Here is a 71,124-nt window from a genome sequence, read left to right as displayed (position 1 = left end):
AAAAAAAAAGAAACTTGTTAAAGAATTTTAAATCATGGCTCTGAACAAACTCAAATACTTTATTGGTATAGAAATTGGTCAATAAGAAGAATAATGAATACTTATCTCTGAACAAAATATAATATAAACATATAACAAAGATGATTGATTGTTAAGTAATATGAAACAACGACGGAATCAGGTCAAAAATTGAACATGGATGAAGAAGGAATAGAAGTGAAAATTTAACAATATCAAAGATTAGTTAGGAAAAATAATATATTTATAGCACGCACGCTCAGATAATGCCTTTGCAGTAAATCTTATAAGTCAATTTGCGCACAAACCCAAAGAACCTCACATTCAACAGCTTACAGAGTCCTCAGTTACCCTAAATCAAGTTCTGGAAAACGAGTTCTCTACAAAAAATATGATACTCTATAAAGTGAAGTTTATACGGATAGTGACTATGTGAGATCACTAGTAGATAGGAGATCTACTTCAAGATGTTGCATACTTTTGGGACAAAATCTTATAAATGGGAGAAACAAGAAGTAATTTGTTGATTCAAGATCCAACACTAAATTTGAATTCAAAGCAATTCCTCAAAGTATTTGGAAATCTCTGTAGATTAAAATTATTCTAGGAGATTTAGAAATAAAATGAGCTCACAATCCTGCACAGCATAATTGTACCAAGCCTGTGTAAGTGGATAGACATTTCATAAGAAAATTAAAAGTTGATTGTTCTACACTTCATATGTCCATACCAAAAAATAACTTCTCGATATATTAAACAAAATTGTGTGTAAGCGTGACAAACTCTATATAGCATATAAATTGTCCTGTGTTGATTTTCTATGGTACTTATCTATCATCTTTTCTCAAAACTATTTCTCCCAAAAGAAAACATTAAAATGATCCATGGACTATTTATAGGAGACTATTTTAGTCCCAGACCATCTAATGTGTCCAATTTAGTCTCTTTGACTAATCAAATTTGATCATTTTGAATCATATTTGATGAGTCAATGTGATGCGGTGCATTTTAAGCTAGGATAGTTCTTAGGAGTTCTTTATCCATTTTGTTCTAGAATACTCTTTTGCTCTCATAAGTAGGAGGTCTTGTAGAAGAAGAAAAGCATTGAATGATATTATCTCTTTAGAAAGCTTTGATAGCTTATTGTTCTTCTTCCCTGGATTGGGAAAACTTCAAATCCTTCTTGCAGGTATCATCTTCCGACGATCCACTACATCACAATGGACTAAACAAAAAAATTAAATAGCTAGAACTAAAATGGTCCCATATAAATAGTTCAAAGATTATTTTGATCTTTCAAGAATACTCACAAGATGCCAAAAAAAAAAACCAACGGTCTACAGAAGAATGCTAGACCTACCATATACCATTGCACATTGATGCTAATATTAACCCTCGCAAATAAATTAAATACAATAAAATTGTTCATCACTCTTCGTAAAAAGTTATTGAGAGAATGAAGTACCTGGAAAACTCAAAGCAAGGCCAGTGCAACAGCCTGCCACACCAGCATTAATGACTGACATAATAAGGATACACAGATTAGGGAGAAGAACTATATTCCTTTTAAGCTAAGATATAAATGGCAATGTTACATACCATCATCTTTTCCTCGCATTCTCTTGAGGAAGCAAATAACAAGACTATGAACTCCAGATAAAACTGCAAATGTCTGAACTTCAAAAAATTAGCATACATGATGAAAAAAGCAGGAAATTTAGAACAATGCATAAAGCATGTTAGTGGAAAGGCATAGCTAACAACCTTAGCAGAAGCTCCTGCTTCAGCAAAAGATCCCTTAAAACCTTTCTTCTTAACCAGGCCTGTACCTGAGATCAAGGTGTAACATTCCAAAAATAAGTTCTAACATCAAATGACAAATCAATGGAAATTTCAATCTAAGTTGAGAGTACTATAAATTTGGTCCCCATTGCAATCAAATATTTTCACCAATCAAAAAACATATCTCCGCCTTTAGACAAATGAATCTCCTACATTCATCATTAAATAAATAAATAAACAATCCCTTCAGCTCGATCTTCTTCTTTTTCACTTTACTTCTTCCCTTCAAATTTTGACATTCATTATTATGGTGAAATTGTTTAATAAGCATCCATTCTCTTATTAAACAGACTCTATTTGCCAGCAAATCCTGTTTTTTATAGGAAAACAAATGAAATTAAATCCTAACAATTTGTAGGTTCTTTGGTAATCAGCATCAATTAGTCTGAAATTTTCACATCTTTTTCTCATTCCCATTCACTCTAATGCGTACCATCCAAACACAACTTAAGTTATTTGATAAAAAAGAAAAATAAAGAATAACCAAATAAGACTAAAATAAAGTTCGCAACTTTAGGTCTGTTTGGTTTGAAGGAATTTAGGGGAATGCGTGTTCATTTTGCTACGCAATTTCATAGCAGGTTTCTTGTTTCAATGCAGGACGAATTTGAATTTACCTATGAAACGTGACCCAGCACATGTTTCCATTGACAATCCCCCGCCCAACTCCAAGTGAAAGATGGGAAGAAAATTTTATAGGTTTATCGCTATGACTCTCACGCCCCATACTTACAATAACCAAAAACACAATTTTTTAATCTCCGCAACAAGAAAAAAAAAATTTCTCCCTCTCAATGGGTCCTTAACCAAACATACAGATGAAAACTATTTTCCATTCACTCCATGCATCGCCTCCATTTTCATTTGCCTTTCATTTTCGCTCTTTCAATTCCCCCTAACTAAACAAAGCCTTAGCATTTCCCCGTTTATTTCCTTTTCATCTTCTCTCTACCGATTTCTTCAAACCAAACAGAACCTAAGCTTCAAGAGGCAGGAAAAAATCAAAGCGAGGAGTGCAAGCGTACCGTAGCCAAAGATAGAACCCATCAAAGCCCCGGCAGCGGAGTCACCCGCAAACCTCAGGAGGCAAACGAGAGGGGCAGCCGGAGCAACGTTAGGGTTAGGCTTTCCATTTCCCTCTTCGATGTCAGACTCCAATTCAGGGTTTGGGTTCGCCGCCATCGCCATCTCCGCCTTCTCGCTCCTTCGCTTTCTCTATCCCCAATTGCTTCGAAGCCCACCTTCTACTGCTGATCGGTAAGTTATCCTCTTATATGAGGGTGGGCGAATTGCTGTCAAATTTTTTGGAATTATTTTACCTAAATAAAACTTACACTCCATCACTCAAAAAAAAAAAAATCCCCCAAAAAAAATCTACAATAATATATTCTAGCTAAATATAATATTATTTAAGAGGTGAAATGTGTTTTATTAATTTTTAAATCTAATTTTCATTTACATTAAATTATTTAATGTTTTAATTATAAAAATTGCATATAATTTTAAGAGTTATAATTTAATGCATAAAGTTATTTTTATTAAAGTATTATAAATATATCATAAGGTGAAGAGTCTTGAGAATATTAATAGTTCATTCAAATTTAAATAATAATTATTTGTTAATTTTGTCATAAATTATCATTTAGCGATGTCTATACATCTCATAGAATCTATATGTAAGTATAATATTATTTTCTCTTAATTTATAATGATTTTATTTTTGGGCCCGTTAAATATAACTTTTTCATAATTTTGTTTTGAAAGAGATGTCATAAGTGATAAATTCGAACATCCATCTTATTCAAACATTCACATTATCACTAAGTAATATGTTTTATAATTTTATGGCAATAGTGATTTTATTCAAATTTAAATTTATGTCATATTTCTCCAAAATAAAGAAATAAGTAATAACAGACATATTTATCCAATCACCAATATTATATGACATATAAATTCAAACTTTGTAAATAATCTAAGCCAATTCTCTTGTGTTTTCTTCACATATGAGGATGTCTCAGCACTTATTTTTTTCATTGATCATTGTCTTGTATAGGGGTGTTAATATTTGTTATGATCAAAAAATTCAACCCAAATTCGTCAAAAATATTTCGGATTATGGTCAACTCGTTATGCAAACGTGTCAAGTTCGGGTTCCAAATTCGACCAGTTTGAAAAAGGGGCCGGTTTAAGGTTAACCCGCTAACCCATAGTTGACCCGGATCAACCCGCTAACCCGGATCCACAATTCCGCCATCAAGTAGGGGTGTCAATTTTTGACACGGCCCAAAAACATGACTCGAACCCGACCCAAAAAAATTTTGGGTTATGATTGACTCGAACCAGACCAGGGTGGGTTCGGGTTAACCCGAAATCAACAGGATTTGACCCAGATCATTCGTTTCCTGCTCAGTTGTGTCGTTTGTCGCTTCATCTGTCGTGTCGTTCTACTCAGTAGCGTCCGTTGTCGGGCATTGCCTCCATCGGGTTGCCTTCGAGTCAAGCAGCTCAAGCCTCTGATATGTTTATCATTGCTAACTGATGCTCCTGACGTCGAGTCAAGTGAATCAAGCCTTCACCGTCGAGTCAAGCGGCTCACGCCCTCGCATGCCTACTTCCCTCGCACAATCATTGCCCTCACACGCCTCCTGCACTCACATGACTGATGCCCTCACGTCGTGAGGTGGGTGGTGTCAGGTTGACATAGACCATATGTTGGTCGGGTTAGGGTTTGAGAATATGACCCATTTACAAAATGGATCGGGTTTCACCGTTGGGTTTGACTCGAACCCGACCCACAACTCATTTTTGACACCCCGACTCGCAAGGCCACAAGCTTAGGGTTTGCTTTTCCTCTTCTCAAGCAATCCTCGCTCAGCGACCCACAATGGAGCGAGTTGAGCAAGTAAGTGACCTTCCTGTGATGATATTCCTTCTTGTCGATACGAAAGTCGTGAACACCTCGCATCCTTCAACGACGTTCCTTCCTGTCGGCTCTGCAGTCACGAGAGCTCGCCTCTTTTGATGATGTTCCTAATTATCAGCTTGAAAATCACGTTAACTAGCTTCCTTCAAGTTTTGATGAAGTTCCTTCATGTCGGCTTCGACGTTTCGTGTTGTGTTTGACCGGGTCATGTCTGTCACACTCCAGTTTGGCTCAATCTCTAACATGCAAACTGGAGTATAACAGAGAAGGATTTTAATATATCAAACTCCACACTTAATAATATGAAGCATGTAATATTCCTTATTGAACATCAACATAATTAAAATAAATACATAGCTCTACTAAAACTTTTAAAATTCATTCACATACCCAAAAGTCTGTACATCTAGCATTCAGATCTCGTTTTAGTTCTCTTTGCACACCCAAAACGTATTTACATCAAAAGAACGGTCACCTTTTTTATTGTCCCAAGGGCTTCTTCTCCTTTCCTGCAGTACAACAGTGCTAATGAGCTTGGCTCAATGAAATATACAAGCAATTTATAAGAAATAATAATGAACCATTAAAAAATACCATAACAATGCTAACATAATTAAAACACATATTGAAATGTCATATTGAACCTGAAAGTGCCTAGCAATATTATTTATCTTGCCAAAATTATGCAACATCTTTAAATAAGTTATATAATGGCTTTAAGCTTTTGTACCATTTAAACTTTTCAATTCAAGATTAGGTCTAATTTCTCAACTTTTTTGAATGGAAGTTGTTCTCTCATTCAGGGTTGAGTCAAATTTCTCAACTTCTAGAATTAAGAGTGTAGGCTTACCTCATCAGGTCTTTCGTCTTTACTTGTGCTGGCATATCCCTCATATATAACTTATTTCACTTTTCATATAGTCATACTTTTTAGCCCTAATGACATATGCTTTTGATGACATAGTTGCGCTTTGGCTGCTCTTCAGTTATCATTTAGCTGCCCTTTAGGTGCCCTTTAACTGCCCTTTAGTTGCCCTTTAGGTGCACTTTAGGTGTTCTTTGGGTGCACTTTAGGTGCGCTTTAGGTGTCTTTTTTGCTCATTCACTAGTTTATGAATATTTACTTTTTTATGCTTACAAAATCATTCACATTGCTAAAGATTATTCTTTACATAAATAATTTCATACATAAACAATCATATTCATACAAAATAATCAAAATAAACTAGAAATACATGTGATCATAAACATAATCAAGATGAAGTGTAATAATAAAATATTTATTAATTCTTATAACCTTATTTGGGTATCTCACCTCGAGAGGAATTGGTTCTCCTAGACTCTACCTTCTTTTCCTTTTGTAAACAACCTTCATAAAACTTCCTCATTCAACACAACACATTTTTTTTTTCAATTTTGGTCACAACTATACCACTTCATTCCTCCATATTCTTGAATTAAGCAACCACCACCTTCAGCTATATTTTAGAAATTTGAAAATTGTAATTCAACACAAAGATTACATAGATTGCTATCTCAGATTTCTGAAAGCTTAAAACTCCTACCTCAAAGCTACCAAACTTAAAATTCTCACACATAACCCGCCTCTTTCAGCTCCAGTTCTCCCACGGCTTGCAGAGTTTCGTCTCTTGAATGGGAAGGAAAAAATAAAATGAAAAAATTGCTATAGGTGTTGCTAATATAATAATATAATCATTCCACTAAGAATACATTCTTTATTATAATACTATATAATTAATTCCACTAAGCCACTATACATTAATGTTATCCGTTGGATGAAGTATGAGAGGGACCAGCCATTGCATGCCATGCTAAGTGAATATGCTACAGTAACCATAAATAGGAAAATGGATTATTTGCTTTAGGAATTAAATCATTCATTTAATTTAATGCTAAGTATTATTACATATAATACTTTTAATTAAGTGCTTAGAACAAACTCATTTAAATGATAACATGTCTTTTACATGAATACAGATAATTATACTATAAGAATCAAAATTAAAATTAAAAGCTAATAAAATAATTTGATATTTTTTATATATGAAAAAAAATAATTAATAATTTTATTGAGAAATAGTCCTACTTACTTTTAACAAACTTTGGGTATTATAATGTCAACCCGAAAACTCAACGGGTCAAGTTCAGGTTAACATTTTTGACCCGTTTGCAAAAACAGGTCAAGTTTGGGTCGTGTCAACCAGCGGCACGTCATCGAACCCAACTCGAAACCCGATTTTGGCACCCCTAGTATTGTAGCTATATAATAAGTTATTTTATTTTACATACAATTCATTAAAGCATAATGAGAAAAATTATCTCCAAAATTGCATATAACACTAAGGGTGCGTTTGGGACAGTTTTTTTATTTATTCTTAAAATAGCTTTCTATTATAAAATTTAAAAAAATTTAACTAAAATTTTACTTTAAAAAACAGTAAAAAAGACGTCTCAAACGAAGCCTAAAATGCTATTTTGAAAGGGCCTTCATCTTCCAAATAAAAAAAAAATGTTATCATTTTCAAATGATGCATAATGTTATTTTTAAGATTTAAATATTTATAAGTAAGAAAGTATTCTGGCATGTTTTTTATTTCTCTTGTTTGTACGGCCATGTACGTGTAGGCGAGTAGGCGTCAACACACTTACACACGTGCGCGAGTATGTCCTCTTCCTTGGGGTTTACAAGGAGCATGCATTGCACGTGTTCCGGAATCCTATTAGAAATGTTTATTGGGCCTAATCCTGCTAATAATTATTGAAGCTAATTTGATATTTAATTATAATTTTCTTGCCATATTTTTATTAATTATAATAAATGACTTAATGTCATTAATTAAATAATTAAATGATCATTAATGAACTATTTGATTAGACTAAGTAGGAATAAAATTGATCTTCATCCAGATCTAATCCTAAGGGCCTAAGGCAACTACTTAATAGATTATTTGATAAAAATAATTGATAATTAACTCATTAATTAGTTTAATTATGAAATTAATTAAATAATTTTATTTATTGGCATGTAGTTATGATTATTAATATTTTACTAAATAATTATAAAAAATCAGTTTTTTTCAAGGCTAATTAAATATTAATTTAAAGAATGATAAAAAAATTATATGAAAAATTTGATGGCATGATGGTTATATTAAGGGTGATTAGCATTATTTAAATTTATGAAAATTCATGAATTCAAAGTTTAAAGGATTTATTCCGTGAAATTAGATTTTTTTTTTCAAAATTGAGAGATAAATAATTCTTTAAGTTTCCACTTTCCAATATCAAATTTATAATTCAAATTTTATTGTAATATTAAATATTAAATATGTGATAGTTATATTATTTTGTTATTTTATGTAATATATTATTTAAATTTTATAAAACATGAAGCTTGGATTAATATTACTAAGTTGTTGATGAAGAAACAATGAACTGATTGTATAATTATTTAATATAAGAGCTAATATACTTTATTTCCCATGTTAACTTTGATACGTCATCATGAAATCATCTTGTTCGGGCATGAATCTCAAGGCAAAAACCAACCAGAAAACTTCAAAGATTAAATTCGGGAGCACCTGAACACTGATTTCAGCGAGCTTACAGTCAAACTAAGCGTCTCGGAAATACGAACCCAACGACACCAAATTTAACTCAATCCGATTCCAAATGAGTCTGAATCGAAGACTCAAAGTGTTGTTCGAAGGTTCGAATCACAATTTGAGTTACCAAACGGTCTCCGATTTTAACGAGCTTATACTCGAATCGAACGGCTCGACGAGACGAATCCAACGAACCCAAGATCGCCAAATTCCGACATCACTAAGGCCTAAAAATGTCCAACGAACTATGCATGATCGAAGGATTCAACATCAACCGTCCATTCGACCACTCCCTATTTGCCCCTGATCTCACACCTATTTACAAGCAATGCCACTACAGAAAAACTATAAATAGAGCCCTCATTCTTCACAAGGGGACTAAAGTGGGAAGATAAAGAAGGAGAGAAGAGAAGGAGGAGAATCAGCTCCTCCTCGACCACCGTCAGAGTTCTTTCCGCCATCGGAATTCTGCCGGATGTTCGGGAGACATCGGAATTCTGCAAAACTTTGTAACTTTGTTTCAATTTAGAAGAAAATGATTGTAATTTGATCGTCCTGACTTGTGAGACGAATCAACCTCTGTACTTCAAACGAACACTAGTGGAATTACTTCAACTGAGCGTGGCCCCGTGGGTTTTTCCCTCTTTCGGGTTTTCCACGTCAAAATCATGATGTTCATTTTTTCCTTTACTGTTTGTGTGTGCTGAATATTCGTACAACGCTTGGACGTAAAATTACAAATTCTACCGCCGCGTATATTCTAGCCCGTAACAAACTTAATTTCCCTTAAGCTATTCTTATCAACTCCACCACCCCACCTCTATGCCTTCTCCTCTTAGAGATGAATAAGTAAGGATTGAAATATGATATAAGTTCATGATTTAAATATGATAGAAGTTCATGACTAAGGATCTGTTTGAGACAATTTTCTCATCATTTTATTTTTTAGAAAGCAATCATAATTTTAGTTTGACTACTGATTTGTTGTTACTTTTTTATTGTTTTTCAAAATTTTCAGTAATGAAAAATTGATTTTTATAATAAGAATAGCTAAACAGTCTCTAAAAGAATTACTATATTAGAAATAAAAGGACATATAATACAATAATACCCTATTTATTTCAAAAAATTTAGTAGGGATTTTTTTTAGGAGAATTTATATACATCCTTAATTATCGATGACCAATTTTATTGGCATCTACAAGTGATGGAGTTGGTGGCGACTGCATGTGCCTTAGCAATAGATGGTGCCTGTATTTGTGGAGACACATAACATTAGATTGTTAGCAAAGATGTGCATTGGCCTTAATGACAATGGCATGTATTGACATTGATGGTGATAATGTGCATCGGCTTTTATGACGATGGCTTGTATCAGATGCTGATAACATAGACTTAAGATTTCAAGATAGTTTTCTCTTTGTATTTGTTCCATCATTCCCTAACAAGAACACCTCTACACAATGTGTTTAATTATACTAGAGGCAATTGCTTAAAGATCATAGTATTTTAAAACTTTTAGGGAGATAATTTCCTAAAATCTCTTGTAATAACACCTCTACATAATGTGCATAACTCTTCTAAGGGGCAATCGTCTAAAGATCATAGTATTTTAATTTTTTTAGGGGGGGCAATTGCCTAAAGAATCTTATAATAAAAAGTAAAAAAATTATGAAAAAGGACAAATTACCTAAAAATCTATTGAATAAACAAGTTTTTAATTTTTTTTAGGGGGGGCAATTGTCCCCCCTAGAGGCTTAATGGTTCCGCCTCTGCTTTTTTAGCCAACATTTTAAAGGTTGCATAATATATAATGTATGTATTAAGAAAACTTTTTTATTTGAGGGAGTTTTTTTTTTTAAATCAATTTATTTTCTTCATTAAAAAATCGATCATAATTAATTCTTTTGCTTTTTTCACAGTAAAATATTTATACAGGAATACGTATATTTATAAATAAATATAAGGACTAAATTTTATCACCACAGTCAAGATGGCCGAGTTGGTCTAAGGCGCCAGTTTCAGGTACTGGTCCGAAAGGGCATGGGTTCGAATCCCATTCTTGACAAAAAAATATTTTGAGAATCTACAAACTTTTTGTTTCTCCCCCACATCTCACAGGTGCCCAATTGAAGCATGCATAATAATTTATTAATGGTAAAATTAAATTTATAATATATATAACTATTTATTTATAATAATTTTATTAGTATTCTCTATGTAATACAAATTTTTTTAGTTCAAAAAATATTTATACAATAAATTAAATTAAAAAGTAATAAAAAGTTATCCAAATAGCTCAGATGAAGCTTTAGTTACAATGATATGGATCAAAAGAGTTCAAAATTATTTTATTTTGAATTCAACTCATTAAATATTCAGAAAATTATGCTTTGAACCGTGCATTTGGAAATCAAATAATCTTTTCTTTTTGATGAGTTGTAGAGAAATTTAGCTGCTTATGCTATTTAAAAAACAAATGCCCATCAAATGAATCTAAGAAGTCAAAATTTATTTAAATCTGAGTTTAGAAATGCACTTAGAAGTTGGAGGATAAATCTAATGAGTCAAAATTCATTTGATTGAGTTCGTAATGTACTTAAAAGGTGGAGGATTGTAGTCAAATAGTGGTGATTAGAGCTGACAGGTATGAGTAGCTTAACAAAAAAAAAAAGGTTTGAGTAGAATATTAACGGTGGACGGCGATAGTTTGATTGCGATTGGATGGTGGTTTGTGCCTGTTGGCTCAATAACGGCATTTGGGTGAGGTTTGAAAGTGGAGTTTCAATATTATTTAAATCTTAGAGTTCCCTTTGAATCTCAAGCTAAGATTCAAGTCTCATATCCTCCTATCCTCTCTTATATGAAGAGTCTGGTCTATTTATAAGTTTTGTACAATGTCGTGTCTTTTAAATATAATAAAATTCGAAATCATCTTTGGGACACTCAATTTTATTATAAGCATATGAGATTTTGATATTATTTATTTATCCCATTAGTGTCCTAAAATTTTAATTGCACTTTGAGTGCTTGAATTAGGCTCATTGAAATCCAGATTTGATCACTTTTATTATACATTGATTTATCTCATTGAGACATTGAGTTTGACTATAAATATGCAAAAATCAAAGTTAAGATAGCCCTGAAATTGGACTTGAAAATTTACAATTCAGCCATGCATCTAGATTCATACTCGATCAAGCCAATTTTACACATCAATACTGCAATCAAAACATAAATTAATTAAATATTTATTATAAAAACTTATTTTTTCACTATAAAAAAATATATATCAATATTAGTCATATATGACTTGCAACCATAGAGCTCATCTAACTTGATATTTGAGACAATTGGCTAGGTTTGGATAGTGGCAAATAAGAAAACAAGATATATGTATTCACTCCCTTCATTTGCATTTCCCTTGCTACCCTCTCTCTTTTTAACACCCCCTTTTATTTCCTCACATTTGATTCTTTATTGCCTTACATATGCTTAGGGGTGTCAATTTCAGGTCACGGGTCGGTTCGGGTCGAACCCGAAAATGACTCGGCACTATTTGGGTTAACCCGAACCCGACCCGTTTTTTACAAACGAGTCGATTTACCGGACTCGAAGCCGGCCCGACCCACGGACACAACAAGCCCGGGAGCAGCTTCGCGGCATTAGCGAGCCTTCAGCGCGGCAGCAGCGTCCAGCGGCAGCGACGTTCGACGTCCGGCGGCATCGGGACGTGGGATGCGACGTGACCATGATTCACACGGCGGTATGTGACGCGGGGCCAGCAGAAATGACGCGAAGCGACGCGGGCAGTGGTCACGCAGGGGGGCAGGTGAGTCAGTGGGGCAGCGCATCGGGGCAGCTTGGTCACGCGGGGGCGGGCATGGGCTAGGCAGTCAGCGCAGCAGGGCAGCTCGGTCAGCGGGTCGAACCGGATCATTTTCGGATTTCCGAGTCAACCCGACCCGATTTTTAAAACGGGTCGAAAACTCTAACCCAAACCCGAACCCGAAATTTCCGTGTTAGGTTCAAGTCGAGTTTTCGGGTTGTGTCAAATATTGACACCCCTGCATATGCTCTAGGCTTAAGGCATTAGTAGTGGTAATATTTTGTATCATAATTTTCAATTTCACTTATAACAAGAGGACGAACGATATTTATTGATGCAAGAGGGTATGATATGGTGGTAGTAAGGCAATCAGGATTGTTTCTTCTATTAAATCTGAGTTTTTTTTCTATCATTTAAAATTTCTATTTAAACAATCAACATGCAAATGTACCAAATAGCTTAGTGATTTAGAAATAGTTATATCATACTTCCTTCAAAGATTTACAATTCAAATTTTAATACAGTAATAAAGATTGTAAATAGATTGAACATTTTTTCAACAAAAAAAATCATTTTGCATGTTCTTTAAATATTTTCACCAACAACTACAAGTCTTGTCCTATTTCCGACGTCAGGCAAACTCTCTTTTGAGAGATTATTCTGTGCAGAGACCGGACGTAGCTCTACGTTCAAATGTGAATCAGGTGCAGCCACATCAATGGTATCGAGCAACGATACCGAGCGAGGTGTCGTGGCTCATTCTGCATGATTTCCAGACGGTGTTCAGCGTCTGCCCAGAATAATTTTTCCCCTTTTGAGAGTAAATAGCCTTAAATTTTTACAGTTTTGGCATATATCCTCTTAAATGTGAGCAAATACACAAAAGTTGTTCGAAGGATTCTCCACAATAACTTCTATCTTGTTATTTCTTTAATAAAGGTTTTCTATGTTTGTTTAGTCATCATCCACAGCATGCAGGCTCATTACTAAAAGTTTGAGCACTCAAATTAACCAAACACAAAAGAACAAAACCCTAAACAGCAATGTTACTGTTAAAGAACAAAAATTAAAAAAAAAAAAAATCTTTCTATGATGCTCTCTTCATTAAAAAAAAAAAGAACTAAAATTAAAGAAAAATAAAATAAAATAAAAGAATAATGCTTACATATATATTCTATGCATGAAAGTTATTTCCATGATTTGAAAGACTGATCATAGGTCTAAAGCATATTTGAACATCTAAAAGTAAAGGTGGAAATCAAATTCTCTGCACCCACATGAAACAATTTAAGAATCAAATAATAGCTTCTTCAGCAAAGCAAAGGCATCATACAAACATCTTAAAAGTGAATTGTTTTATTCTTACAAGAAATTATTACGTGATGTAGAGTTGCGTCCGGACTCCAATGAAACATTCATACGTGATCAAAATATAATTTTTTATATTACTACGATACTGAGTATTTACTACGTATTAACTATGTATTTAAAAACACAGTAAATACTCAATAAATACGCAGAGTCCGTACGCAGCTCTATGTCCGGACTCCACACGTAATAATTTCTCAAGTGGATCCCCGATAAGTTGCGATGTATGTTAGATCGATATCAAAGTTCACAACTTTTTTTTTTGGAAAAAATGAAGAACAAAGGTAAAATGAAAATTACCTGACAAAATCAGATAACCAAAGAAGTTTTCTATTATTTAAAGGGAAAGTGTCTATCACGCTTATCACTGACATAAATCAAGCACTCATCTGATAGTATCATCGGCCAATCTGGTTTTACATCTCTGCACAATCTCAAGAAAGGAAAGCCTAAGCTCAATTGTAGAAAGTAACTCAAATCTCAAACCTTACACAAAAACCTATATACTTGGGAACCTAGAATTCAAATTTTAAGAGATAAACTCTCTGGTTAGCCCTAAATAATTAACCAACCATTTATAAATTTTAACGGGAAATCTGAAATTCACAACAATGACCTTTTTTTTTCTTTTTTCTTTTTTTTTTTCAACTGAATTCTTAACATGCTATAAGACCTGACACCAAAAGAATGGAAACCCCCTAGGCAGCAACTCCTGCGAAAGCAAGTAAAAGAAAATATAAGTAAAATTTGTATGAAAACTAAAGAAAGATTAGTTTATTGATTCAAAGGAGGAGGAAAGTTTGATACATTTTCACACTAACTCTGCTGGATCACGAAAAGGAAATGTCTAATAATGAAACATGCACGCAAGAATGTTATCCATCTGTCAATAAAAAGTTCCATATGTTAGAAACCATTCAGAAAGTACTGTTACTATCTGCAAGCAAATATTTCATGGAAATCTATCAAAAGAACATTCTCTTGTAGGCTTCGTTTGGAACAACTTTCTAGTATAAAAGTTTTAATTTTTGTACTAAAAAGCTGATTTAAGAAGCAGCAAAAAAGCCGTCCCAAATGAAGCTGTCATATGTTCTGCACGATTTGTACTTTTAAATAAAATTCAACGTATCATGCAATGAAAGTACATTGAACTTAGAGAAATGAAAGAATACACAATTGATAACTAAAATTAAATTTGTTCTTGAATCATGCATTCAAATCAAATAGTACTCCTATTGACTGGAAAATGACTTGAATCTCTCCTCAAAATATGTCTCAGCATTAAGGAACAAGATATAGGTTATAATCATACTCGATAAATTATTGATTTTTTGCAAATCTGAGGATAATGAACCCTTGCTTTCTTTTTACCTCCTTCCCACAAGAGACATGGAAGGTGCAAAAAAGAAAGAACACATCAAATATTTGAGATATACAAGAACCTTTGCTGAGAAATTCGTCAAATATGATTCAAATGAGAGATTAATTACTATTAATTTTGTGAGGTGTTGTCTAGTTTTAGGATATGTTGATCATGCAAGTTACCACAATAATGTAAATGTTTAAATATAGGTATTGTATGCTGATGTATAATTTGGAAAAAATTGGAATAAAACTTTAGGTAAGTTTTCTCTCCAAATTCTGCTCTCTTCCCTCTTCTCCCTCTCTCTCATGCAAGAAGCTCTCAAGAACTCCTAATTTGTAGTTGTGCCTCCCTTTGTTTGCTCAAAACACACCTTTTTGTCTTTACTCCTTCCATTTCATACTAGTTCCCTTCAGTTTCCTTTTCCATTTTTTAAATGTAAAGGGATGAAGGCTTGATGTTGTTGTTCTTGGTCATTTAACACTGACAATGCCCTTGTTGGTAATCTAAATTTGATTTATGAATTTCCATTATTCAAAAAAAAGGATTATAGACCATTAACTCTTACTACATTTCCTTATTAGAAGTATTTACGAAGGCGCATACCAAATGCTTGAAGTTACCAATAACCTTACCCTTGTGCAAAGAGTCTATTTATGGAGAGATTATGACGTGCCGAGATCGGGCACAGAGAACCGTTCGGTTTTGTCTCTATAAACAACAAAAGTATAGTGATGAACAGTAAAAGATGCACAAAGACAAACTGGACGGCTCTCTGTGTCCGATCTCCGAGCCTAATAGTTTCTCCTATTTCTATGATTCGAACAGGTGAACTCTAAATCTATCTTGGCAATATATTTTAAAAAAATATATCCTGAGACATTCTTTCTATCTATGATGCAAATAAACTGCTAGAGGGCTAACCTGTCTTGTCGAAAACCACATCACATTTAGAAATCAAATCATTTCAAGACACAAACACAATTTCGCTTCAGGACGGTACATCCCTTCATACCATGTCACTTCAGTAATCATGTCGTTTCAGGAGGACAAGTCAGGCACTCCATTAGGTTGTCCTCTTCTTTTCTATTTAAATATTACTGGCAATTGTTAAAATCGTTCGAACACAGAACAAGAAGTTAGACACAAGTTGAACAAAACCTTGCTATTGTAACTTGGTTAACACCCAAACCAAACTTATTTTAGCGTCTCTAGCTCTCATTATCCCTTTTTTATGATCTATCATTTCTTGTGATATTTTCCTGTATAACCAATGGTTTACAAACATCAGCATATGTTCTTCATGCATCATCCACAAATTTAAGTCTTGTCCGTTGGAGGAAAAAAAATAATCAGACAACCCCAGTGGTGAGTTCTTAAAGAATATGGAGGAGATTAAGGCTTTTGGTGAAGGCACGCAATAAGGATAATAAGGGCAATTGTTACAAAGAGGAGAAAGGAAGATTGGAGATGCAACAAAAGGTTAGCTTGCAATTAATGTTTTTACATCATTATTTTTACCATGTAGGTCCCTCATGCCGCACTTCAGAAAGGTTCATATTTTTAGAGCCCTCTGCCTTGATCCCAATGTTTAAAGTATGAAAACAAATTTTTACATATTAAGTAAGTAGGCGTAGTCTAATATCATTTATAATGTTTGGTGATAGAAAAGATGGTATAACAAAGAAGAAGGCATGGATAAAAAACGAAAACAAATTTTCAAATATTTAAGTCAGCATACTCTACCATCATTTATGATGTTTGGTAGTCACAAAGCTATTAGAAGAAATTACCTCAACTAACTTTTGAGTTTTGTTCTAATTCCAATAAGAACAATTAGTGCTACACAATATCTGAATTGAAACTACAATGGTGAGAGGATTTTGCTTACCTCTATTCATTTGTCTAGTTGCAATATTATAACCACCCATATAACTTGACGAACTCTTGGCTATTACGTCTGAAGGTGTGGCGCCAAATCCATAAGCCAACGTACCGGATCCATCAAGCTCAGATGAAGCTGCTTGCCAAGTAGGATCTCCATAGATTGAATTACCTCCATATGAATCTGTATAATTTCCATCGTATACATTGGTTGGTGTTGCAAATGAAGTATTGACGGAGCTAACGCCACTGCTCCTTCCATAACTACCTGGAACTAAACCGAAACTATTCTCGCCAATTCCATAGCTCAAATTTCCAGTAGTAAAGCCTGAATTATTGCCCACACCATGCACTGCAAGTGGAGAGGAGGAACCCACCCAATTAAGGCTATTGTTGCCAAAACCGCCAACATTGCCGCTAGTAGAGGTCATGTAGGAATTAGAATTTGCAGGAGTGGTGTTATAGTTATGATCACCATTAGTCCATATATTACGAGCTGTTGAACTAAATGATAAATCAGGATTACCACTACCCACACCATACGTAATAGGACTGCCAAACCTGCTTGAGTTTGCATTATAATATGGGCTTATGGCTCGACCATAATTAAAGCTACTATTGAAATTAGAGTTTCCACCATAACCTAAATTAGTCCCAGACTCAAAATTCATTCCAATTCCATAACCAGGATTGAAAGGAGGGATTCCTTTCCGACCACCAGTCGATTGTCCCAACCGGACATCCATTCTCATTCCATAGCTGCCTGTAGAGCTTGGGTTGAAACCAGGACTATATCCATTAAGAAGGTTGTTGACCCTATTCAAACCATAGTTATAGCCCCCCATTGGTAGCCGCACATTAGGTCCTGGAGAGAGCTCCTTCGGAACGGCTCTCTTGACCTCCACCATCTTTCCATTAAGTTCATGAAAGGTTTTGAGCAAAACTTTATCTATGGCATCTTCTGAGTCAAATGTTATGAAACCAAACCCTCTTGGTCTCTGAGTGTTGTGATCATACATTACAACAACATCTGTAATGGCCCCAAACTGCTCAAAATATTTCTTGAAGTCTGCATCTGTTACAGTGGAGGCAAGGCCTCCCACAAATATTTTTTTGGTGCGTCCAGGACCAGGAGATCCTGGGAGGCTGCCAATGTTTCTATTAAGTATGAGTTGATCATCCCTCGGTACAGCCTTCTTCGCTTCCACCTGTTATTCATCATTAAAAACTAGAATTACACGGAATGTGCATAAGAAAACAGATGAAATTCAATCTCAAAAGAAAATAGAATAAAACACACTTAAAAAGTAACAGTTATATTGCAATGTATGTAAGATTGATATCGACTTAAGATTGATCAAGTGTTTTCTTTTTCTGTCCACCAATACGTCAAGCATGCCCATTTAAAATATAGATGTACGTTTCAAGTTTTCAACGTCCAATTAAAACAAAACGATCAGGAAATGCTACTTACCATCCGGCCATCGATCAGGTGCTTCTCCAAGACGACCCTCTCCGCAACAGCGGGGTCGGCGAAGACGACAAACCCGAAACCGCGCGCACGACCAGTGGTCCGGTCCTTCATGATCACGGCCTCAACAACTTCCCCGAAGCCCTTGAAATACTCCCGGAGGCGATCCTCATTGGTGTCCCAGGAAATCCCCCCAATGAAAAGTTTTCCGAGATCCGACTCCATTCTCCCTCCTGCAATTTACAACGCAATATTCTCAATCAAACAATCACAAACACACAATTAGAGGAGCAATCTACCATCCAACAACCTATTCATCGCGAATAAAATCACGACCAACTAGATCCAATCCGATACAAAAATCCACTAACCAGACAACGAAATTCGATCTATTCAACAACCGATTCAATTTTCACCAAACCAGAATAACTACCACAGCGGAATAACCGATGCATACTACATGCCCAACATATGACAGATTAAACGAATAAACCCAACGCAAACCGCATCCAAGTTCAAAACCCAAGCCCAAGACCAAAAAAGCATTGCAGTATAACTGCTGAACAAAAAGCACCCCGTAAATCAACAGTGGATGCTCAGATCCTTGTCCGATCGAACAGAAACGAAGTAAAATTCGGAAAAAGCAAGAAAACGGATGAAAACAAATGGAAAGCAGAAGGAATCGAATTGAACGTGAAATATTCACCGCTCGATCTGCGCTCCACCTTCGGATGAGAACACGAGAGAATCCCCTCTCTTTTCTCAGACTAAGATCTGGTTGTCTGCATCCGCAGATCAGAGGAGCTCCTCATCGCCTTCTCCACCTCTCTGTTTCTCTCTCCGTTTATATAGCTCTCTTCGTTTCTCTTCGATTTTTTTTTTCTCAATTTTTAATATATTTCTTTATTTCCTCCGCTCGATTCGATTAACGAAGAAAAAAATTGAAGGGGAAGCCGAAACGATATATAAGAGAACGGAGGGCATCAGATGTAAATAAGATAATAAGAAGATGGCCTGGTGGCGTAAAAACAGCTGTCAATAATAAAACACGAAACAGCTCTTATTCGCATACGTGGCATCATTGCAATAACTAACGTGATCTGTGCCCCACAGCAGTAACGAGTCGCAATTTGCCAGCTAAATTTGGACAAATATTCCTCTTAAAAATGCGACAAATTTATCGGAGAATAAAATTCCTATTTTTGAAAACTACTAACTTTTCAGTTTTCATTCAAAAACAACTATTTAATAAATATATATATATATATGACATCTTTCAAGAAAACTGCTCCTCGAATTGGCTTCACGCCTTGCCAATTGTGCCTCCTATTGGCTCCGTGCCTTAGCCCTGGGATTGAACTGTCTCTGATACTACTTGTCACGAGAAAAACTTTGCTTTAGTCACCCGTGCGGCCTTACCACTCATCACTAGTGCTAAGGAGCCTTAAACTCATACAATGCTTGGTTAGAAAGAGAAAAGTTGAATGAGAAAGCTAACTATAACAAGGAAAGTTATAAAAAGAAAGGAATTTGAGGGGTGTGAGGAGATAATTACAAATGAAAAGGGAGGGTCCTATTTATGACCGCCCTCCCATGCCTAAGAACAATATGTAACTCCCTCCTTGATACATGAGTATGGAGTTATCTAGAATACTCCACACCATTTCTTACAATATACCTACATTATAATATTCTGGAGAGTTCTATAGTATCTTATAATACAGTCCAAGTATCCACACCATTTTAAAACATTCTAGAGTATTATAGAATCTTCTAGAAAACTCTAGGCCTATCTAGTACCTTCCAAATTTTTCTAGAATCTTCTGGAACCTTCTAAAGTCTTATAGAATCTTATAGAACCTTCTAGAATGCTCTATAATCTTCCCGAACCATCCAATGTCATGCAACCCCATTTAGGAATTATTCTGAAGAACTTCTTTTCCTTCACTCGACATGTCACACTTAAGGGGTTTAGCCAAACCTCATTGGGCATGACATTCTGCCACATATTCTCACGATGTCCTCATCGAGAACATTCTTGAAGTTATGTTGAAGGTCCTTGGACTGCCACATGGTCATCCTTCATATATGGCTCCCTTGGTCCTTCACCTTTTCTCCTAGGTTGGATTCATTGTCGCCTGCTAGAGCATCAAGTACTTGCGACCTCGGGTTGGCTTCCTCATTCTCTATTGGTGCATCAAGGACTTGGGATCTCCCCTCTTGTCTTGTTGCCTCCTCAGGTAGCTCACATGGAAAGGCATTTGAAGGTACTTTGAAGACTTTCGTCATCCCAATTTGCAAGCCTTCAATGTGTGCCTCCAACTCATCCCCATGAGTTGGATGGCCCTCCCAGTCCCTTGGGATGTCTTCCAAGACTGAAAACTCCTCACCCTTGGAGTTGTCTCCTTCTGGTCCTTACTATTGTAGCACCTGCATAGCATCCACCTCATCACCGCTCTTCCCATTCTCCACCCCGGCCCTTAACGCTTGGCTAGGAGCATTGAAGCTATCTTAGGACAATTCCTTTCCCAATGAGGTCATACACAAATAAAGCAGACATTTTGAATCATTCTTCGTTCCTTACCAACCGTTTTCTTGCTCCTTTTATTTTCCATGGCTCCTGCGATGTCATAGCAAGCCTTCTCTTGACCTGGCTCATTTGCCTCTCTCGCTGCTCTCGCTCCAACACATTGAGTTCTGATGCAATCAAAAATTTGGGAGAGGGACCCAAATTTTTGATCACAAAAAGAAATACTTCATATATAAAAGAAACTTACTAAAATACCCAAAAGAATACAAAATACGACAATTGAACCAAAACAACTTTACTTTAATAAAATAAAATGACTTACAAACTTTTAAAATTAAAACGACTTACAAACTTGACTCAATCACTTGACGACACCCTAAAGTTGCTTCACTTTGAGAAGAAGGATACATATGGAATGGCACTTGCGGAGAGACGAAAGAGATTAGAAGCCCGAGAAGAAAGAGGAAAAGCTCGCAAGCTTTCCTAGAAGAGGAGAGGAAGAAGTGGCATAGCTCGCAAGCTATCCAAGAAAACCCTCAGGTTTCTTTCCAAAAATCATTCACATAACTCTTTATAACTCTCCTCAAAATATCTCATATATATAGGCCATAGAGGGGAAACATAACAGCCAAAAGCTCCCAAATTCCCATATAGAAATGAAAGGCCAAGAGCCATTCCCGCTGAAGTCCCAAGAGCCACCTCAAATTCCAATGAATAAAGCCACGGAACCAGCCAGGAACAAGCACAAGCCACGGTTTCAGCACAGGAAACCAGAAGGCAATCAATTCACGGTCAAAAAGAGGAGCCAGAGCAGTAAAGTAGGCAGCCACCCGAAGAGGCAGCGACAAACCCGAAGAGAGCAGCAGCCCGTGTGAGAAAAATCCAGAGAAGAAAAGCTGCAGCAACTCCCATTCAAGAAGAATGTGAAAGATCAAATTCCACCCACCAAATCTTGCTCCCAACATTAATTTTTTATAACTAAACATCAGCTCATAATGAGCTATTCCTCCACTAGATATTAATGAGCTGGCATTACTAATGTTTCAACAACTAAGCTCAAAACCGAAATCAGCCAAGGCTCCATAGAATTGTGTTGACCCCCCCTTTGCCTACATCAAATTCTCCCCTAGAGAAAAAATGGTTGCTGGTGGATGTATATGTCAAGGTATGCCTATAAACCTTATGTAGGCTCCCAACTCGAGCTAACATCCCATTGAGCTTCCTCTTGGGCTCTCCATGCACCTCTATCTTGTCCATTAAGGATTTCTCCAGTCGAGACACCATGCCTCTTCTCAAAGCATGGATGGTGGAACCTTATTCCACGAGGCTACTCTCATCTTCACCTTTGTCATCCATTTGAGCCCCGCAGCTCTTATCCATCGAGTTAAATGCAAACCTAAACTAGAGATCCTCTCTTTGGATTTCTCCCATGGCTTGAATGCTGGATCACACTGCTCATCCATTCCTTGGCTTCCCCCATGATGACTCCACACTTGCTATACCAATCATGCCTCCTATTTTTCCATCTAATGGGGGTTAACCAAATAATGCCCAAGGTCTTGAATACTCCAAAATCATCTTCAAGGTTCTAGGTCATGCTAAAGTGCATAAGCTTCAAGAAGACTCCAAGATTCTCTAAAATATTCTAGGCAACCTTATATAAACTATTGTGATATACTAGAATAATATGCAATATTTTAGAAGAAATATTTTCTCATGTATTCTAGAATATTCTCTACGCTATCGGGACTATAAATAATGGCCCCAATCCCTGATTTGGATCCATCCAAAAGTTTCCCAAGTTCTTAAGCTTTGTGTCAATAAAACATTACTTTACTTTCCACCTCTTTTCTCAAGTGTCCAAGTGTTCTTATCCTTGTGTTGTGAAAGTTAGGCTGCTTAGCATAGGTTTTGAGCGCTATAGTCGCACGAATGACTAAGGAAAGGTCATTGTGTGATTGTCTTCGACTACCAACTAAGAGATCTTATGTTCGAAACTTGAGTATTTGATATGTGTGTGAATTTATGTTAATTGACCTAAGTATCCCCTAAAAAATTATATGTACTTTAATACACACATTTATATAATAATTAGTTGTCGAGATGTTTGGCGGCGGCGGCGGCGGCAACCTCCCTTGATTTCCAGCTCGTTAGTCCCCTTACTCAACTTCGGCCGGGCCATTTCGCTGCCTTTGCTCGACCAGGCCCCAATTCTCTCTTATGGTTTTACCACCTACTTCGATTTCTCTTGTCATCACGGAGGAAAGCTTTCACGGAATTTTCTTCGTCATCAAATTATTTAAGGACAGTCATTGATGTATGATTTTTGTCTTCCCGACAATCTCAATCGGCTAAAGCGTATGATTGTGAACATTTTCACAGTAGTATCATCGATTTCTTGTTATCATGATGAATAGAATGTCGGCATTTTGCCATGGATTTTGTTTCTCGAAGTCTGAGAGCCTCCGGAGCTCATGATCGGATGCAGTTGGGATGTTCTTCTGTCGTTCCCATTGCTACGTTAGGCACGATAGAAGATTTGGTTGCAGAACTTCCACAAGGGGGAATCTAGTACTTTTTCATATACAGCCATTTGCCCTATTTTGCTCTACCACTGACGTCGGATCAGGGGATCCGAGGTCGGATTCTGAGAATGAGTGGGAAAAACTCCTCAAACCCTTTGATCTGGAAGAACTTAAAAAGTCTTTTAACTGGGTCACTCCCCGAAGGCTGTGCAAACTGCTTGAGCTTCCCCTTGACATTTCCACATCATTGCAAGTTTTTGATTGGGCTGGCTTGCAGAAGGGCTACTCCCATACATTTGACGTTTACTATATTCTGGTAAGAAAATTAGCTGAAGCTGGTGAATTCAAGATGGTGGAGAAGCTGTTACAGAGGTCAAAAGAGGAAGGAGTTGTTTTAAGAGAGCATTTATTTATTGTGATCATCAATTGGTATGGGAAAGCCGGTCTTCCCGGAGCGGCTGTCCAAGTGCTCGATGAAATGCGTGAGAAGTATGAATGCCAACCGACTTTCAGATCTTATAATGTGGCTCTGGACATTTTGGTTGGGGCTAATTGCCATAGGATAGCTGTCAACTTGTTCCATAGGATGCTTCATAGAGGTGTGTTTCCCACCACTTTCACGTTTTCAATAGTGATGAAAGCTCTTTGTTTGGTGAATGAGGTGAACTCGGCACGCTCGCTTCTTGATAAAATGGGAAGGCATGGATGTGTTCCTGACTCAATAATTTATCAGACTTTAATACATGCTTGTTACAAGGAGAATAAGGTTCAGGATGCTTTACAGCTTTTGGAGGATATGCTGTTGATGGGTTGTTCCCCTGATGTTAATACATTTAACGATGTTATTCATGGGCTTTGCAAAATTGGCTATGTAGATGATGCAACCATATTGGTCGAAAGGATGGTTCTTCGAGGATGCTCACCAAATTCCCTGACATATGGTGTTTTGTTACAAGGGTTGTGCAAGAAAGGTGAAATTGATGAAGCAAGAGCAGTATTAGCCAAAGTGCCCAATCCAAATGTGGTTTTGTTTAATACTGTCATCAATGGATTTTTCACTGCAGGTAGGTTGTTAGAAGCAAAAGCTCTTTATGATAATATGACACAAAATGGTTGTAATCCAGATGTTTTCACTTATAATATCGCGATTAGTGGGCTCTGCAAGGAAGGAAGGTTAGGATCAGCTATTCATCTTTTTAAGGAGATGGAGGCTAAAAATTGCTTGCCAAATGTGATAACTTACACGATTTTGATTGATGGATTTTGTAAGGATGGTCAGTTAGGTGAAGCCAAAAACATATTGGAGGAAATGTACTCAAAAGGCTTCAGCCTTAATACAGTAGGATACAACTGTCTCATCTGTGCTCTCTGTAAGGACCATAGGATTAATGAGGCCATGAAGCTTCTTGAAAGGATGGGGGAAGAAGGTTGTAAGCCTGATATAATTACATTTAATTCTCTTATACATGGTCTTTGCAAAGTTGATCAACTGGATGAAGCCTTCAATGTTTATGGAAACCTATTGCTGGAGGGAGTTGTTGCTAATGGTGTGACTTATAATACATTGATTAAAGCATTGCTGATAAAGGGAGAGCTACAGAAATCTTTGAAACTTGCCAATGATATGGTGTTGCATGGTTGCTCGGTGGATGTTATCAACTTCAACAGACTGATAAAGGCGCTTTGCAACAATGAAGGCGTTGAGGCAGGATTAGAGCTGTTCGAGAAGATGAGACAAAAAGGTATCTGTCCAAGTACTATTTCCTGTAATCTTCTTATTGATGGGCTCTGTAAGAAACGAAGAGTGCAGGATGCTCTAGAATTATTAGGGAAAATGCTTCAGCTTGGTTTCAAACCAGATATAGTGACTTATAATAGCCTGATAAATGGTATGTGTAGGAAGGGCGCGATGCATGCAGCTCTTAACCTCTTAGAGAAGCTCCATGCTGAACAAATTGTTCCTGACATAGTTACATATAATATTTTTATTAGCTGGTACTGCAAGGCAAATTTGATTGATGAAGCAAACAAGCTCCTAAATAGAGCCGTGAATATTGGAATTACACCCAATGCCCGCACTTGGGATGTTTTGTTACACAATGTCCTTCAGGAATCAATCAATATTGTATCACTTCTGCAGCTAAAGCCAGATTACACTCATTGAAGTTCTCAGTAGAACCACAGTCAAGGGGCTGTAATTCTCTTATGCAATGTAATTTGACTTGATATGATATGTCATGGAGCATCAGTAGTGGGCTACTGGGCTGTTAGGGTGATTCTAACGCCCTCTACAGCTCATGGGGTTCTTGAAAGAGAGCTGCAACTCTTTGCTGCAATGCAGAGGTAATTGTTGGCTCTTCATCTTTGCAGCTAAGAAAAGTTGATCTCATTATAGATTTTTTTCAGGTCTGCAGATATTCACTATCTTACTTTTCACCTAGAGAGCTATATGTAATACATTTGAAAGGCATATATCAAAGATGAGTAAAAATCTTTTTGAAGATACAAGCATGTACATTTAAGTGTTTTATTTAAGGATTTCGTTTTCTGGATGCTAAAAGGTTCAAAATACAGCTACACGGCATGGATAGGAAGACCAAGGTTTTGAACCGAATGTTTTATGTGCATTTGCACATGAATATTTTACTAACTGATCTGTGAATTTTTTTTACATATCCATTAATTTTATTGAGGAAATGCAGCAGCACGATTTAGCTGCTAAGCAATAAGCTATTGAACTTTACATTGTATTTCATTTGATAGAATCAGCCAATCCGAAACCGTTAGTTGACAGTTGCTCTCCTATTTTAAAGCTGGTAATTACTAATGCGGAAATCTGTCAAGAAAATATGCATGAGTTCAGTAAACTCCTACATCAGCGTTTTGCTGCTATATTTCTCTACAACTAGTTCAGAACATTCCTGCTCTCCTTCGTGCCTTCGCTCCAAGTCTTCACAGTCCTCTTATGATTCATCTAATGGGATGATCGTACCATGCTAGGTGTACCTGAGAATTCAAAGTTGCCTTGTTAACCTCCATCCTATAACTATTCCACTATTGTTGTTGGGCTTCAGCGGCTAAGTCTAAGGACTCTAGAAACTATATAAAGGGTATCTAGGTTTGGCCTAGGAGGGCTAGGCTCATCACAGGGTGGTCAAGTTGGTAAGGACCTTAGATTGGCTGAGGCATTGACCTAAGGTCTTGCGAAACTAGCCTAGGTCTCTCTAGTGCAAGCTATGCGCTACTATTATTATATACATGCTCCAAGTCTATGCACTAGGGAGTTTGGATGTTGGAGAAGTAAACCACGTAGCAAACATAAACAAGAAAGAGAAAATGCAGTTGAAAGAAAGAACATCAGGATGCAACGCGGAAAAGCTAGAAATCCAGAAAAAACTCAGAGCCCGCCACACCCAGAAATTCACTATGAAATTTTGGGAGAAATAGTACATATTTCTCTTCTCTCTTGCTCTCTCCTTTTCTCTATTCTATCTTGCACAGTTCTCTTACAAACAAACAAAGAGAAACATAAAAAATCCACAAAGGGACTCAAACCTTAATGAAAAAACGAGAAAAAAATTATCAGGCTGTCTTGCAACGCCAAGTTTGGATCTCCATGATGCTCCACTTTGTGTTTCCAGCCTGCTTGATAGCGTCGTCATACTGTGTCCGATTATGACAAGACTAACCCCAAGATCCGATTGGAGAATTACTGAAACAAAAACTTCCATGTATATACTACACAAAGCCACTACTGAATGCAATATAAAGTGGAAGACTACTGAATCTCAAAAATAATTTTTTATATATCATCCAAACACATACAATCTAAAGTATTTATAACAATCCTTAACAATAGAGAAAAATAAAATAAAAACCATGCTTGCAAAAAATCAACTAACAAAAAGGCCATATCTGCAAAACAGATCAGAGTCTGCTATTCAAATTACTCAGTTCCTTCTTTACCCTTTTCCTTGCGTAAAAACGGAAGCAAAAATAGAAGTGAGATAACACGACTCAGTAGGCTATCGTAGTCTAAAACATAAATCAATACCTGAAACCAAAATAAAATTGAAAATACTATACTATAAAATAAGCTTAAGTACTGTACGAAAAACTAAAAAATTGAAGCAGAAGTTGAAATTGAAACCAAATGAATTATAAGCAAATATTTACTTTATTAAAATGACTCTCAGCACAAATTTTTATATATCTTTATCAAGGCTTTTAAAACCGGACCGGTCAATGAACCGGAAGAAGGAGGGGTTAGAGGTTTGATGGTTCGACTCACGCAAAGCCGAAGCAGCAACGAAGAAATGGCGACGAGGAAAAGCCAAATCCTGATAAACGTATAAATCACATTTTACCTCCATTTTGAACTCAATTACGGATTTGCTAATCCTATAGTTCGGCGTATTTAAGGGATTTGGACGAAAAATACCCGTCGACGTCTTCGCCTGCAGCTTCAATTGTTACTTCCTCGTATCTTTTTCGTCGAGGGTTTCCGGTATAAGCAGAAGGGCGTGAAATACGAAGGTTTTCGACCCCACGATCCCGTCGACGCCTCGCAGCAAGCTCCCGTCGGGACTTCCGATACGCCGAAGAGGAAGAAATACACGATATGTCCGAAAGCCGAATGAGTTTAGGGTTTTATTTTTCTCTCTCAGCCGCGAAATCGCACTGTAGCTGAACCGGATGGTTTTCGGAAACCGGACGGTTTTCGGAAATCGGAACCGGTTCGGCGGTTCAGCAGTCGAACCGCCGGTTCGAGCGGTTCAAAACCGATTCTGTGCAGAGCCAGTTCTAAAATGAACCGTAACCGGCCGGGCGGCCGGTTCGCGGTTCAACCGGTTGAACCGGCCGGTCCGGTCCGGTTTTAAAAGCATTGATCTTTATAGTTTCGTTAACAAAATCCCACCTCGATATCCCGCAGGCTGCGACACAACAGAATTTCACCTCGGTTGCCCACTGGCACCGACATAAAGAAATCCTACCTCGGTTGCCCACAGGCGCTGACATCACAAAATCACACCTCGGTCGCCCACTAGTGCCGGCATAACAGACTTCCCACCTTGGTCGCCCATTGGCACCGGCATAACATCACATCATATCACATCCTCACACATTTCTTTCACTATTATGCACATTTGCTGAGCATTTCATTAATTAAAGCATAATTAAACTTATTTAAAAAATTATCAAAATGTCTTAACGACAGGCAATAGAAATACTACTAAGCAAAAATGCACAATTTTCAAACATAACTAAATTACCATAGATTATTTAAAACATCATTATAAGACATTAATCGTAATATGTCACTATTTTTCAGAGTCTGAATTATATTTTATTCAATACAAACTGTACAAAATCCAAAACACATGGTAAATTTTTTTTCAAAAAATACTCAAAGTATTCATAATCACGAGCTCTATAACATATAAAGTTACGCGACAGAAGTTCTACCAATATAAAATTATTCTCATTTTTCGATAATGAAAATGTTAATTTTATCGAATAAATCCTAGAAACATCGAATTATTGAAAATTGAGATAGACAAAATGACATCTACCTCGAGACGAATAACTTTTTCAACTAGTCCGACAACTAAAAATGGCCCAAAGAAACTCAAAATCCTTCATTTTCTCTCCAAACCCTCTCTCTTTCTCTCTCTACTTCGATTGGCTGCTCGATTAAATGCAATGAAATAATAAAAATATTTAAATTTAATGTGTTGTTAACGGACTAGCGCTGCGGCGCTAAATTCGAGCACTGCGGCGCTAGTTCAAAACTCAATTTCCAGAGTTGGGAGCATTGCAATGTCACTATTTTGTACCTGATACTGTAGCAGCGCTGATGCACTCGGACACCTTGCCCTGAGACGCTCAAATAGTAATGTTTCTTAAATTTCACCAAAATTCACACCAAATACTTGGGACTAATTCTGGAACACAAGAAATCATTTTTCATGCATAAAAAAACTCCCAAAGATGTGCAAATGGGTTCAAAACTAAAAAAAATTAATGATTTATCATTCTCCAATCGAGTCAACTTGATGTAGAACTATATGTTTTAAAATGATGAAATAAGAATTTGCACGATTTCGTGATAAGAGTAAATAAGATTAGAATTATTAACAAATTAAAACGATCAAATAAAACATAAGAGTGGTCACTTCCGTTTAGGCTAAGTTACACACTAAGCACTTGGATTATCAAAACAACATCGAAAATCAAGTCATGCAAATAGAATAACCTTCAACAGAAGTCCCTAATCTAACAATAAGATTATAAGCAAATATAATTCACTCAACCCAACGTTATAAATTCCTACGTTTACTAAGCTTAGGCAAAGGTAAAGCACGGCTCCTTGTGACTTGTCATCACCTACAAGATTAGGGGATTAGGATGGTAATTGAAAAGAGGGGAGAAGTTCACCTTAGTCAAAGTCGGGAAACATTTAGCCGAGATGTTGAAGAACTTCGTTGTAGTTCCCTTGAAGGTTCAACTTAGAGAGAAAGAAGTTTCTCTAGTGTTGAAGGTGGTGAGCATGCTTGTTGGTACTTCCCTTGGAGGCTCCAATTGAGAGGGAGGATCTTATCTCAATAACCCTTAAGGAAGAAGGGGGATGAAGTGGCCGGCCATGAGGGAAAGTGGTTTGGGAGCTTGGGTTCAGATTTGGGAGGTTTAGGTGGAGGGAAATTTCAATTCAAACACCTCCTAATTATCCTCTTGATTGAGAGTAATTAAAGGGAGGGAGAGAAGAGAGAGGGGGTAAGAGCTAGGGGCCAGCGATTTTAATGAGTGGGGAGGGATTTATGAGGAGGTGATGAGTTCCTAAATTTGGGCTTAAAGATTAGGAAAGATTTAATGGGATCCAAATTAAGTTGAATTTCAAATTGAATTCCATTAGGAAACTTTCCTAAAATAGATTAATACAAATAGGAAAGGATTTAAATCTTGAATTTAATTAATTTGGATTCCAAATTGGTTCCAAATTAATTTTAACTAAATTAGGAGATCCAAAGTAAGACGAGTGGAGTGGGGCCGGCAGTTTAGCCAGATATCTAGGCTCTCCTAATCCAAGGGAATCAGGATATTCAACATACACATATCATATAGTCACTCGATCGGTCTAAAGGGGAAAAATAAGGAGATAAGTCTTCTCATACCAAGCATGCGTGAGAGAAAGATGAAAGCGGTGCCATCAGCTTGATGCAGATGGGTGGAATTTATAGATTTTGAAGAGTGGAGAGCTTGCCCACTGATAATTCATGCAACGGTATGCTAGTACCGCCACTCGTTGACCCTAGATCTAGAAAGGATGTACTGTATATTAAGTACTAACGCCGCGACTTAACTAGTGCAAGACACTGTGAGGGGACTTATAACTTGAACCCCAATAGGGATCTAAGCAGCCCCGAGCTGGATTTATCACCCTGCTTGGAAAGAAGTACCAACTAGACTCCACCCATCATTTTAAATCCACGAAATTCAGTCTTACGCAAATACAAGAGTGGTGGGAGGCACATAAGGGAAATGGGCATCAAGCCTAATCATGAATGGTACTATGCGATACAAAATGAACTATTCCTTTATGTGACAAAAAAAATCTATATGATTTGACTCAAAGCTATGCATGCATGGTATGACTAATCAGAACTAGCTGATAGTCATTGTGAAGTGAACAAGACTTGAAATATTAGTTACATTTTAAAAAGTGACCCACAAGAGATCATGCATTAGTTTTTGAAAAATGGGTTGAAAGTTTTACCAATAGAAAGTTATCCTCGTTTTTTGGTAACGAAAATATAAACTTTATCGAATAAATCCTAAAAACACGAATTATTGAATCCTGAGATAGGCAAACGACACTTACCTCAAGGCAAACAGCTTTTCAAACTAGCCCGACGGCTAAAAACGGCCTGAAGCAACTCAAAATCCTTCATTTATTCTCCCAAACCTTTCTTTCTCTCACTACTTCGGCCGGATGCTCAATTAAATGTAATGGAATAGAGAAAATATTTTAAATTTAAATTATTTTTAATGGCCCAATATTGCGACACTCAATCCGAGTGCTGTGGCGCTAGTTCAAAACTCAAATTTTAGAGCTGAGAGCACTGTAATATTACTATTTGACGCCTGACACTGTAGCAGCGCTGAGGTGCTCAAACAGTAATATTTCCCATATTTTGCCGAAAATCACATTAAATATTTGGAACTCACTCTAGAACGCATGCAATCGTTTTTATGCATAAAAATACTTCTAAATACATGCAAATGAGTTCAAAACTCAAAAATTAAAAAAATTTCAATTTTCCAATCGATTCAATTGGTCTGAAATGAACTTTAATCCTGAAGGTCTCACAACAGCGCTAGTGTTTGGAGCACTGCAGTGCTTCCCTCTCTATCTGTCTCCAATCAAACTATATAGCACAAAAGTGCTCGAGTACACAGCATTGCACGATGCATGGTTGTACAAAAAAAAAATCTTAGGTGATCATTAAGGAGAGCAGAGGTAAAGATGAATAGGAAGATGAAATAGTATTAGTTGAAACATAAGGTTACATGAGAGTGTATATTTATCTTAGAGAAGGGTACAAGTTGTTAGAGAGAATCAAATATTCTCTGTATAGAGCGGCTGCAGTAGAGTATGTTAGATGGCAAGCATAGTGAAGAGATAGTTGTGTGATAAGCTATTTTGCTTCTCAACTGTTTGGTTTTGTATTTGGTTGACAACCCCCCTCAAACTGATGATTCAAATCGTAAGTATGGTCATGAGTAAATGAAAACGGGTTGAAGTCAGCGGCTTAGTGAGAATGTTTGCAGGTTGATCAACATAATTTATGTGGTGGACAACTATTTTATTGGACTGGATGTGTTCCCTAATGAAATGATAGTCATTCAATGTGCTTAGTGCTGGTGTAGAACGCATGATTATTGGTGAGGGCCATTGCAGATATATTATCATAGTATAGGGAGGTGGGTGTAGCTGTGGGAATGTAAAAGTCTATTAACAGACGTCTTAGCCAAATTATATCAGAGGTGGCACGCTCTATATTCAGCTTTTGTTGATGATTTGGCTACCATAACCTACTTCTTCACACACAATAGGAAATGAGTGAGTCACCCATAAATGTATAGAATCCAGAAATAGACTTTCGATCCATCGAGTCTGTGGCCCAGTCAGAGTCTGAGTAGCTGTTGAGTTGGTGATTGTCGGGGATGAGTGGAAGGTCGAAATGTGTTGTGCCTTGAATGTAACAGAGATGACGTTTGAGTGACTGATAATCAGTGGTGGTGGGTTGGTGTATTCGCTTACAAATCTGATTGGCGGCGAATGCAATGTCAGGTCTGGTAATGATTAGATATTGCAGAGATCCTACAAGCTTGCAATAGAGAGTGGGGTTGGGGAATGGTTGGATGGGAGGAGAGCATTTGGAGGATTTGATGGATATGGGTGTAGGTGAGGATTTACAGGAAGTAAAGCCGGGGTATAATGTGTTTGATTTAGGAAGTAGTCGTTGGCAGTGGGAAGCACTTGAGTGCCAAGGAAAAAGGAAATGGGGCCAAGTTCCTTGAGGGAGAAGTTGGTTTGCAGTTTGTGGATGATAGCTGAGATAGCTGGTTGGTTCTTTCCTAAAATTAGGATGTCGTCCATATATATAAATATGTAGATTTGAATGTGTGGAGTGGTATGGATAAGCAAGAATTGATCAAATTTGTTGAAGTGGAAACATGCATTAAGTAAAAAATTAGTAAGAGTAGTAAACCACTGCCGAGGAGCCTGTTCGAGGCTATAGATTGCTTTGTGAAGTTTGTAGACATAATCTGAATGGAGTGAGTCCTTGAATCCAGGGGGTTGATGCATGAAGACTTCCTTATATAATTGGCCATATAAGAAGGCTTCAGAGATGCCAAGCTGAAGAACTGGCCATTTGCGAGAGGCAGAGATAGTGAGAAGAACCCGAATGGTGGGCATTTTGGCGACTGTTTTGAATGTTTCAGTGTAATCTATTCCAAATTGTTGTTTGAACCCTTGTGCTGCGAGTCTGACTTTGTAGCAATCAATGCTGCCATCAGACTTCAATTTGGTTATATAAGTCAAGCAACAACCAAGGATATTCTGATGAGGTGGTTTGGGAACAAGTGACCAAGTGTCTTGCTACTGAAGGGCGAGAAATTCAGAAGACATAGCAAGTCTCTAATGTGGATGTTTGATAGCTTGAGAGTAGCATATGGGGGTGAGGATGGATGTAGGGGTAGCAAGGAGGACAAAAATCTGTTTGGGTTTGGAATGTCCTGTTTTGGAGCGAGTCTGCATCTAATGAGGAGGTAGGGCAGTGGATTCAACCAGTGAAGGCAGCAAGGTTGTAGGGGAGGGAATGTCAGCTATTAAGGATGGAGTGGAGGGCTGATGGGGACATCAGCTCGTGGAAGGTTTATCAGAGGCGTGGCCGCCGATCTACGGCCACGATCGAGTCTTTGTATTTCTGAGTACTTTATGTTATTTAATTATTCATGTATTTTTCTATTTGCTTAGTGCCATTTTAGTTTTTCCGTTTGTACCCCTTTAGTGGGAGTTGTCGTATGTGAGCCCAAAGGGCAAGTTAGTCTTTTATTTTCTTGAGTCTTTGTACTTGGCTATTTATAGCCTTATGTCTTTTGTTTTGAGGTGATGAATGATTGCTTATGAATATTTTTTCTTGGTTGAGTTTGAGAGAGAGCTTGAGAGTTCTAATGGAGAGAGATCCCTAGGAGAGGGAGATTTGCGCAATATCCACCAATTTAGATAAGTCGGGTTCGTGTTTCTAATCCCTATCTTCTTCCCCTTGCCTCCTCCTCCATCTAGCCGCCGTCTCTCCTCTCACCCGAGCCACATTCACCTCACCCGGTCATCCCCCTCAGCTCCACAGCCAACCCCATCCAACCAAACCAACTTTCCTCTCCCAAAACCGGTGGCTACCTCATACTAGCCGCCGGCCACAAAGGATTTCACCTCCCTCCCTTTTCATCCTTTATTTCCTATTATAAATTTAATAATATTTTGGATTAAGTTTGAATGCAAATCCAAGTGGTTTAAAATTCAAATTATTTCCTAATACACAAAATCTATTTTAGGAAAGTCTTTAAATTCTTTCCAATCAATTCATAATTGATTGGGATTTTAATTGCCTTTCCTAATTTAAATATCCCAAATTAGCAATTAATAAAATAATTGCTCAAATCCCTCTCCCAAATATTGTCGCCGGCCCCCAACCCCCTCCCCTCCCCCCTTCCTTGGGTTAGGATTAGGAAATATTTCCTAATTCCTACTCTCTCCTCTTTGGAAATAATTCCCCTCTCTTGCCAACCGAAATTTTTTTTTTTAGCCCAAGCCTTTATTTACTTTCCAAAATATGAGAGTGGAATTAGGAATTAACTCCCTAATTTCCCCCCTTTATCCCACCGGCCCCCTTACAGATTTTCCCAAAATTTGTCCACAATACATTGCTCCCCTTTGGGAAAGAATTGGAGAACCAACCTGCTGCTGGCCGAAACTCTCAAGGCCCCAACTTAGAAGGAAATCTGAAATTTCTCTCATAATTTTGGATTAAATTCTGAAACTGTTTCGGATTTTTGGGAAAAGGACTTGGAGCTTGTTTCCTCTCTACATGCAAGAGAAACTTCTTTCTCTTCGACGAATTTCGAGACCATCAACAAAGTGGAAGGAGATTTATTCCCTAGCCCCAATGAATGGCGGATCCAGCAACTGAATATGGTTTAACATGGGACGAGGATGGTTTCACCGATATCCTACGCTCAACTTTCTTCGACGTGAGCCCAAGGATTGATCACACCGTCGAGGACTACTTGGAGCGTATTCTGGACACATTAGTGGAAGCCATTGATGAGCACTTTGAAGGCATTGAGTGGAGGATCTCCACCACTCATCAACGAAGGTTTCTCTTACTCCTTTTCATTATATTTTCCTAAATCTAACTTCTCTTGGAATTGATGACAGTCATGAAGGACGACTCCATGCCGCTCATGCTAAAGCTTAGTAAACGTGGGGTTTGAGTTCACCTTTATACTTTCTAATTCTTGTTGTTAGACTAGGGATTTCTTTGAAACTACTATTTGTCTTTGTATTGTTTTCATTCTTATTTGGAAGGCTTCAAATCTCTTGCTACGTAATTTAGCTTAAGCGGGTGTGATCCCTTAATTGTTTTGATTAGTTGTTTTAAACTGCTTCTAGTTTGTTCTGTGATTGTTCTAATCAAGAGTTGTGCAAAATCTAAATGAACTAAAATCATTTCATATTTAGTCCTGCATCAAGGGCGGGTTTGTTTGTGAAGGAGGTGAAGTTTGATCTGTTGAGATTTGAAGGGTGTATGTGGGAGGTGATATTGGATGGTATAAGGTGGAGGTAGGAATCAGGGTAACTGGTGAGAGATGAGGTGAGGGAGATCGAGGTGGGGACGTTGAGAATGGTGTGGGCTGATAGGGGAAGTTATCTTCATAGAAGATAACATGATGAGAGATACGTAGTTTACATGAGCGCAAGTTGAGACAACGATAGCCTTTGTGGGAGGTGGAATAACCAAGAAAGATGCAATCAGTTGAACGTGGCGATGCAATCAGTTGAACGTGGCTGAAGTTTTTGGGAGCTTAAGGGCTTTAGTCAGGGAAAACATAGACATCCAAACGTCTTAAGGTGATCGTAAGATGATGTATGGTTATGAAGTAGCTGAAATGGAGAGGCATAGTTGAGAACTTTGGATGGGAGATGGTTGATCATGTAGTTGGCAGTATGTAATGCTTCCATCCAAAACTTGAGGGGGAGATTGGCTGCATGTAGGAAAGTACGAGTGGCGTCGAGAAGATAACGATGTTTACGTTCAGCTAGGCCGTTTTGTTCTGTTGTATAGTGACAATTGAGTTGGTGAATGATGTCGTGAGTTGAGAGAAATTGTTGAAAGGGGTGAGAAAGGTATTCTCCGCCTTTATCAGATCATAACATTTGTATTTTGGTGTTGAATAAATTTTAAGCTATGTAGAGGAATTGCTGAAATTTAGTGAATATTTCAGCCTTTCTATGCATTGGGTACAACTAGCAAAAATGAGAGAAGTCATCGAGTAAAATAACATAATAGATATAACCATTAAGTGATTGCACGAGTACTAGTCCCCAGACATCAAAATATATAAGAGGAAGTGGTTTAGTAGTTCTCTTTAAACTTTTAGTAAAATGCAGTTTGTGGCTCTTGGCCACATTACAAGACTTGCAAAGAGGAGGGGGGAAGAAGTACATAGAGAGGAAATATGTTTAGCTAAAGCATATAAAGCTTGGTTGTGTGGATGTCACAATCTGGCATGCCATAGAGAAGCAAGGTGGAGTTGAGTGTGGAGAGCCACGGCAGGAGAGTGGTTGGAGAAGATGGGGTAGAGACCGTTACGGCTACGATCTCGAAGAATTACTTGGTTGGTTAGGGAGTCCTTGATGAGAAAGCCATTGGCGTCGGATGGCGTCGAAGAAGATAGAAAATCGATTATCAGTTGTAAGTTTATGAATAGAAAGTAAATTGTTTGTAAGAGAGGGAACGTGAAGTAAGGAATGGAGTATGAGCTTATGGTTGGAGTTCGGTAATGGAAGGAGACTTTGGCCACTGTGCTGGATAGGTATAGCAGAACCATTGGCAATGTAGATGGTGTCCTGACCACTATTTGTGGTGAATTATTGTAGATGATTAGGGTCAAAAGTGAGATTTGTGGGTGCTCCAGAATCAAGATACCAATCAGCTAATGTTGGTGGATATTGCTAAGTGAGAAGACCACAGGGGTTGCTGGTAGCTGGAGGAGAGTATTGAAGAATGCACCTGTGCCAATAGGAGGCAGCCGAGTGTTCAAGTTTTTGACATGTCTGACATATGAGGCGCGGCATGGAGGATTGGCGAGCACCACGAGCAGAGGAATTGGTGGGACGAGGAGAGTAGGATCGTGGGGAGAAGATGCGGCAATGACTGGAGCGGAAGGAATTGGTGGAGAGTTCACGTGAGGTAGAATTGTTGGTAGTCTGAAGGGCGAACGTATCTAGATGGGGTAACGATTATTTGGAGAGATCGTTCTGGATGTGAATTTCTTTACTACAGAGCAATGAATAGAGATTATCAAGGGAAATAGTGTTTAGTGAGGTGTGAATGGAGGTTTTGAAGGCTTGGCAAGAGGGGGGTAAATTATTAAGAATGTATCGTATGATATTCTTGGTATCAACATGTGATCCGACAGTAGCAATGTTGTCGACGAGGGCTTTAATTTGAGCAAGGTATTGTGAAATGGTAAGGTATTTCATGGTAATATGATGAAGTTTGTTCTTGAGTTGAATGACTCGGGAACGATTTGTGGGTTGCAACCGTTTCTCCAAGGTGTTCCAAATTTCATGGGTGGTTTTGAGGGTAAGAATATAGGGAAGAATGGGTGGAGATATAGTAGAGAAGAGAGCAACGAATAGGTTCTGATCGGTGAGCCTCCATAGTTGGAAATTTGGGTTAAGGGAGATATCACCAGTTAGTGAGGATGTATGCTTTGGCGAACAAGTTTGAGCACCGGATAAATCCATTGGCGGTAAATATTTTTAGAATCTGGAGTTTCCAGATGGGATGATTATCATTGTTAAGCTGAATGTTAACAATGTGTTTGAGGTTGGACATGAAAAACTTGAGGGAGGGAGGAATTGCCAGTTTACCAGTAGGAGAGCTGGATAAAATGGGCTAAGGTGAAGAACCATTGTTGTCCACCTTGTAGGTAGGATGATGAGCAGGCCGGTGGCCTTAGTGCTCTGATACCATGAGAGCAGAGGTAAAGAAAAACATGAAGATGAAACAGTAAATGTATTAGCTGAAACATAAGGTTACATGAGAGTGTATATTTATCTTATAGAAGGGTACAGGTTGTTAGAGAGAATCAAATATTCTCTGTATAGAGCGGCTGCAGCAAAGTATGTCAGATGGCAGGCATAGTGAAGAGATATTTGTGTGATAAGCTATTCTACTTCTCAACTGTTTGGTTTTGTTTCTGGTTGACAATTAACAGCTTGTCCTAATTTTTGGAATGATATTTTTGTTATCTTGCTTACACTGGATGCTAAAAATGTATTAGAAAGGCATCTTATAAAATAAATACTGTAATGTAAGATATTTTTATCTATTTTAGGTAGGAGTAGAAGTATAGTTGATGATAATTTTTTAAAAACAAGTTGGTTGAAATTACTGGTGTCTCAAGATAAAATTCATGGAACAAATATAAGGTTGGCTATGCTTATGAACTTGATTGCTAAGTAATGAAAAAGATCCAAAAATTTATTATTATTAAGCAATTATGAGTATGTTTTGTTAAGTAATGAAAAAGATCCAAAAATATTTTAATTGCTAGAGTATTAATATTTACATGAAAGTAGAAAGAAGCATTGTTAGCATACCTGCAGCCTGTGTGTATTGTCCCGTGGTGGGGGGAGAGCTGTTAAGTTATGAAAGACTCGAAATAAAGAACAAGAAAGGGTGATGAATTTGATAGGTATAAATTTTGAAGTTATGTGAAGTTGTGTAGTAAGCTTTTTATTTCATGAGAAAAAGGAAAGTTACTGTGGATTTACAATTATCCAGTAACAATGCTTTGAAGATCAGATGGGAGGAAGTTGACTTAGTAATTATAATGCTATAGCAGCTTTGTTTGTTTGACAGTGTCATAATTTTCTTATGAAAAAGTTGAATGTTTATAAATATTGAAACTTAATTCTGGCAATCTTCTTATTACAAAAAGGCAGAGTGCTTAACTTGTTCCATCAGTTCTAAATTGAGAGCATAGAGAGTAGTTTGGTTGAAACTATTTATTTAGTTCAAATGGAAGCATTGGAATATTGATATATATTTTTAAAGACTTCTAAAGCAATCTTTACATTGTCTTGTCTATTCCTTCATATATAGTTACAAGAAAAAAAGAAGGATGGATAGGTTAGATGTGTTCTTTTCTCATCAATTTCTTTTCAGGGAGATTGCTGAACTAATCATGATTTTTCCATCTTACATTGGATCTTATTCTCACTTTCAGCTCTTCCAAAGTTATAATCTTCCTTCATGTTTTTGCTTTTGTTAAGCAACTGAAGTGCTTTTTATCTCACTAGAAACCTGCCTTATCTTGGTTTTTCCTTTTCCTAACATTCTTAGCTTTCGAAATGCCTTCACCAGTCTGTTTACATGCTTCTTTTGTGAACTCCAACCGATTGAGCCAATGCAACTGTTAACTTGGCCAGGAGGGCTCCTTCTCTTCAGAGCTGTCTTCCCATTCACGCCAAATTGTCGAAAGCTTGGTGTCCTTGAAGCAATGTCGTTTGATCCCTTAAGTAGATTCTGCTTCTTAAGACTTTTCTTCAGTGTCACGAGTTCCTCTTCAAGAACCTGGATTCTAAAGCTTGTTGATTCATATTCTGCCTTGGCTAGCTCAGGCCTCTCTGTCTGATCTCTGCTCTTTGTAAGGGAGTCTAAAAGGGTTCCTCCAGTATCCTCTTCCTCAGTTGTTTGTTGATATGAATTTTTCCCCATATATTGGCTTAACAGAGCTTGGGATCTGGAGCTTAGAAGGCTTCCTGAGAAATCAGCAAATTCTGTGTACCTGAAGGATTCTGAAAAATCTTTGAAGGCTTGGTGTGTGTGCAGCTGCTGAACAGACAGAGCCTGCACTATTAACCGCAGTGGCATCAGCTCATTCTGCACTGCTTGAATACATATTGGTTGTGACAACTTGGGGCAATTCAAATATTTGCACACAGATGCCTTATCTTCAGATGATATATGCGGATGTTCCTGACATTACAGCAAATTATATGATAAGCTTTAGCTTTTTAATGAGAAGCCAATCAAAAGAGAACTAAACATATTTGGAATTGGAATTACCTGTAAAAAAACACTCATTGCTTTGTAAAGATGGTCATGCGTCTCTCGATCAGCCATTGAGACTGTTTCAATGAGCTTTATGAATCTGTTTGCATCGAGCTTTGGATCCATCGCAATGTAGGAAAGGTAACGGTCCCATAATTCAGCAACCATGGAGTCAGTGTTTATGAGAGAAGATCCACTGTAGAATGTCTCAGGCTTGGAAGATAAATGAAGTGAGAAGATTCTCTCCATCACCTTTACCTCCGCAGAAGATGCTATGGACTCTGAATCCAAGCCATTTGCAGGGAGCAGGAAATCCTCCAAACGAGCAAAATGCAGAAGTGAAGCAACTTCTTCTTCCAATGGAACCCTGCTCTCACTATCTAAACCAAGACTTACAGACCTTGAGAGCATGACAAAGTAAAAACTCACTGGGATCACCTTGCCAGTCTTATTGTCTCCCAGTGGAAGCAACTCAAGTAAGCCTTGAAGAATTGCAGAAACTTTCTTACTCACATCAATTCCATTGTTTTCATCGATGCTCTCCAAGTATTTGTGTGTCTTTGTTGAAAGCACCCATTTGTTAGCATACAACACAATTAATGGGCTAACATACTTCTCTTCCATGCCTTGATTTCTCAAAGATCGAATTATCCTATCGAAGAACTCGAAGGGGAGTGCTATCAGCTCCTTGACCCATAAATCCTGCCCCGCAATCTCCTTCGCCTTTTCGCAGTTCCAGACACGACCAACCATGACTTGTAAACTGAGGAGCGGGCCTTCTCTTTCTCTTTCAGGATCAAGTATCTCCATGCACGCCATGAATGCCAAGGATTCAATGCATCGGCTCACTACAAGAAGTTCCTCAGCCCATGGCAGCAGAATCTGACACTTTTGAAGAACTATAAGGGTATCATCCCAGCTCTGCAACACAACCTGGTTCAAGTAGAGGTCTGCCTGCTCACAGAGGTTACCAGAAGAGTACTCCTCTGTCATATCGAGAAAACTGGCGACGCAACGAAGTGCCAGGACATTGAAAGGGTCAAGAGGGAGTGGACTGTCATAGCAGAACAACATGGCTATCTCAAATGCTTCTGATCCTCCTGGAAAACTATCTGGCAGTTCGATCTCGAATGATTCAGACAAAGCCTTTCTGAAAAAACCAGATTTTGAAACAAGGGGAGCCTGCAGAAAGAGTAGAAATTGATTATGATGGCTTAAATTGATAGAAAGATAGAGTTTTCACTTCACCTCATGGAGATGAAAGATGTTGCCATCGACATGAACATGAACAGAAGCTGGTTTGTTGTTCTCTTTGCTCCTGAATTTGTTGGAAGAAACTTAGTGAGATAGGTAAAAGGTTACAGAAAAGGAAGGACGTAGAAGCTAGCCACTGAATTACCATGAGAGAATTCTTCTTCTGAGCAAGATGCTGGGGTTGGGACTTGAGAAAGGAGTTGGTGTTGAAGGACTTTCGATTCTTCCTGTTTGCTTCATTGCTTGCTCTGATGCAGAGTAGGAGTTTCGTACACTTGGATCAGCTAAGTAAATGAAAAAATGTAGTATTCATATCAACTAGTTAACTTAGAATTGGATTAAATAGGGGGGGACAGAAGAGATTTTAGAAGCTGTTGATAGCTATGAGGTTTACTCATGCATTTCAACTTGAACTAGTCATATGAGAGAGAGAGAGAGAGAGAGAGAGAGATTTAATCATTTTTTATAGAATATTAATTAATATTGAGCAATATTTAGCCAATTTTGCATTAATACTAAGATAATGCTTATACTAATAATACTAAGCCATTTCTATATCAATAAGCTGCCAAAGTAAATATTGAAAAGAAAACGGCCCCACAAACTGGCTCAATAAGCTGCCAAAGTAGGCTGATTTATACCATTTTTTTTTTAATTTTTTGCATTAGTCCAGCGGGATAATATGACAATCTAATCTATTTCAGCAATTTATTATTATTATTTTTGACAACTTATTCTACCTATTTTTATTTTTATTTATTTATTTGAGCTGTATAGTGTTACTCGTAAGAAAATTTAGATCAAAATATTCTAACTCAAATTTATTCAAAAATCATTTTTTTTATATATCAAAGAACTTTTATGTTATATTTATTAAAAATTCATAATTAAGTTTGAGTACGCATCTCATCCAAATTTTTAAAATTTTGATTTTAGGAATGGGTGTATTTATCCGCTGCTACCTCAGTTTGTGAGGCGCTTAGCCACTTAACTAATCTGTCGGCTGACCTAGAGAGGCACTCACTTCAAATAATCTTTTGACCCGCACTTATTGGGATCCTATTTAAGAGGTGTTATCGCTCAAGGGGATTCGAACACGTGTCATTTTTAAATATTAAGACATCCAAAATTAATTTTATAATAAAATTTGCCCATCAAAATCTTAGAGAGAGAGAGGAGATAGAGATAGAGAGAGGGCACACGAATGGAGGTTTGAATCCTATTTTCAAGGCTTAGAAGTTTGAATTAAGGGGGCCTAATTTTAGAGAAGCGTGGAGGTGTGGAAATCTATAGGGATTCACGTGCGGTGTACTTTTCTTACAAGCACCGCGGTGAGCGGAATCGAAGCATTCTGCGTGCTAATCTTCTTTCATCGCTTCAATACTAAAATCTCGCAGCGCCGGAGACGGCACGCTTCAGGAATTCCGGGGGGGTATTTTGGGGAACCGGGAGAAGTAGACAAGAATCGAAACGCGCTTTTAAGCTGTTACGTATCGGGATTTTCTCATCTCGCGATTTGATAATTTTGCCGTTCAAAGATCGCAATGAACAACTGTATAATTACTAATATTGTAATGTCATGTATTTATAATATTGTCCATATGGAAGTTAAATATGGCTACTTTATTTTTTAATATAATATTGGAGTGTCTCAATTTTTATCCACAAAATGAGTGAATTATCTTTTTGTTTTCATTTTATATAATTATTTGTATCATTCATATGTTTATATATAAAGGGTAAAATATTTCATTAAAAATATTTTATATATTTTTTTATTATGCATCTTTTTTTTTTTTAATATTTAGGATTGGGTCTAGCAAAGATAATTTTGATTAAATAAGCTTTTTATGAGTAATGATTATGGCTTCGTTTGAGATAGCTTTCTTACTTTTTTCTAAAACAATTTTTTAATATAAAAATTTCTTGAATTAGAAAATTTTGGACTAAGAAGTTGCTTTAGAAAGTTGTAAGAAAGTCGTCCCTATTAAAGTTTATATTATATGAAATTTTGGAGTAATATTTATTGGAGATAAATATTAAAAAAGATAATGTAACTTAAATGTGTATAATGAAAGGATAGAATAGATAATACTAACTTATGTAAATAAAACTAAGGAACTTAGTTAAGAGGAAAAGAGAAATTGAAGATAGTGCAAGTATTTTTATAAAATAGAGTTAATATTTCAAACAATAGTAGAGAGGAATAAAGATAAAATAATGATTTATAAACTTATTTCATAATAGTTGAGGTAAGGAAATGATGATAATGATAATGGATTTGATGAAAACTCTTATCAAATTAATTTTTTGTTTATTTTCAAACAAAATTCATGATTGATACATAAAAAATAAATTGGTTGATCGAGTATGAATTTTGATGCAATATGTTTATTGAAAACTTATGGAATCAAATTCAGAATTATCAGTATGCAATTGCCACAGACAAGGCTTGTACATATTCTCATATTGTGCATGTTGAAACTCGTTCACTATGAATTAGGTTGTTAAGTCTAAGTTTATGTCCCACGGCTAACAAGAGGGGGGTGAATTGGTATTTTAAAAATTAATCCCTCTTTTGAGTAATTTAAACCGAAATTAAAATTTAATGAATTTTTGTATAAATAGTTTTTCAACCACAGTTTTAAAACAGTAAATCACAAAAATAAAAAGGTAGCGGAAAAAATAAAGACACAAGATTTATAGTGGTTCGGTCAAAATCAGACATACATTTACTCCCTGAAGGCACCCTCCGAGTATTGCACTAATACCACTAGTGACTCTCCTTTTGCACCCACAGTAAGGCGGAGAAGCCTTTACAAAACTCTTTTCATCACTACCCGGTGAGGCAGAGAACTGTCCGTCCTTTTACACTATCCCCAGTGCTGGCAGAGAACCGTCCATCCTTTCACACTCCTCCGATGTCGGCAGAAAACCGTTCGTCCTTTCACACTCTCCTAGTGTGTGAAGATAACCCTTCATCCTTTCACACTCTCATAGTGTGGGCAGAGAACCCTTCAACCTTTCACACTCTCCTAGTGTGAGCAGAGAACCCGCGGCTGTTCACACTCTCCACGTGTCGGCAGAGAACCGGATCTCTTTGATAGATCTTTTCACAAGAATTCTAGAAGGAAGAAAGAAAAGAGTGAAGTAATCACAATTCAAAAGCAAGGACTTCTTACCTTTAAACTCCAAGTGAAGCCTTCATGCACCAGTAGCAAGAATCCTTCTTCAAAACACTCTCTCACACTCCCTTCTTGACTCTTCTTTCAATAGGCACGAAGATCAATGAGCAAAAAGATTGGGTGGCAGTAAAAATTGGACCTTATATAATAGAGACAAGAAAAACAGTCCAAAAAACTGCAAATATTCAAGTCAACACGAAATGGATCGTCCCGTACGATCGTGGATCATCCTGGACGATTTTACTTAAAGTGTTGGAAACGATCCTAATGAATATTGGTATGAACTATGTTAGTACACGATCATCATCCCGTACGAACTAGATTCGTCCGGACGAACAGTTATTTCATAGGTCGGTTCCCAAATTATCGCAGGATGTAACCAACTTACTTAAGTCGGTTCCCATCATCCTGGGACGAACAAGACTTCGTCCGGATGAAATTTTTAAAGAGGGCAACTCGTCCTGACACGATTATGAATTTCGTCTGAACGAAATTTTTGCAGAGAAGACTTCGTCCGGGGACGATTTGGATTTCGTCTGGACGAAATTTTTACAGAGCCCAAGTCGTCCTGGCACCATTATAAATTTCATCTGAACAAAATTTTTACAGAGCCTAACTCGTTCTGGGACAAAAATAATTTCGTCCTGGACGATCAGGACTTAGAAAAATTCCCTCCAACTCCTGTTCGCATTGCTCTTACTAGGAGATAACTCACCTGATCGTTCCGTAAGAATTAGGTTCGTCCTGTATGATCAGTACAAATTTTGTAAGATCTCCTTAAGTGTGTGTGTGTGTGTGTGTGTTTATTCACTCAAGTACAATTACTCTATCTCGATTTAAAGAACAATTTAAAGCTTCAATTTACAAAGGATTGTATGTTGAATTTGATTTGAAGTCTTCATAGTTTGGAGTTCAATTTTCTCGAAATGTTAGTACACACAAGAGTAAAAATAAATCTTCTAAAAAGTGTTAGGAGATAACTACACATAAAATAATAATATTTGGAATCATCAAAACTATACAAGTTGCAAGAATGTAAAACATACAAATTCCAACTCTCTTAATAGTGCACAGACAACTATCAACTTCTACTTGTTTGATGCGATGATGACAAATTGAAAGTTATTCATGATAAACTATCTTTATAAAACAAACTTCAAGTCTGACTTTTAGCTAAAGCACATCCCCTCCACCAAATCAGATGGGATTGGAAACTCTTCTTAAGCAAAGTTATAATTACCACTACTATGAAATGTCATTTCCTTGTCCCACTGCTGAGTGGTTTTACCTCAACTATTATCATTATCATCATTTGCCTTACCTTCTAGAAGCACTGCCCATTGTCTCGTATCCTTCCCGACAACTGGCATTGCCGCCTTGCACTCAGTACCACCCATCATATTCATGGAAGATGTTAGGGTCAAAGTGCCTAGATCATCCAAAGTACGTTCAAATTGAGAATGTCTGCGTCAACATCCAATATGATCACTTTAAATCCACTAAAAAATCATGGAAAACCAAGCCTCATAAAAAAGGAAGTACAAAACTTATCTAACATATAATTCTCCTTCTTCACAGTGTCTAATTCCACCACTACTGTATTCCACCTCATCATCCAAACCAACTGACTCATGGATTTGAGAAGTCAAATTTTCATGATTATTAATCTCCAAAGACTTCTCCTCGACTTCAACATATCGGACATGAAATGCCCCAACAACGTGAGCTAAAACAACATCACATCATCTTTCTCTACATGTGACGTAATGAACTCATTCCCAACCAAAAAATGACATACTATGTTCACTATGAACCTAGATGCATCATACTTCAATGTGTTAAGACTCTAAGCTTCAGTTGCTCCTATTTAGTATTCAACGACACTTATAATGGTTGATACCTATAACCGTTATACGTTGGCGCAAATTTCTCATCAAGACTTAATTCGCTATCATACATGAGCATAAAAGATGCTCATCATCCACTCATTTTGTACCCCTCGAATCCCTGAATCAATATAATCAACTTACAACTTACTACTTTTGGATTATATTGAAAAGCAAGAACATATATTGGAATTATAAAAATAATAAAGTGTAAATATTAATATTATTTTAAGCAATCACCTATTTTTATTTAAGGCCCACTCCATTCAGTACACGACAGGTAAGAGGCCAACCGTTTGATATCTGCTAAATATTTTATAATTAGTTTTTTTATTTTCTTTGATAAATTTGCATAATTTATTCTTAAACAAAGATGACGCTGCTTCCGAGAAAACAAAACAAGCTATATACAAAGTAATTAAAAAAAATGATCAAAATGATCTATCGACTACCACTGTAAACGATCAAAATAGTTTTTAATTATATTAAAAAATTATTTTGATCTCTCAATTTCTCAAAGAAGAATCAAAATAGTCATAATATAAAATTATTTTAATTTATTTTAAAAAAATTGAGAGTTCAAAATTATCTTTTAATATAATTCAAAATTATTTTAATTATTCATAAATAATCGAGAGATCATTTTGATCTTTTTTTTTAATGCGACCAATAATATATCGCCATAATTTCGTAACTGTTTTAAACGAGAAATTGATATACATACCCGAATTTAATATCAGTGTATACCCCTTTTCCTGAAAACCTTTATTAGAAATGAAAGGGTAGCGTGCAACATAGGAATTAAGGGGTGAAGTTTGCTTTAAATTAAGTTTATTTTTTCGTAGATCAGATGGGAATTTCAGATAATTTTGAACACGTGGGCATGAAAGTGCCTTGTTTTATAAATAATTAATTAAAAGAGTGGGATTCCGTAAATAAAACTTTGACAAATGGCTGAGGTTTTGGGATAGAAATATAACTATGGAAAGACTTTAAGAAGCAAAATTAGCAAAAGACGTGTAATTTAAGCAATTATTAAGGTAAATAAGTAATTTTTTCTTTGCGCCATGTTGATTGTGTTTATAAAGAGAAATGAGGTTATTATAGGTGGTATTAGTATTATATTAACTTAAGTAGATATTAATCAAAATCTTGACTTAAGTGATCTATGGTGTCATGGGTTGATTAGAATTTAGTTTTTTGTTTGGACCAAAATGAATATTTTTCAATTGAAATGATTTTTATTCGAAATAAGTCAATGTTTTTTATATGTTGGGATGAAATAAGAAAAAATTGAACAGTTATTTTCTTAAAGCTACTACATATTAACAACTCTGATTGTAAAAATTAAATCTTCACTACAAAAATTTTTAAAAAGCGGCAAGAAAGCAGTAGCTAAATGGAGTTGTGATTGTGATATAAAAAAAAAGAAAAAGAAACGAAAAACCTATCTCAAATAAACCTAAGTAGAAAATATAATTTCTATGTTGTTAGCTAAATAGTCAAATTTATTAGCTACATTTGCGCGAAGATAAAATATTGATTAGTTGACAATTTGTACTTATCAATATTTGACTTACTTTCTTAATAAAGATGAAAGGGATGAAATAATGCTCCTCATATTTACAAAGTCATTATATTTTTAATATTTTATGTGAAATTTTATATATTTTCAATATATATTAATGACGTGAATAAAATTTTGATGTATTTGAAAATCACAATTTAATTTAGTTTCGATATTGAGGTTCGATATTTAATCACAATTTTTGATGTATTTGAATGTTTTCCTATAAAATTTTAAAAGTAATGCCATCTCAATTCATTCTATATTGAAATTTATACCCCTATATTTCATCAATAATAAAAAATTTATACCAAGAGAGAGCACAAATTTCAATAAATAATAAGCTTTTCTATATATTTCTCAACAATTGCTAGCATCTTGCTACACTTGTAACTTAGTATTTAACTCTTTTACTGTAAAGTTCTTTATTGTTGAAGGAATTTCATTTATAATTGGGCTACGGCTATGATTGTCTTAGGCTGATTTAGGGTCTATTTAGAATAGCTATAAATTTTTTTTTTTTTTTTTTAAAGTGATTATGAAGATGCTGTGGAGAAAGCGTTTTTTTAAAGCTGTTATAAAAATAGTTTTTTTTTTTTTTTTTTCCAAATCAAATCAAATTTTGAATACTTTATGTTAGGGATGTAACCCAGTCAAGCCGACTCGTGAGCTGGCTCGGACTCGACTCGGTAACAAGATCGATGAGTAGAGCTGATCGAGCTCGAACACGATTTCGAGCTCGACGGCTTATCGAGCTTGAGCTCGAATAAAGCTCCAATAGACTCATCAGCTTGTCGAGCAGCTCGTGGAGGTGACTGTGCGGGAAAATGACGTAGCACGCGCATCTCCATGTCATAGCTTGGGACAACAACGGACGAGCTCGGGACGACGGATCTTGACAACAGACGCGATGACAACCTCAGGACGATGGATCTCGACGGTGGAGCCTCAGGACGATGAAGAACGATCTCGGGATGACCGATCTCGACGGCAGACGTGACGACAAGCTCACTGACCGATCTTGACGGCGGACATGATGACAAGCTCAGGACGGAGCTCGACAACAGAGCTCGAGACTGAGTTCGACGAGCCAATCGACATGAGACGAGTCGAGTCGAGCTCGGACTTTGAGCTCGACTCGAGTTCATGCAAGCTCGAGCTCAAGCTTGATATTTGGCAGTCGAGCTCGACTCAAACACCCCTGGCTCCAGCTCGGCTAGACTCATTTGCACCCCTGCTTTATGTTCACAAAATCTGAACAAAATAAATGTTACCGTTATTGTGATAATGAGCTGGAATGCTTGTTTGTTCGCTATAGCCCCATACAAATGTTAGCTTAAACAGCGTTACATAGGTTTTTATCGCATGCAGTCACCGACTACTATCAATCTTATCAAATGTATTTAGCTGTGTGGAACTATTCAATTAATATAAGCTGCATATATAGTAAACAATAATTGCTGTTAGGCGAAAGTACCTTTGACTCCTTCAGTGCAAGTCCGCTAAATAATTCAATCCAGAAAGGGCAATCTTCAGAGCAAATGAGACACTGATGTGGTGTGGTGCCTTTGCGGAACAACTTATCTAAACTTGGATAGAAACCCAATAAAAAGAGTGGTTGGTTTCGCCTCTGGGCAACTATTGTATGGCTTAGAATTGGCACTCTTCAGCCAGCCTCACCAACCTTCTTTCATCAACTAGCTCTCTCCAAAAGGAAAAATTATTCCATCAGGTTACGTGACGTAGAGCTACATATATAAGGTAGCTTATAATATGTCGGCACGTGCACTTACTCTCGGTATTGCTCGGTATTGTACTCGGGATTGCTCGGTATTGGTCTTTACATAATAGTATTTTTCATTTTTGTCGAGCAAAATCGACCAATACCTAGCAATACTGAGCTACGCAAACTCCCGGGTCCGTTTCGGGTCGGGTCGACGGGCCGCGCGGTAAAGAATAAATGCACGTGACGACATATTATAGGCTACCTGATGTAGCTCTACGTTAAGTAGTGTTACAATCCTCCATAACAAGATGTGAATGCCTCAACTGATTTTAAGCCACTTAGATACTTAATGTCTCCATATATACTATCATTTTGGCATACTTTAACTGCTCACGTCAATACAAGTAAACCAATTAATAAGGTAGCTGTAGAACAAACAACATTAAGCTAATGCATTTAATTGGGCAAAGATAAATAAATATGGAAAACATGTCTTAGTTATGTGTATAATCTAATTGTATTGATCAATCGGATTGTACTGTTTACTCAAATCTCAATTCAGTCAGTTGAGTTTGTTAGAGGGTTGCAGGGGTGCCTCCTCCTACTTGGGTTCGGGGGCCTTGCTCCAATTTTTTTTTCTCGTACAGCTGTATATTGTTGAAGCGATGTACACTTGTGCGCCGCAGGAACACTGCAAATCATACTGGAGATAGAGTGGAGTGGAGGGCTGTGAGTGGGACTAGACAATTTTTTTCTCGTTTTTCATGCTTAACTTGAAGGGGTTGCATTCCTTAATGTAATTTAAGTGTCTCTTTGTCTATTCTATAGAGAGACGATGAGAGATTATGATAGAAGAGATGTGCACTATTATTCCTAAATTTTCATTGTGAATTTATCAGTGTTGTGTGGCTCTATAATTTTTTACTTGTTTTGATTTTTTTTTTTCCACATTAAATTTTGGTATTCATTTCCATTGTTTTCTTCTCTTGCTTGTTTCATTGTATTTAACTTCCCAACAACATGGTATTGAATTCAAATTGATCTATAAGTAATTCTAGAACCTTATTAATAAGATGACTGAGAAAAAATATAATAAAAGAGAGAAACAAAGAGAATCTAAAGTGAGAAATTTAGAAATTTCACTAGATTGTCAAAAAATATTAGATTTGAGAAAGTGATTCAATGTGCATCCTCTAAACTTTTCTATTTATAGACTCAAGGCACACCATTACAACAAATGTTATCACAAGTAAAATTACATAGACAAATTTAACAAGTGCTTATTATAAAATAAATGACCTTGGTAAGCTCTTAGCTATATAAGTGCATAGAAAATCTACAATATGGAGTTTTACGTATGCTTAAATTTATGCATGTTCATATATTATATACATTGTTGGAATGCTTAATAAATATTTAAGTAATTCAGAAATAGATAATTGCAAAGAAGCAAGACGAGTTATACGATATCTAAAAAGAGCAAAAGATTTTATGCACACATATTAGTAATCTGATCAATGAGAGATTGTGGGGTATTTTGAAACCAATTTCGCTGGTTGTCTCGATGACAGAAAACTTACTTTGTGTTATATTTGCATATTAGCTTGAGGTGCTATATCATCAAAGAACACCCATTGAACTCATAGCTTTTTTCCAATATGAAAGCAAAATGTATTCTAAGTCATTAAATCTAAAAAGGATGATTACAAAACTTTATCATTAATAACTTTGAGAGATTATTAAAGATGAATTAAAATAATAAGCACATTCACTTATATTCAAAAAATAACAAAAGCTAATTAAAATTAAAATACATTGACATAAAGTTTTTTTTTTTTTTTTGAAAGAAATAGTTTGGAGTTCTTAAATATCTATTAAATATATTAATACATAAAAGTGTATAATTATGATTATTACATTATTCATGATTATGATTAGGATTAATAACTAATTTTATAGCTTATCGATTTGATATAACTGCTCACTTACACAAATTTTATTTTTCTTATATACAACTTGAATTTTTTATTCTTAACTCTCCTATAGTGATTCAATTAATATATTACTTGCTTAAACTGTGTGTGATTATTTCAACAACTTCCACATTTTGTTGATTTTATGAGATTAAATACATACAAATTCATAATGAAAGTTTATAGTGCAAAAAAGTGACACATCAAATTCAACCATTCCCCCTTCACTTTTCACGTACATCAAACTGTCACAACATTTGACGATCATATTTGACATTTGCACATTCGCTAAGGCAGCTAAGCCACTCAATCACCTTTTTCGTTAAGAAAGTGATTGAACTAACCATCTTCCGCATTTTTATCAGTTGATTGATATTTAACAATCAATGCCCTAATTTTGACACCATATGTTGCCTTCCATCCACCAATCAATATCTGCATCCCCTAAACCCTAAATTGATATCCAATATCTGACTTCATTCAGCATCCCTTTATCAACACAAAAATCCAATGACTCATCATACCCGACTTTTCAATCAAACAATATTTTTTAGTGTTATATATCATTTTTTTTATTGTCTCTATCAGCATCATTGATTGTACAGCATCATTGATTGTGCAGATGCTGACCGGTTTCGTTGATAAGCACCTTGGAAGTTGTTTTTAAGATATCAAATTCAATTGATTCTCCCAACATAATAAGTTCCCACATTGAATACTTTTAGATGAAAATCGTATCTTCGCTTGGCACTCACTATCTTTTGTCAATGTCACCACCTCCTACAATTACATTAGCATATAATTCAAAATTGTATTTTTACGTGATATTCTTAAATTCTTTTATTACAATGAAGGACTATAACATGTAAAGTTAAATCATTTGCCTTTTTTTTTCCTTCTCCATATTTTTTACTTAAAGTACTTATATCCTATTGATTCATAGATCTTTGTTTGGGAAAACTTTCTTGCTACTTTATAAAGTAGCTTTTTTAGTATATAAATTCTAATTCAAGAAATTTTTGTACTAGAATGCTGCATTATAAAGTAATAAGAAAGTTATTTCAAATGAAGCCTTAATCTTCACGTGCATGTGATCTTAACGCAAATCCGGGCATAAATCTTGATTAATATCATAATAACAATAATAATTAATTATGATTATAAAATCAAGAAAAAAATTAACAATACGAATATGCTATATGAAGCACAAAAATTGGTCGGCTTGAGGGATTGTAGGGCTGATTTGTGTCATTGTAATATAATTGAAGCGAGTGGTTCTGCTTGGGCCTGATTTGGTGCTTCTAGAATTCTTCTTTTATAGGCCTCGTGGGCCGGATAATCTCCTGGCCCAAAAAAGAACCGGGGTGTGATTAAAGACAATTTTAATTGAACTAGGAATAAGAGTTTAGGTCAGAATATTATGCCAAAATTTAATTGAGATGATTTTTTAAAAAAAAAATTTAAAAGATAAATATAATGTATAAATTATTATTATATTTTCTTTCACTCATATCAAAATAATTTTATCCGATAATCTCAACTAATTTTGCTTTCATTGATTAGAATTTCTAAGGCTTCATTTGGGACAGTTTTGCTTTCTAGAAAGTAATCATAATTTTTATTTGGTGACTACTTTTTCACTATTCTCAAGAATTTTTTGTGTTAGGAAGCTGCTTTATATAACAACTTTTAAAAAAGTTACTTTCTCCACCACAGCTACATAACCATTTTTATAAATAGTTACATCCGTCCCAAACGGGAACAATTATTAGGTCCGGTGACCGGACGTAGCTCTACTTGCGGTCACCACTGAGTTACCCGGTGTTTGCTCGGTATTTGCTTGGTATTGCTAGGTATTGCTTGACAATAACGAGAAGTGCCGCTATGTGAAGACCAATACCGAGTAATACCGAGCAATACCGAGTTTTTCTAGAAAAAACTCGGTATTGCTCGGTGTTGCCTTGGTATTACTCGGTATTGCTCGGTATTTGTCTTCACAAAATGGTATTTCTCATTATTGCCAAACAAAATCAACAAATACGTGGATTTGTGCCTGCTATGTGGCGCAATTTAGTGCCGGCCGAACGTACCTCTACGTCCTTTCACCGGACCAAATAAAAGTTCCCCAAACGGACACTTAAACTTTTATCCATTTCCTTATATAATGAATTGTTTGTAGATCAAGTGTATTTCAAAAAAGAATTAAAATGCACAGATAATCTTCATTTTTATGGTATGACTTTGCTTTTTACCAATTAGAATTATCCTTATAAAATATTTATCAACTATGGTAATAAAAAAATTTCTAAAAATTTTCATACTTTAATCACAACGCCCAATTGAAGGAAAATTGTTATGATTTGATGAATTCAATGATAGTCATATAATATTTTATGTTAAATAAATTAGAAATTATTGGGCTGTATTAATATTAATTAATTATTATAAATTAATATCAATAAATTTATTAATAAAATCCTTTGGTGGTAAACATATTGTAATTTATCTTCTTTTATTTCTAAAATGCTTTGTTGGAGCCAAAAATACTTCACAAATTAAATTTAAATTGGAAATCTAAGTTGTTGTTATCATCTTATTCGCCTATTTGTCGTATTATGTTTCTTGAACATTTACATTATTCTCTCAAATAATTCTCCAGTCTCTTACTAAGAGTTTGTTTGGGACAATTGTAGCTTTTTAGAAAGGTGATTGAAAAGCTGTTGTAGATAAAATAGATTTTTTAAAAGCTATTATAGAAAGCAGCTTCTTAGCATAAAAAATTTATAAAAATAGTAAAAAGACAACGATCAAATAAAAATTATAGTTACAGTCTAAAAAGCAAAGCAATAAAAAATTTATCTCAAACTAAACCTAAATATCCTACATTTATTCACATGGCTTCTTTAATTACTTCATATTTCACATCCATGATTAATAAACCATAGTTTATTAACTTGACCTCTTAAAAACTTATTAAATAGTCATCTTGTAAAAATCAAATAAGACAATTTAAACTTTTATTATATTATTTTAGAATTTTAAAATTGTATTCACATGTACTTAATGCAAATATATTGTACTAATATATTTAAACATATTGATGGAAAAAATATTCCAAACATTATATTAATTTTAAGACAAATATAATAAATAACAACACAATAAGTATTTATCACACTAGCTAGGTATGCATGAATCTTTATTCTCCATTGTGTTCTATTCAGAACCAAATTTTCATTTAAATTTAATAAAAAATGTAATTCAATACAAATTATGTCATGTTTTTTAGAATGAATCAACTAATATTAACGTTCGTCCTAATTAAATTTGAATTACCTTACCCAATTAATTTCATACAAAAATTAAAGCACATTTAAATTAGCTTTGTTATATAACAATAATTAATTATTATTGTTACATGCTAGAAATTTTGAGACGCTAGAGTGTATGTTTTACGACTTAGCGTTGTACAAAAATTCAGCACAAACAGATAAAAATAGTAATGTTAGAAAATTTTTAAGTTGAAAATCTTAAAAGGGAAAAAATCACTGAGTTGGGCATAGTTGAAAAATTCACTATATGATACGTGATATAAGAATCCTCATTTCTTTATTATTGAATGGATAACACCCAACAATACGGCTTGATTTATCCAATAGAAAGTATAAAAAACAAAGCAATACAAAAATTATGTCAAACGAAACCTAAATGCCTTACCTTTATCTATATCGCTTTTTTAATCCTTTCATATTTCACATGCATGCCTAATAAACCACAACTTATTAATTAGACCTCTTAAAAACTTATGAATTATATTTCTTTTAAACTCAAATAAATTATTAGCATTTAAAATTTTATTATTTTATTTTAGAATTTTTAAATTTTATTCGTATGTATTTTATGCACATATTAATATATATAAATATATTGATTGAAAAAAAATTCAAAATATTAAACTAATTTTATGATAAATATAATAAATAATAACAACAACAAGCCTTTATCACAATATGTTGGGACAGCTACATATACAGGGCGGAACCCTATTGTGTTAACGGTGGGCTACCCACCCTAAAAAAAATACTTATAATGTGGGGAAATTCTATAAATTTAGCCTCTTCATCCTAAAAAATTTAATATGCCCAATCCAACCCTTCAACCACATCTACTACATTCGAGTATGCTGCACGACGTCTTCAAGGACCAAGACTTCGGTTTTTGCTTCCTACTTTGCACCCCGGGCTGCTGTTCTCCTTCTCTCACTTCTCTTCTTTGCACGAAAACATATTCGACGGTTTGACCTAGTCTCACTACTAAAAAATTAATGTTTTCGCAGCATTTTTATACTAGCAGTTTTAAAACCGTTGTTATAGATAGACATTAACAGCGGTTTTAACCGCGGTTAAATTCACCCTAAAAAAGTTAATAGCAGCCGTCCTCCGACTCTTCCTCTCTCTTTTGCTCGACCGCTCTCCATTCGACTTCGTCCCCTTCGTGTGATAGGCAGAGTTTTGAACGAGTTGCCAAAAAGCTTCTTCGCCTCCTTCGTGCCTTTTTGTCGGATACGAAATACCGCCTCCTCAAGCCCTAGCCGGACTCCTTCCTCGCCATTTTCTGTTGGAGCGACAGAAGCGACCACAACAGGAGATCTCCAGCTAGAATTTCAATTTTTATTTTAACCAAATCCAAAATAGGATATTAATTCCTCTCATTCATAGCAGAAATAAGTTTATACATCTATTGTGCTTCACTGCTTGAAATCGAAAGCCCATTTTACGGTCTCAGGTACAGTTCGATCAGTTGTAACTTCCAAGAAGAATGTCATTGTCGGCTTCGACGGTTCGACCTAATCTCCTAGAGTTTCACCATCTTTTGAACTTTAAGTGCTACGTTTTTTTTTTTCATGTCTTCAAATAAAATACAAAACTTAGTGTATTGATGCTATGTAATACTAGTCATCGACACTTCCAAATCTATTATTTAAGTGCTAAAAGCCTATAGATTGCCAAAAAAGAAAGCTTTAACTCAGTAGTTTGCTTTCTCTTTGAAGTGCTATAAGTCTCCATGTATTAGGTCGTTAACACATCACAGTGCTTGTTGCAACCATCAAATCGAGCTGAAATAAGTCAGTTAGATGTCTCATGCATATGCATCATTTACTTGTTTTTGCTTATTTTAAACGGCATAAATACATGAATTTTTTTGAAAAATGTTAGTACATCTAGTGAATGTCATGATCTTAATGTGATTTTTGGATTGACGAGTGTTCTTTCGTGGTCCATGATTTCCTTATAGGTTATAATAAATTGATTGTTATTAATTTAAAGAAGAAATAATGTTTAGAAACTGATATTAACAATCGCAAGAGTGTGTCTATTAAAGGGACCCCATCAACCGAAAAGTCATCAATTCCCTCAAATATTATTTGAAAATGTTGCACACAGATTTAATCTGAAATGATTTGAGAAATATACTGATTGGTTAGAATATAACGTGTTGAAAGATATTATTTTATATTATTAGTAGAAATATATGTGAGTAATGCTTAGTAACTAAGCTTGTAAGCAAGGAAACTTTACCCTTAATAGGGCACAATGGTGAAGAATAAATCAACTAGTAACTAAGATTCGTCCCAATTAAATTTGAATTTACGTGGCCTAATTATTTTTACACAAAAATTAAATCACTTTTAAATTAAGTTTGTTATCTGACAACCATTAATTATTATCTTATCATTATTATATTATATATTATTTTATTATTTCGAAAAATATACGTTCGTAGCTACGACAGCTGTCTTAATTTGGTCCTCATTGTATGGTCGTAATCAGTACAGAGGGACCCACTTTTTTCTTCAGGTTCAATTATTAGGTGCAAATAACTACAATCTGTTCCACGATCTGACAAATTCAAGGTGATCTATGTTGACAGTTGGAAGATCGGACGGCTATATTTCCAAATCTGATGGGTCAAAGTTTTGGTTTCTTTTGACGGTCTCTGTATGAAGATCGCAAGATGCATGCATGTGGTTGTTGTTTCACGTACAGCCTTTCTCTTATCTTCACGTTCTTAAACGTGCAAGCGCTGCTTGGTATGTTAAAATTTTTAATATAAAATATTTTAAATTCATTAGTTTTGTTTTAAAATAAATATAATTTATATTTAAATTATTTCTTAACATATTTTATTTATTTCAGAATAAAATAATATTTAATTCTTGATGTTCAAATCTTAATTATAATATTCTCATGCAATAATTTTTCTATGAGAAAATATAATTTATTTATATATTATCATATAATTTCATATTTATTAATATATTACTTAGGATTTGTTTGGAATAGCATTTGATAATTATTTTTTTTTAAGAAATTTGTATTTAAAAAAACAACTTTAAAAAATAGTAAAAATATTATCCCAAAAGAAGCCTTATTTTCTTATAATTATTTTTATGCCACCCTATTTTTTTTATTATTACTTATATATCATAATGATTAGATACTGAGATGTATATAAATAAAAACTTAATAAAATAGGATGATATATATGATAATATAAAGAATGAAGAGATATATTAATAAATATACATTTTTTAGTAATATATTAGTAAAAATTCATAAGAAAATAGCATAAATATTTAATTATTTTTCTTCTCAAAGTGGAAAAAAAATCTTTTTAAATATATCATATTATCCAACCCTAACATGTGTACATTAACATATATGAAGGATTATATGTAAATGATATTTCCTATTTAATTTCAATAACAATGTAACATAAATGGAAACCAAAGCTTGTAACAAGACTAATGGTGATCAAGTTTTTTAAACACACATTCATCATCTCTAATTTTTTTTTTCCTTCTTCATAAGAATAATATGCGAATTTTAAAGCATGCTTGTTAGGGGATTTATTCATGCAAAGGTGGATCCTACATACAATTAGACTGTGATGCTTTGATAGTACTTCATGGCATTGCAACAAGGCATTTGCATATTATTGAACCTCATTTCCTTTTAATATGCAACAAGGAATCAATTCTTCTTACTGAATTATGATTGAACATTTGATAGCTTTACAGATAATGTTATTCTATGTGCTATTCTACTTCTTTTAGATGATGATCATGATTGTGTTGCAAAAAGGTTTGTGACATGCATTCAGGAAAAAAAAACATGCCACAAAATCTTGATGTATTTTGTATTATGATGGGCTTTAAAGTCATCGAATTTGCATTAAGATATAATATTTTTAATTGCACTAATCTCAATGTACTTTTAAGATCTATGAAACCTATCCTAATTGTAAAATACATATAGAAACAATTTTTTTATGGTGACATTTATCATTAATTTTTTGTCCATTCTTTGAATGTGACACATTTTTAATGATGCTTAATATTAATGGGAATCAAATATATTTAATTAATGTGTGCACTCTAATTATATGCTTTAATACATGAATTCAAGTTGAAATGAGGTCTAAACAAGTTGATGAGTCGAGCTCATGTCAAGGTTGAATTGAACTTGACTCATCTATTCAATTGTAGGCTTGAAACCTGATTAACTTAAGTCAAGTTTGAATCAAATAATTGGAAAAACATACGGCTTGAAATCGTACTTGTGGCTCGAGTTGTTCACGATGGGTGCTTGTTGGTGAAGGCACTTACAGATGTTCACGGAAGAAGTCAATAAATGTTTGTTGGAGATGTTTGCAATAGGCGCTCATTGGAGATGGCAGTGATGGGTTCTCACTAAGGGGAGAAGGAAGCAACTTGAGCTCGTTGGAGTGCACAACTACGAGAAATCTAGCTAGAGCTTGCTAAAGTGTGCATCGATGCACCTACATGAAGAGTACAACAACAAGAGTTGCTAAAGAGCGCATCGATGCACCAACAACATTAGAATAAGTAGAGCTTGGTAAAGCCATAAAGGCAATAGCTTGATCTCACAATCCGGACTAATCTAGTGGCATGAAGTAATTGAGTTAGCTCGACCTCGAACTAAGCTTATGTAATATGTGATCGAGTTGTAATGTTAGCTCGTAGCACGATAAATTCAACTCACAAATTTGTTAGTGAGTTGAGTCCAAACCGGCTCACTAGCTTGCTAGGCTCTCTTACACCCTTGGATGGGAGCCATACAAGGTTTAACTAAATTGTTTAAATAATACAAAGAAAAAAAAACCTTTTAGCCTTCTATTTTCCAACTCATATATTATTTTTCTATTAAAAAATGTCAATAATTAAATTTTAATTTTAATTTGTCGTATATATATATATATATATATATATCAATTTATGAAGATTAAGATATATTGTCACGACATTTCTTTGCATATTTGTTCACACTTATTGATATTTATCTTTTGTGTTTTTCATATCAATAGTGAAAACAATTATGTGCTTATGTTAGTAATTAATACATGGTAATTATTTCGACTGAAAAAGGAGTCTATTCTGATTAAAAATTATTTGCTAATATTTTTTAAGGACTCTTTAGTCAATTAAGAAAAATTCATATGCACATCACATATGCAAGTTTCAAATTAAAGGCATCTTAGTTGGTAGCTAAAGCTCCCAACCAATAGATCAAGATGAGCAGCATAAATATTTGTTGATTTGGAAAATAATTATGCATACATTATCATTAGAGGAAAAAATGAGTGGGGAGAGTAATTGAGTATTTTGATTTTTTTTTCTTTAATGTTTAATTAAGTGGGAGTTTAAGCAATAATGAGATTTGGGATTATAATTTTAAAGTCAAATTTTGTAAAAAGAGTTTTCTGGAACCCTCATTTTGATTTGTCAAATACATTTTAGAAATGGGTATTTACTGGTTGGATACAAATTAAATATATCAAAATTGAAATATTTATTTACTTTTCACCCTCAAACCGGTGGATAAATTTAGGCAATCTACTGAGATGACTTGCAGGGAAAGAAAAAAGACTTATTTTTATCGTATTTATAGAGGTCACCTTTCATGTAATTTTTTCTCTTACTTTTGGCATTTGTTCATTTGATATTTTTTATCGCAAAAGTTTTATCTTCCTCAAAATGTAGTACTATAACTGTGGTTAAGAGAATGAGAAATTTTGTTTTATATGTCCCACAATGCCTAATCTTAGAGAATAATTCATCATCCTTGCTTTATTGGAGAAATATGACCAAAAGCTTGTTTTTGACTAAAATATCACATTTTTATATTGCAAAATGATTTTGACGCCCTTCTTTGAGACAAATTTGTTCACATTGGTTTAAATTCAAACATAGTTTGAACCCATGCATTTCAAGTAACTACATCATGGAAGGAGAAGGTGACCACAATGTATGAGAAGGGTTTTCACAATTAGATTGCATTGGGCTCATCAATGGGGGCCAATGATATGTGTGAGGAGAAGAGAATTTTGTGATTGAAGCTCACAGGGGCCCCAACGATGGGAGTTCATTTGAGGCTTCTGAGGACCAATGTGATTTGTGAGGTAAAGAGAGACTCATTCAAATTTATGATTTGAATAGTTCAAATTAATTATTGAAATTATATTCAAGCCTTATATGAACCTAGTTCAAATGAGATTCGAATAAAATTCAAATCAAAAGTGAACAAAGGTTTAAATGATACTCTAATTCGAATAAAATTTGAATAATGTTCAAATTTTATGTTGATCCATGTTTTAATCTTACCCGATCCATAATATTTGAACCATGTCCAAATCATATTCAAATCATGTTCCAATAAAGTTCTAGTACGATACAAATATGAGTTGAACATTATTTTAAAGGTTTGAACATGGATTGATATAAGTTCCAACATGATTCTACATAGGTTTGAACACGTTTAACATGGGGTCAAATAAAGTTTGAATATGGTTTGAAAATGAATAATGATATATGTGCATCACAATAACTATAACACTACATATTATAATATGGACAACTCAACAATCAAAATACAACATTGTTAATTTTAAGAGATATATAACACAATATGCATAACATTGAGTGCGATTGAAGACAATAGTACAACATCTATAATTTTAGAAGTAATGTACACATACATAAATTTGATTAATAAAAGAACAAATGTACATACAAAATTAATATTTATAATAGAATAATAAATGGATCAATGGATCTATATTACTTTGAATTAAATCTACACATAAATGATCCTTGTAAAATTAAATGCCATTATGTGTAACTTCCATAAAATTTTTCTTTGAAATAAGATAAATGATGCATTGTATTACATATAATCCACATTCACTGCTACAATAAGACATTAAATAATTATTAGATTATATATATAACGACCCAAGATCCGTGTAGTGAAAGGATTCATCTGATCGATCATTCATTTTCTTTTTCTTTTCAGTTTTGATGATATTACTATATACATGGGGACCTTGTATGTGGTGGCCCTCCACTTTCGAGGAGATTCGAAGCTCATATATTGTCACATAACCCATGACATCTCAAGCAACTTATATAAGTTAATAAGCACTTGCATACTAAGCTTAATGTTGTCCGCAAAGGTTTGCGTTGAGATGCAAGAGGGCTCAATGTCATATAATGTCATAGACTTAAAAGGAAGTGATATCTCAAAGTTTATACATTGAGCTTTGTTATGCAACAACCCATGACGTTAGGAACTTCTCCTACTCTCCAAGCATCTCCATGATGGTCTATCAATCCACTTGATGAGCATGTTTCTCTTGACCTTATTATAAGCGGAGATAGTTGATATGTTGATTTGTGGTGCTAATTAAATAATTCATCCACTATGTGAATACCAATTTTAGAAGTCCTTAATTAGTGTTGGGATCACTCACTTATTTAAAAACATAAATAATCAATATTTAACAAAAATAAAAATTCAAGTTATATAAATATCATTCAAATCTTAGAACCATACTTTGAATAAAGTAATAGATTTCTCACAATGTTATCTAACCATATATTGAGAGTATTCAAGTGGTGGAACCATGCTATGCTTCCACTACTCATTCCTACCTCTTTCTCTATGGAGTTGTTAAACAATTTTGACATAGAAAACCTAAGGGGGACAAGTACACCTCATTAACTGGGTTGAAAGAATAAATGATGCATGGATCTATCGTAGAAGTCTACTTCCACTTACACCTCTACTTATATACATGTTCTTGAAGCTCCTTATAACTTCACTTATACTAATACCTCCACTTATGATCTAACATATGTCCATGTGTATTATACACACAGATGGATGAATACATGAATATATATACATATACATAAGTGCATAACCCCTTATAGCTCCACTTGTTTCTAACATTCATTTCTTTCTCCACACATTTCAAGCATATAAATTACATAAAAGCACTAACATTTTCAACATGTACTTTAACATATAACATCAACATTTCAGACATATATAAATAGTAACAACAACATATAAATATAAGCATTTTCAATATGTATTAGCAATACATAACATCAACATTTCAATGCGTACAACTAACAACATCAACATTTGTTAGCATATATAAATAATAATATTAACACTTACAACATATAAAAGCAATATTCAACATGATACATGAATATATGAACTTTTACATGTATGATAAACTTAGTATTTTGTGGGTAAAACTTGTATTGTCACAATCCAACTTAATATGTCTCACAAATAAAAATGTCATATCATATTAAATGGTGGCAAATAAAGTTCAAGATCTAAGTTTTGGATATTTTTTATAATTTCTTTAATTTAAAATAGACTAAAGAGTTACTGCTGAATATCCAATGCTTAGAAAATTAATTCATACATAAATTTCTTTTTTATTTTATTCATCCTCAAAATGTATATATATACTATAATATATGACTACAGAGCCAAAGTAACACAAAACATCGAAGAGCCAATGACTGTACAAAAATAAATAAATAAATAATAATACACACACACACACACAAACTTGAACGGATAAAAATCTACAATATCAGCTACTCAACTGACTCTTTCCGCTTGCCCTGACATGAAACAAAATACATAATATGTGTTAGTCAACACAACTCAGTTGATCAAACATACATATCAAAATTTTTAATAAGTAACTCATAGTGCATATAATGAATTTAAAAGCAATTATTAGCATGTTATTGTACTAATCAGAGTAAGGCTAACATATATTATAAATTAATTGGACTTTACACTGAAGTAAATAAATAATTACTTCATATATTATAGCAGGAATTAATAGATTTTTCTTAGGCCGTCATATCTCACTTCAAATACAAATATATATAGAAGCGGTCATTGAAGGTACTCTGTCCTACTTAAGACTTTTTTGATAAGCAATAACAAAAAAGTTCCTGCCCATGAGTATATTGCATGTTATTCTTCTAACTCAACATATATACTTAGTTTTCCCTTCATAAGAAACTCAACACAAATTCCCACACCTCATCTTTCTTAATACATTTCATGAAAAATTTCTCTAGCTTTGTATTTTTAAAATTTATGTCCCCATCCAACTAGTTATAGTGTAACCTACTCATTCTTCTCATATTTTGAAACTCCTCAAATGAAAATTCTCCAAACTACAATATAGTGATCAAAGCAAATTTAAAAACTCCAAATGTAGTGTTAATCCATCTATAATAAATACAATGGAGTATCCCTCATTCACACTTTTATTAATCATCATCAGTACTATATATTTGATAAATTAGAGCCTTAGAGAGCTATATTTTAAGAATCTTAAAGAGTTGAATAAGGAGCTAACTAATTTATACATCAGACTTCTAATTGTGTACATGACAAGAGAATTTTAATGCCCTCTACTAGTATGATTAGAGCGGATATTTATATACATAAAAAACTAATTTAGATAAGCCAATCATTAAAATATATTCAATTATAATCAATCTATGATGGAATCATCTTTAAACCATGATTGAATCATACTTGAACCATGATTGAACTTTATTTTATCATGATTTGAATAGTCTTCTAACAAGATCGAGCCTTCTTTGAATCATGATCTAACTATGTTTGAACTATCTTCACACTTTGATTGAACTACTTTCGAGCTATAATAAAATCATGATTTGAATAATCTTCTAACAAGATTGAGCCATCTTTGAATCATGATCTAATTATGTTCGAACTATCTTCATAATTTGATTGAACTACTTTCGAGCTATAATTAAATCATGATTGAACCATCTTTCATCGCAATTCTAATAATACTTGAACAATGATCAAATCATATTCTAACCATCATCGAATCATTATGGATTTCATTGATTCTTTTTCAAATATATTCAGACTATCTTAGTCTAATCATTATCTGAACATAGCTCAAATCATGATTTGAGCCACCTATAAGTAATTGGATGTCTAATGGCTTTTCGGCCTAGGGTTTAAGGTGCAAACACTATATTAAACTCTGACTTATAAAACATATAGCATCACTAACCTTCAAAAGTAATGAATGAAAATGCTACGTATCATGACCCTGAGTTAAAAAAAAATGATGAAAGAATCGGTCATCGCAACATAGTCTAAAGTCAACTTTCTCATTGATGCCACATTTTAATAAATCTAATTATAAAAAAAATTATTTAGCACATAAAATTAAAAAAAATAACAAAAATTACCTAACGAATCACATTCACAATAATGGGGATCTTTGGCTAAAATTGTATAATAAACGAAAAGGATAGGGAATTATTTATTAGTGTATTGTTACTTGAAAACTCCGTCGTACCATTTTGTTTAAAAAAAAAAAAACCACTCAGAAAACTTTTCTATCACGTGGAACGGAGGGGGAAGGGTATAAGCGTCATTTGATATCTGAGTTCTTTGTGCCTGTTCGGAAAAGTGGTGGGCCCATCGTTAAATAACAGCTGCTATATAGGGTATTATTGTCTTTTGATATTATGCCAATTAAAGATGCCGGCTAAAGTCAACTGAGGTCACTCCAGAGTCCTTAACATGCAGGCCCAATTACGCTGCAAGAAAATGTGAAATACCCAAAATAACCTTCGGATCGACCCCTGCTATCTTCCTATCTTTACCTTTCCCTCCGCTCCACTGAACCTGTACTTCTTTCGTCTCTCTATCTTGCTCTTGCCCAATCGAATAATGTCGGAGATGTCGATCTCCGGCGCGGGAGATCACGTAGCCAGCTCGATCCCGCCGGAGATATCAACGACGTCCGCTGGAGCGAGGTACAAGATGATGTCGCCAGGGCGGCTTCCGATAACGCGATCGCCATGCCTAACGATCCCACCGGGATTCAGCCCCGGTGCGCTGCTCGAGTCGCCCGTTCTGCTCACGAACATGAAGGTCTTAGATCTGACTTATAGTAACTGATTTCATGGTGTTAATCGGTTTTTCTGTTGTGTAGTTCTAACTTTCCGAAACCCTTGATAAACCCTTGCCGATTTAGATCTATGTAGTCATTTGACATCGATTTGCCACTTGCTTCTCCTTCATTTACTTTTCTTAATGGGAAATAGGCCATTTTACCGTAAATTCGTTTTAACCAGTTATAATTCTAGCCACATGTTTTCCTTTTCCATGTTTTTTTTTTCTGAAAACTTGTTTTTATGTTTAATGAAAAAAAATATTAAGTGTTGGCTTTATTCCTTTGTCCTTGTTATTTATTTGTAATGATTTGATATTTTATGCTTCGGATTGAAAAGAAGCTGGTGGAAATCCGGTAGATGTGTTCGTTAACTAGATTCGGATGCCCGCATTAAGATATTCGACTTCAGGAGTATTATGCTGATACTTGTGACATGACAACTATTATTAAAGTATCTGCTTTTGTTATTGTCTTGAATTCGGACTATGCCCTTTACCTGAGAACATTCCACTAGTTTCCAATTTTGGCTGCGATGTGTTTCTCTGAGTTGCATTTTTGTAAGTTCGGGTCATATTGATTCTTGCGGTCTCGATGTGCAAGTTGGGAGATTAAGGAGTTCACTTTTTCAGGCTTTATGGTTGAGAAGAAGCTGAGGTGGAAGTTTCTTAGGTTTCTTTTCCAGGGCCACTATGATGTTTCTTCCTAATTCCTTTTTTCAGGGGTGTGATTTTGGTTTTAAGCTTTGGGTTGGTCTGTTGCACTAATAGGGGATTACTTGAAAACACAAAGATTTGCGAAGAAAGCTAAAAAATGATGCATGAAGCTAGTAAATTGGTATTCTTTTGTACCATTCCTCTTTGTGCCGTGAGTTGAGCTTTTATTGATTATTTTATTTTTCTTTTAGAAGATATTTATCTTTGAAGTGGATGATCAATGATAGTGCCTTTCATGAGAATTTTGGTGGTGTGAATTCAATTGATGTGGTATACCCACTAGTTTTTTATGGGTAAAATACTAGTGGGAGATATATTTCTCTAAAGATGTTTATATGAGGAACCCTCTCCTGATCAATAGTAGCCCCATGTTCTTCCATTATACCCATGCTCAAGTAGACTATTTGTGACCCACTGTCCTGAGGAACTCATCTTTGCACATGATATTTGCATTCCCTTTGTAAGCTCTATTGTTCATACTTATCACAAAATCCCTTCACCTTGCAATCCATGATGCTACTTGTAATTTACAGTTCTTTCCCTATGCATGCCTTTGCCTATATTCGTACTTCCCTGCGCTTACCGCATTTAGATATGATGCCATTCCTCATTACTCACTAGCTTCTGGATCGTGACCCCCTCTCATATGTGTGATCCTCCTCGCCCACTAGTTCGACTGCACCTTTGGGTGTTCTCATGTGTTATCACACTCGCCTTAGCCAATTGAACCTTCACTGTTGCTCATGCCTCTACTTCCTCTATCCTCTCTCATCACAACCCTCACTACATAATACTTGTTGACATTCCTACCCTTTATGTGTTGCCCCATTTTGCCCTCTCTTATATTTACGTTCATCTGCTATTGAAAAAAACGTTGCAAGTAAATCGTATTATTCTATTAATTCATTTTCATAAAATTTTTTTTTTCATTTCATTTAGTCCACAACAAGTTCACTTTCGGGTCTTTCCGCATCTCCAATGCTCTACTTGATGTCCTAGATTGATTTTGATATTTCTAATATGCCAATTAGAATTATTTCTCTTTACTAAGAGTTGCCATATTACATATCTAAATCCTTTATACTTATATCATTATTTTGATTGGGATGATAATTCACTCGATTTATATCATCAACCTCCTTTGTATTACAATTTCTCTCCTCACATCACTAAGAAATCATGATGGTCTTTGTACTAATAATATCATTTCTAGGGTAATCTTTGAGGCCAACTATATTCTCTAAAGAGATCTATTTGCTCACATAACTATATTACCTTGTATGAAGGCTTAGTTTATATATCTTCATGATATCCTCATATTGTTGTTTGGATTATGATATAATTTTTAATCTTTTAGATATGCTTATAATTTGTTGATCGATCTCTTATTCATCACAATAGAGATCATGATGCATATTATGATACTTAAATCTCCTTGACTTGAGTATTATGATGATTGATCTGCATGATCATCATATAAACCATGGTCTTAGGATCAATACACTGCATATTATGAATATTAATCCACCTTGTTAGCATTGATATCATTAGCTTTCCATTCTATCTTTTCCCTGTGCATATCAGTTTCATCATGTATATTGAATGAAACAATAGGTACTTGTACATCATATTGCAATGGTTGAAATCCTAAACAACACAAGTTTCCAAAAGCACAAGCACAAAGATCACCAAAATCATTAATTCATCTAAATCATTTGAAAGATTGGATACGAACCATTGAAAACATCGAGCATAACAAGCCATTCTCCAATGATGAGTTTGTAGTTGCAACTTATTTTAAGAATGTTGTTGTATACTAGTAGTTGAGTATGTCATTGATGCATCTTTTGCACTTAACAAGATTTTTTCTGATGTATTTATAAATATCAATGTATTAGATGAGGTTGAGTTTGACCTAAAGCTTACCTTGTTGACTAATGGGTTGATGATGCACTTGAGTTTATGATCTTTTGCTATAATTATTGTTCCCCAATCTTTATAGATTGAGATGCATGTTATTTTTCAACTTTTCGTACTCCCCTCTTCTCCATGCAATATTTAAACCTACCTTAGTCGACTTTATTTGTCGCTTCTACCACCAAACTATCACATAGATGATCGATCATAATCTGACAATTTATGGAGATTCCCAAACTCGCCACAAATTGTTGAGATTGTTTTGCATGATGCTCCTCAGTTCAACATGTTGCTATTTGCTTCTTGTATAAATTGATTTCATATGACTACTATTTCAATGACTATACTTTCATAAGATTCTTCCCTAAATCATTGATTTGATTTAGGATGCATGTCGATGTCCTATGCAAAGCCTCCAAATCCATTCATATCTTATCAATTTATTATTGTTGTTGCTATTCATGATACACATGCTCTCATCTGCCTCCACCATCGCTGTTGATGCCACCTTTCTATTCTTTGGATAAGAGTTTCTTTCAGCCCAGGTGAAATGATGCTTTATAATAATGATTAAATGAATTTCAGTTAGGGGAGCAAATGAGTCGACTCGCGAGCCAAATCCCGAGCTCGACGTGTGGCTCGAGAGTTCATTAACGCAGCCTGTCTTCCACAGTCTCACTCCACCGAATCCTTTTTTTGTGATCACATGTGCCTGCGATTTACATGCTTTCGCGGTCACACAAGCCCTCGCTTCCGAGCTTCACCCCGCTTCCGCGATCGCACCCGCCCACAGTTCACATGCTTTCGCGGTCGCATGCGCATGCGCTTCTGAGCTTCTTTTCAGTTTGGCGGTTCGCCAAACTGTTCTAGCCGCTCAACGAGTAGTCGAGCCAAGCATACTTAGGATAAAACTCAAGCTCGATAAGCCAATGAGCTTGAAATCTTGCTCAAGCTCGAGCTCGAAGTTGGATAAGCTCGGCTCGCGAGCTCGTTAATGAGTTGAGCCCGAGTCTGCTTGACTCGGTTGCACCCCTAATTTCAGTTGACGCCTTGACGGTTTAAAACATGTGTCCATTTTTTTAGGCATGTTTTAATTATATTTCTTGTGTTAAATATGCAATGAGGACACATTAAATCTTGTCTTTGATCAGATTATTTTTACTATGTATTAATGCCCTACTTTGTATAAGATTATCTCATGAAGGGAACTATTGATGATTATTGAATGAAATATTGGATCCTTACTCTCTTCTTATGCATCTCTCTATCTCTCTTCTCTTTTCCCCCTCTCTTCTTTTGGACCCAACTCCCCATTCTTTTCTCGCCAATGTGTTTACTATCATAATGCTATCAAAGAAGTCATTGATAGCATAGTTGGGTGTAGTAGAAAAGGAAATGCTATGATGTGGTAAAACTATAAAATGTCAAGAAATGATAATATTAGAAATATAGTTGGAGTAACACCTGTTACTGACACAAAAGTGAAAGTTGATTTTGGTTGTGTGGGTATATCCATTGGAGAGCAGAAGATTTGCCGATTAGTGTGGAAATTCGTGTCCCATTGGTGATGGTGGATAGACGCCAAGCACTAATTTGAGAGAAATTATGGCTGCTGGTTTAATGGAATCCAAGCTGGAAGGTAGTGTGGAGGCAGACAACAATCATGGGAATGTTTAAAGCAGCTATAGTAATTCAGGAAATTATTCAGGGATTTTACATGGAGGCATCAATAAAATCCTACCAATCACGAAAATTAGGGCTGAATACTGCAGTCTTCCCAACATTGGTTCCCTGCTATGCCGCCCTGTCTAGTCCAGGAAATAAGATTCACTGCATGCTCAATAGGCGTCCTGGTTTCCTTGTTACAGATTTACTTTAGGAGAAAAATAATATTGTCTTTACATAGATATGTACTTTTTTTCCCTTTTTTCTCACACATACCTGTCCTTGTATCTTTATAAATAGTGTCACTTGCTCATTAGAATACGAATCAACTGTCTTTCTCATCTATGTTCCTACTTCCTACAAGTCTTTCTCCTCTATGTTACTTTTTTCAAGTATAAGAAAAGTTTATGGAATTAAATTGAAATGATTAGGAAGGAGAGAAGTTAAAGAACATGTAATATTGTTGGAAGTTTGGCCTAAGGACTTCCATAAGATAGATTCAACATTTCATGCAACACTCAAGAGGAATGAATGGAAGAGGGAGATTGTTAAAGCCAATTCCAAATAATTGGGATAGGGCTATTG

The 71,124-nt window shown here is 35.3% G+C and overlaps 5 protein-coding genes and 1 non-coding gene across 13 annotated transcripts in view; 3 read left to right on the top strand and 3 right to left on the bottom strand.

The window, feature by feature from the left end:
• The window catches only part of LOC110104662 (chloroplastic import inner membrane translocase subunit TIM22-2), a 25,379-nt gene extending 22,245 nt beyond the window's left edge, over positions 1–3,134 (bottom strand). For 2 of the 4 annotated variants that reach the window (XM_020833862.2, XM_028695860.1), the window contains exons 1-4: positions 2,886–3,128; positions 1,783–1,847; positions 1,618–1,690; positions 1,484–1,537 (exon numbers count right to left, since the gene is read on the bottom strand). In XM_020833862.2, coding sequence (XP_020689521.1) covers positions 1,484–1,537; positions 1,618–1,690; positions 1,783–1,847; positions 2,886–3,048 — 355 coding nt within the window. In that variant the 5' untranslated portion in view covers positions 3,049–3,128. Of the gene's footprint in view, positions 1–1,483; positions 1,538–1,617; positions 1,691–1,782; positions 1,848–2,885 lie in introns of all 4 variants that reach the window. The other 2 variants (XM_028695854.1, XM_020833863.2) reach the window with 2 other exon arrangements.
• A 7,265-nt stretch (positions 3,135–10,399) lies between these two features.
• TRNAL-CAG lies at positions 10,400–10,480 on the top strand. The gene has a single exon. It is a non-coding gene; the product is annotated as a tRNA-Leu (tRNA).
• Positions 10,481–13,923: 3,443 nt separating this feature from the next.
• On the bottom strand, positions 13,924–19,245 carry LOC110104680 (heterogeneous nuclear ribonucleoprotein 1). 3 transcript variants are annotated; one of them, XM_020833902.2, is made up of 5 exons: positions 19,021–19,245; positions 18,331–18,560; positions 16,864–18,064; positions 14,417–14,492; positions 13,924–14,321 (listed from the first exon to the last, which is right to left on the bottom strand). In XM_020833902.2, the coding sequence occupies exons 2-4, from the start codon at positions 18,550–18,552 to the stop codon at positions 14,485–14,487; spliced, it is 1,431 nt and encodes a 476-aa protein (XP_020689561.1). In that variant the 5' UTR covers positions 18,553–18,560; positions 19,021–19,245; the 3' UTR covers positions 13,924–14,321; positions 14,417–14,484. The 3 variants fall into 3 exon arrangements, with proteins under 3 accessions (XP_020689561.1, XP_020689560.1, XP_020689562.1); XM_020833901.2 differs by having other exon boundaries at positions 19,034–19,245; XM_020833903.2 differs by having other exon boundaries at positions 19,053–19,245.
• Positions 19,246–22,951: 3,706 nt separating this feature from the next.
• LOC110104667 (pentatricopeptide repeat-containing protein At5g64320, mitochondrial) lies at positions 22,952–39,807 on the top strand. 2 transcript variants are annotated; one of them, XM_020833870.2, is made up of 2 exons: positions 22,952–25,725; positions 39,671–39,807. In XM_020833870.2, exon 1 carries the CDS (start codon positions 23,351–23,353, stop codon positions 25,544–25,546), a length of 2,196 nt encoding a protein of 731 aa, XP_020689529.2. In that variant the 5' UTR covers positions 22,952–23,350; the 3' UTR covers positions 25,547–25,725; positions 39,671–39,807. The 2 variants fall into 2 exon arrangements, with proteins under 2 accessions (XP_020689529.2, XP_020689533.2); XM_020833874.2 differs by lacking the exon at positions 39,671–39,807 and adding an exon at positions 25,789–25,959.
• LOC110104668 (BTB/POZ domain-containing protein At5g48130) lies at positions 35,377–41,534 on the bottom strand (the record flags this gene model as incomplete). Its single annotated transcript, XM_028695641.1, has 2 exons — positions 35,377–40,220; positions 40,311–41,534. Coding segments are annotated over 2 exons (1,935 nt in total), but the record flags the coding sequence as incomplete, so codon positions are not given.
• Positions 41,535–65,916: 24,382 nt separating this feature from the next.
• LOC110104677 (WRKY transcription factor SUSIBA2) overlaps positions 65,917–71,124 on the top strand; it is a 24,373-nt gene continuing 19,165 nt past the window's right edge. Inside the window, exon 1 of one of the 2 annotated variants that reach the window (XM_020833896.2) lies at positions 65,917–66,222. In XM_020833896.2, coding sequence (XP_020689555.1) covers positions 66,019–66,222 — 204 coding nt within the window. In that variant the 5' untranslated portion in view covers positions 65,917–66,018. The remainder of the gene's footprint in view (positions 66,223–71,124) is intronic. The other variant, XM_020833897.2, reaches the window with a different exon arrangement.

Source organism: Dendrobium catenatum, unplaced genomic scaffold (assembly GCF_001605985.2).
Source record: "Dendrobium catenatum unplaced genomic scaffold, ASM160598v2 fragScaff_scaffold_72, whole genome shotgun sequence".
Taxonomy (NCBI): domain Eukaryota; kingdom Viridiplantae; phylum Streptophyta; class Magnoliopsida; order Asparagales; family Orchidaceae; genus Dendrobium; species Dendrobium catenatum.
This window is presented reverse-complemented; position numbering and strand designations above follow the sequence as displayed.

Coding starts and splice junctions, on each gene's coding strand:
- LOC110104680 (XM_020833902.2), bottom strand. CDS start 18,552: ATGGAGTCGGATCTCGGAAAACTTTTCATTGGGGGGATTTCCTGGGAC. Junction 18,065..18,330: donor ACCTGATCGATGGCCGGATG/GTAAGTAGCATT, acceptor GATGAATAACAG/GTGGAAGCGAAGAAGGCTGT.
- LOC110104667 (XM_020833870.2), top strand. CDS start 23,351: ATGTTCTTCTGTCGTTCCCATTGCTACGTTAGGCACGATAGAAGATTT.